At 51.3% G+C, this 53814-nt stretch overlaps 7 protein-coding genes across 7 annotated transcripts; 2 read left to right on the top strand and 5 right to left on the bottom strand.

Annotated features, from left to right (window-relative positions):
* The first annotated feature begins 8492 nt into the window (after positions 1–8492).
* Positions 8493–16001, top strand: LOC100902277 (ribosomal protein S6 kinase alpha-5). Its single transcript, XM_029111815.1, has 6 exons — positions 8493–8559; positions 12687–12905; positions 13107–13733; positions 14027–14862; positions 15021–15766; positions 15875–16001. Exons 1-6 carry the CDS (start codon positions 8520–8522, stop codon positions 15999–16001), a joined length of 2595 nt encoding a protein of 864 aa, XP_028967648.1. The 5' UTR covers positions 8493–8519.
* An 8262-nt stretch (positions 16002–24263) lies between these two features.
* LOC100907143 (uncharacterized) lies at positions 24264–28471 on the top strand. The gene is given in 10 exon segments (XM_029111816.1): positions 24264–24334; positions 24718–24877; positions 24985–25194; positions 25324–25864; positions 25974–26225; positions 26399–26472; positions 26915–27436; positions 27550–27837; positions 27952–28241; positions 28318–28471. Coding segments are annotated over 10 exon segments (2562 nt in total).
* Positions 28472–28685: 214 nt separating this feature from the next.
* On the bottom strand, positions 28686–32613 carry Dic1 (Dicarboxylate carrier 1). Its single transcript, XM_003744579.2, has 6 exons — positions 32486–32613; positions 30796–30920; positions 30562–30693; positions 30105–30307; positions 29787–29994; positions 28686–29675 (listed from the first exon to the last, which is right to left on the bottom strand). Exons 2-6 carry the CDS (start codon positions 30916–30918, stop codon positions 29433–29435), a joined length of 909 nt encoding a protein of 302 aa, XP_003744627.1. The 5' UTR covers positions 30919–30920; positions 32486–32613; the 3' UTR covers positions 28686–29432.
* A 568-nt stretch (positions 32614–33181) lies between these two features.
* Positions 33182–38617, bottom strand: Ino80 (chromatin-remodeling ATPase INO80). The gene is made up of 6 exons (XM_003744626.1): positions 38318–38617; positions 37400–38151; positions 36986–37282; positions 35995–36843; positions 34178–35877; positions 33182–34071 (listed from the first exon to the last, which is right to left on the bottom strand). Exons 1-6 carry the CDS (start codon positions 38615–38617, stop codon positions 33419–33421), a joined length of 4551 nt encoding a protein of 1516 aa, XP_003744674.1. The 3' UTR covers positions 33182–33418.
* A 2952-nt stretch (positions 38618–41569) lies between these two features.
* Positions 41570–43884, bottom strand: LOC100907427 (ribosomal oxygenase 2). The gene is made up of 4 exons (XM_003744580.2): positions 43803–43884; positions 43400–43530; positions 42352–43277; positions 41570–42261 (listed from the first exon to the last, which is right to left on the bottom strand). The coding sequence occupies exons 2-4, from the start codon at positions 43522–43524 to the stop codon at positions 41783–41785; spliced, it is 1530 nt and encodes a 509-aa protein (XP_003744628.1). The 5' UTR covers positions 43525–43530; positions 43803–43884; the 3' UTR covers positions 41570–41782.
* Positions 43885–45406: 1522 nt separating this feature from the next.
* Positions 45407–47003, bottom strand: LOC100902701 (glomulin). The gene is given in 2 exon segments (XM_029111817.1): positions 45407–46169; positions 46171–47003. Coding segments are annotated over 2 exon segments (1596 nt in total).
* Positions 47004–49305: 2302 nt separating this feature from the next.
* On the bottom strand, positions 49306–52770 carry LOC100907715 (b(0,+)-type amino acid transporter 1). The gene is made up of 10 exons (XM_003744581.1): positions 52541–52770; positions 52383–52411; positions 51739–51894; positions 51284–51646; positions 50922–51192; positions 50704–50827; positions 50400–50600; positions 50159–50308; positions 49887–50055; positions 49306–49787 (listed from the first exon to the last, which is right to left on the bottom strand). The coding sequence occupies exons 1-10, from the start codon at positions 52705–52707 to the stop codon at positions 49714–49716; spliced, it is 1704 nt and encodes a 567-aa protein (XP_003744629.1). The 5' UTR covers positions 52708–52770; the 3' UTR covers positions 49306–49713.
* Between the last annotated feature and the right edge of the window lie 1044 nt (positions 52771–53814).

A 53814-nucleotide genomic window follows, 5' to 3' on the forward strand; every position in this document is an offset into this window, starting at 1 on the left:
CGCCGATTTAATCGGAAACATCCTCTATGGCTTTGCTGCAATCGATGAACGAGCTGAGCTCCGCTGGAAATCCTTCTCGCGGGCTCCTCCATAGGTATTTCGAGAAGATTGGGCTCGAATATCGGTCTCGAAGGCGCGGCCAAGAGAATTAGACAGCCCAGCGAGGAGCTTATTACCGAGCTCCCTAGAAGTCGGTCGAGTCCTCAGGGCTAATTCACGTAGCGTTCTATATACGAGGAATGATCAGCCACGGAGAGAATCATAAAATTGTTGGCTTACTATACGACTCTATACAATTTCATGTGCGACAAAGGTGACCGACCGATGAATGTATGACGCGTTGTATGCCTATTCCATCCCGGCTCCAGAAGATGGGCGGCTCCAGGAGGATCCGGAAGCTGCCGATGAATGAGAGGTTTTTCATCCTTAATTGCACCCCGGCTTGAGATAATTAAAATGAGAGTGCTTCTGCTCAACTTCCATGCGAACACTTGGAAATGAGATCTTTAGAGGTCGGTCATTCGATTTCGTTGTTCAGCTGCCGGCGAAAGACCTGATCTGGTGGTCCATCGTCCGAGCAACGTGTCGAGATCTCATTCATGCACATATGTAGATGAAACATCGCTTGGCTCTGATTTCAAGCTGTGGTGAAAGCCGAAACTTCCGCTACATCGGAACATCGCATTGAAGTTACATTTCTCGTCTGTCTGAGGGAGGACTCCATTGAGGATTGATCCGTTTTTGTTCGCCGAACTTGTGCACGGACAAGCGACAGAGGTGCGTGGGAATCTCTCTGCGGCCGAGCGACTCGGTCAGATAATAATCAACGTGGGTCCGATTGCATGCTATGAGATTTATTTATGAGCTGACTGAGATCATACACCTGACAACCTGTTGAACTTCGCTTGATTCGCTCTAATTGAGAACGAGCATACATAAATTGATCCACAAGGGACCAAGATCGTAACACTTTGACGCCACGAATGTACAGAAACGATTTCCCCGATGTCGCTTCCGTGACCCACTTCTCGACTTCGTACTTCGTCATCAATGATAGAGATTCTCTCACTCAGCTGCCGTCATCGACCTCCGCGGACGGTCCGCATCTTCAGCTCATTAAGCAGCTGACCGCGACATTGGTACGCTCGTTAGAGACGCGACAATATTATTCAACGCTATCAGCCACCTGGAGAAGCCGGAATTCCGATTTTTCCTCAGGAGATCAGTGAGGTGCCTTATCGATTCCGGATTCCTGTCCGTGATGGACAGGTGGAGCGTGGGCATATCGAGGGCAACGAGGAAAATTCGTCGTCGATGGTAACTTCCCGTCGAGATCTTTCTCTTGTGGCTTTCTTTCATTCCGTGCGAATAATCCTCGAGCGGAAGGATAGTCCTCGACTATTGGCGAGGATCTATGAGGAAATACGTTTGCCAATGGTGACCTCTGGAAAGTTCTCCCGAGAGGCACGACGGGTACTTTCCAAGTTTCTTCTTCCTGAACGATATACATACATATACTCCGTGAGAATTCCGACGGGATCGTATGACGGAACGGAACAAGACGGCCCGGCGGCCGGCAGTCGTCTGCTCCGAGCGACCCTCGTTGTTGTTGAACTCCATCTCTAGTTGGCAAGCCCGACGAGGCCAGCCAGCGGCTGCCTCTGCTGCGCCGCTGCAAACTAGGACTGCCGCTGCTGCCGTCGCCGTTGTTGGTGCTCCTATGATGCAAATTGTGACGATGATGAAATATTTGCTCGCGCTCGCGAATGACGCTATACGAGTAGTGACGGCCGACGTCTCCTCGCTTCAGTTTTCCTCGAGGACGACGTCACGGAGAAATGTCGGAAATCGAACGTCATTCCCGAGACGGGTAGCCGCAAGGAAACATGGGTTTGAGCTGTTTTCGTGCAGATGATCGAAGTGGAACATTTTCTGTCCACAGTGTTTCTTTTGCTATGATGCTATTCTTCGATCGTATGATCGTTTGCTTAGAATAGCATTCCAGCGACCACCGCAGACGCGTGGCGGAGTGTCTAATTGAAATCCGAGGGCCGAAAACCTGGGGCATCAATGTGCCTTCGTAGAATCTTTCATGCAGGCGATTCTCCCGAAATCACGAGCCGTCAGGAGCAAATTCAGTCAAAGAGGGTCTGGAATGTGCATTGGATTGCTGTGTATCAAATGTTTTGTTTATGCTCGGTCTTTCCGATCTTTGGGAATTGCTATCGGTGCCACCTCCAGAACGGAACGCACCGAGTGCACTCTGCAAGACTCATATGTTTATGTGATAGTACGGCGGTACGCTGGGATTTGGATGCGCTGATCGTATACACATATCTGCGGGCAAACATTTGAATCGGTCAATTGACATGCCGGATTCGTTTGTCGGGCACGTTCCGACGACGTGAAGTTCCAAGAGGAGGAAGAGCGTTGTTGGGACTGAATCAAAACATTACTCCGGGCCAAACACACGGTATAGCTACGAAATGGATTCGCTTAAGTGCATGACACAATTTCCTCATTTGGATTGTTCCTCGCTCCAGAGAGGAAGGAAGACTTCCGCTGAAGGTGGGCACCTGCTTTTACCTCCCGGCGCGCTAGATGTCTCCCATGGCGGAACAACTTCAAATACTGTAAGGCGTCCATCCACACAGAGATTGGCGAGCGTTTTCACAGGCCCTAACAAAGGATGTTCCATTCGGAGCTGCCGCTCGCCGGATGCCCCGCGCCAAATCTCGTGAACTCGAATCTTAGTGGATTGAACTCCAGAACATTCGGTCTGGATTAGCGACATTTTATTCTGGGGACGAATTTGGAAATCTCAAGTTTTCATCGGATGAAGATCATCATCATCAGGCGGCCCATCAATGAGCGCTCCGAGAGGGCGATTAGTCACAAACAAGCATGGATTGATGCTTGTGACTCATAGATTAGATTCTTTCTCGGAGATAGAGGCCACTGTTGCCTAAGAGGCCAGAGGGTGTTGATCCAGATCGGAGAGATTTCAAACAGGGTTAGTCGAACTGGTACGCAGCTCTTCTCTCCAGAACCGACTCTGAGCCCACCCGTCAGCAAGACTCATGTCGCTGAGGTACCCGTCTCGGATTTTTGATTACGTCGGCGTCGTCTGAAAATAAGGAGCTATAGTGGCTCAGAGTCTGTTCCTCCCCGGGCATTCAGTGAGACATGGTGTGTATCGATTGTCTCCTAATAGCCTTGTTGTTGACAAGCTGGGCAAATCAGATCCTTGGCCGGGCAGTCGGTGTCAGGGATTCCATGTGTAAATATCGAAGCTGTTCACCCTCCATGAAAGCAGGTCATCGCGTTTACATGACCACGATTACCACCAGCATGTTTGCACGGCCAGTCAATTTTATAGGCCGGAACTTTGGCTTTCGGAGAAATGTGAGTTTTTTTGGAAGTTGCGCCGTCATCGGAAGCGTGCGATCAATCCACCACTTAGCCAACGATCCGATCCAAACATGTTCATCGATGGATTGTTTGGTGGGTAGACTGATCCAACGCATGCTTCGGAACTCTCTGGCGACGAGGAAGGCGTTTCAGTTTTAGGCTGATTCCGGGTCGCATTTTGTTCAGGAGCTTTCGTCTTAAGCTCCTTTCTGGGGAAACTGTTCAGGGTATCCTCGATTGACCGGCTGTTGAGTAAGCGCATTCTTGGTATTATTTGACGCTGGAATGACGAGAGGATTGGAACTTTCGATGACGCTGATACCGATCTCGAGCACTGGCTTTGAGATTTCGATACATTCCCAATCGAAACGCTTGCCGAATCAGTCTATTGAGGAGCTTCCCCCAATCATTCTGTGGAGCATGATCACCTGCTCATAAGACTCCGATCTCATGCGTCAGATCGGTCGAAAAGGTGTCCGAGGCGATTTCCGCCTCGTGCATGAATTGGGGAGACATTTGAGATGAGCCTCTGTATGCGCTCTGTATATCGCTGAGTTTTCCCAGAGCTTAGCAAAGATTTCGAGAACACTGACCCCGCGGCCAGACCACCTGATTCCTTCGTAAATCTGTGAACCGCCAAAGACTGTAGAGCTTGAAGTTCTCCATGTGAACGAAAACCATCGCCCCCCGATCAGGTGGCATTCTCGCATAGAACCCCCATGCACTCGCCCGAGTGAGGTTGCCCTCTCCATTTTTAAACCTTCTCATAAAGATTGGCTCACGATCAGAGGATCGAGTTCATGTCGCGAGAATCCGGGGATAACACGAGGAGCTCCGGAGACGCCAAGGTGATCCGTGAAGATCTCGCTATCGGTAACCCCAGCAGTGAACTTCCCGTGCGGTGCACTTGGCATGCGAGAGCGGATTTCTGCGACAGATACACTCGCACGCATCCGTGTTTTGGTTCAAGGGTGCGAACGGAGGTGCGTGCGCAATTTTTTATCGTTGGGATAGATTTACTGAGGTGAGTAGACCGCCTACGGCGTAACGTGGATTATTATTGTTGATACTCTGCGGCGGCATTCATTGTTGTTGCTGACAGTGTCGTCGTTGTTGTCGACGTCGATTGGTCCTCCAGACACATTCAGTAGTGTAGCAGTAGTTGGAGATCCTCCTCGCCGCAAGCGACCCTTGCTGCTGCAGCAGCCGTTCTATCGGCTGACTGGCTGGCCGACTGACTGCCACCAGCAACACCATCAGCTAGCGAGCTAGCAAGGAGGCAGTCGCCGCAGCAACGAGTGAACAGTGAATCAAGCGAACAGGCAGAAAGACATTCTCGCTCTGTCAAGCTGCAGTTCTTCTTCTTCGAGTGAAGCACAGAGTGGGCCGTTACTTGTGTTGCGACGGCCGTCTTTCGTTCGTATACGAAAGCCAATGCTATCGACGACGACGTCGTCGACGACGGCGACGTTCCTGCTTGTGTCTAAAAGTGAACTCGCTCCCGCTACGGCTGCAGCTCCCGATTGCAGCCAGTTGCAGTTTAAATGACTCGGATCAGTCAAAGACCTGTCAGGATACGTTTGAAATAAGCCTGGCTCCGACCTCGAGTACCCTCGAGCGGCAGCCGCATCTTGCGAGTGCATAACTTGCTTCCGGATCGCTCAGTGAATAGTGGATTAGCCTCTACGTTCGGAATAGTGATCGACAGATGAGGAGATGGCGCGACGGAAACACAGTGAGTTCAGTGAGAAAGCCGGAAAGGGGATGCGCTGCGCAAGGACCTTATGTCAGCTTACGTAGCTCTTCGGTGACTGCTATCGGGAAGTCGATCGACGGTGGATGCGGTACACACCGTTCGCCAAAGGTGCACGCACGCCCGTCGATGATGATAATAATCATGATAATGTTCGGAACATTGCAACACGAGTAATCAGAGTGCTCAACAGAGTCGCGAATGGCGGCGAGAGCGTAGCTCCAAAAAGCTAGCTCGAGTTTGGCTGACAGATGCACATCGGATGCTCGTCGCTCTGTCAAATTCGAGCACCATATATGTGCCTCATGTGCTTCCATGGTCCTAAATCAAGTGATAGGACGCAAAATGAATGAATGAATTGATACATATATCGATTGTTGTTGTTCGGGCGAAGCTCCTTGGTGAGCGAGCGAGACTGCCAGATGTTGCTCCGGAGGTGGAAACGCTCCCGAGATTCGGGAGTGATTTTCGCGCTTATCGCAATTTCGGATTACGAGATCCGCCCCTTGGTGATACAGGGTCCGAGTTCTCAATCTTCCGAGCGGAAGAAAACTTATCGGTCAGTACGTCGGCCGGCCACCGAACCGAAAAATATTCCGCGTTGTCAGGAGCCAGACCGTGATTCCACATCCTCTGTGTGACCTAGAGCAAAACGAGCGAGCGACCTCTCCTGAGCGGAGCCTCCTGAGCGCGAAGCCCCCCTTCTTCATATCGTTGAGCCTACGTGGTCCTTTTACGGTGGTCGGTCCGCTGGCCTCTCCACCTGCCTACCGATCGGACGAGCTATCTCGTTGTTGGTCCGTTAGTCGCCTGATTGTCAGATTCCGAGTCGTTCCGCCCTCGCGAAGTCGATACAAAATAGAGACTCTGCTCTTGACATTAGAAATAGCTCGAGTTTCTAGTCGATCGCCTCACCACCAAAGCTTTTATCTCTGGAATGTGTTCCTCGGAACAAAGAACAGCGGCGCGTGAGACACTCGCTCGTTCGCTACTCGTTTCCTAGATACCTAGCCATTCGTCGACGTGCTACCGCTCTCGGTTTCTCCTCGCTTGTAGGCGACGCCCGGCGAGATTTCTGGCGGATTCGTGAGAGACTCCCGGATTCGATTTCTCTTCTATTCAGTTCCGCTCCGGAGCTATATCGACGTTTATGTGTCGGAGTCATTCGGAAATGGGACCTTGAGATCGAACAGCTGATTCGGGGCCAGTTGAATAGAGGTGGAGAGACTCCATTCCAGCGGCTTAAAGGTCACCGCATATCTCTCCAGGTGCGTTATGTCAGCAGCGCTAACTGATGTAGCACGATCGAGGAACAGAAGCTCCGCTGAGCGTGGAGACTTGGGGTAGGAATTTCAAGAGGCTGCTGCCTCGCCCGGCAAGGTGTGGCTTTTCGGGAAGAGCAAAGAGTCAGCTGATCTGTCACTTGATGCTCATCCAATTGGAGATTTCGATGATATCTGTGCCTGAGAGTCCGGAAAGTCATCGAATCGTATGATCCTTTAAATGAACGATGGCAGTGGCGACGTCGAGTGCCCTCTGCGGAAGGGAGGGTAGGCTGGCTAGCAAGCGAGCCAGCCGACAGCTATCTGGCTGGTTCGTTGCCCAGCTTCCTCCGTGTGGTCCTCGTGCCGTTGTTAACCGCTAGCAATGCCGCCGCTGCCGCCACCACCACCGTCGCACTCCTACACATGACCGAGCTAAGTAAGAAAGGCCAATCTGATGTGCTTGCTGTAACAGAAACAACAAAGCTAACATTGGGGCCCTCGATCGGTCAACTCCAAGCGCTAATCGCCGCCGTCTCTCGGTGAAAGATCGATTCAGCTCAAAAGAGTTCGATAACAACTCCGGATACTGAGAATGACAGTCGAGATAATATTCACTTTCGCACACCGCATTCGGATGAGCGAAGCTCTGCCCGAAGCTAGCACGACAGCGAGCCGTGCAACAGGAAGGATATGAAAAAGAAGGGTTCGCTGTCCTTGGGCGCGGTTGATGCGCAAGGCCACTTGTGTAGATCTTCCTTCGCTGGCCATCGCAAGCGATCGTACACTACCGCCGCTATTGGCGGCCGGCGGTGACAGCGGGAGCACTTCGTTGTCCTCGATCGTTCTTCCTTACGGCTACGACCCAGGAGACTTCGGACCGATGGTCCCGTCGGTGGTGATCGCCGGGCACTGATTTCTAACGATCCGATCGGGACCGGTCACGGAGGCGTCAAAAGGGCGATTCCAAATAAAGGTGGAATGATCTAGCTAACTGCTGGAGTCAGCGATCGCAAGTTCAGCCCCCTCGGGGTCTGTCGGAGGTTCGTGCCATGGCCGATTGGAACTCGGGGCCAGGACCCCGTGAAGGATCAAGTTTCATACTGAATTACTGCATGTTCATTAATTTTTTTCTTAGATTTACTGCTACTGAAATACCTTCTGGCCATGCTGACTTCGGTTCGGTACGCGCGGTCGATTCGACAGACCGGTATGGACTATGGTATCCTTGGAATTCGTTCGCCGGCACGCTTCGTATCAGGAAGAGGGTGAGCACCTGGAAATTCGGAGGTGCTCAGCTCCGGGTAATTTCAAATGACTGGATCCGCATGGTGGAACCATCAGATTATAGCGACATTTCATGTCGGTCGAATAATGCAGCGTTTCCCCTGACGAGGAGCGTATTTTCCGGGGGGCTTCCTCAGCTCGCATTGAACACGATGCCGGTGGACGGAGAGAATCACTGAAGTTGACAGCCAAATTCCTCTTGCGACGGAGCTGTCCCCGCGTTTCACCTGTGAGGAGTGTTTTCGCCGTTGTTGACATCATCGTTGTTACCGTCTCTTGCTGCGACGGCGACCGCCGCGCCATTAGGATTAAGGTTGTTGGAGATGAGTGATCTTAGCGGTGAATAATGAAGCCAGGTCACCTTGCCAGCGAACGCTTTTTCCGGGCCTCTCGAAATCGCGCTCGTAAATGGTCGGGTGGCGTTCAATGGGCGTTTGTTCATATCATGGGGGCTGATATGGAAGTGTCGACGCGGACGTCCGCAGGGGAGGAATTTGAGATTTGCAAGCCGCCGCTGTCGTGCGCTGAAGATACACAGAGTGAGCGTTCCTCGCTTTAGAATTCTCACAAATACGCCTCGATCTATCTATGGACGTTTCGACGTACGCAAGGCCGGACGTATCCGAAGGAAGCGAGTACGAGGCGGCTTCGTGTCGGTTTTCTTCGATCCACGGGACGAAGTCGCTCGAACGAAAACAACAGCGATTCTGAAAATGTTGACAGGATACCCATCGGATTCCGTCTAAATCATTTTTTCTTTCTATTTTTCAGTGAACATGCCTGAACGATACGGAGAGTACGTCGGGATGAACGACTTCGAGCTGCTACGGGTGCTCGGCACTGGAGGTGAGTTATTTCATTTTTTCTCATTTCGGCTTGAGACTCGATCCGTCCCCGTGATAATCGCGCCCGCGTTCCCGATCCTTCCCATGCTGGTCTCAACCCTCGGTCGAGTGGAAAAAACGGAAGTGGCGAAGTTCCGGGGGGAATATTCGAATGAATCTTCGAGGGTCCGGGGAGTGGGTCAGGGAGCTGTAGACTCCAGTCGAAACATAGTTTCGCCGCGAGTTTTCCGTGTCAGAGCTTCGGAAACGTGTATGCTGCGACAGAACGTCAAAAGCGGGCGACCGAGCAAGCCAATGCGCGAAAATCTTCTGGGATCCGAGACATTAGCGGTGACTGAAAGAGGCAACGGAGCCTGTCACTGCAGTTCCGCTCCGGCTTTTCTGGTTGCTCCACGCCGGAGTCGTGGACGTTTGCGTCTTCGTCGTTGTTGCTGGCGGTGGTGGTGGTGCCGCTGCTCCTCCTCGGATGTGGGCCATGGCACTAGGTCAGAACTTCGGCCGGAGATATCATCATCAGCAAGCAAAGCTGCTCCGGCCAGCCACTTCAGAGTCGGCAGCGGCTTCAACGAGTGAACCGCCGCCGCCGTGGCTTACGACGACATCGGCAAAGATAAGCGAGCATCGCAAAGGATGCCGCGTCCCCGCGTCATCTTCGCAGCCGCCGTTCTTCCGTCGACTTTTTTCCGTTCGAGATCCGTTCTAGCCGCTTTTGCGTCAGAATGGATAGAGCCGTCTCAAGTCCGATGATGAAATCGTCGATGGTCGGAGGAAGTTGAGGGAATCCTTTGTCGCCTCCAACTTGTTTATTATTTCGAGTTTCTGGAAGCAGAGCCTATCGGAACATGTCGTAGACGTAGACATGTCTCGCGAGTCATGACAGCCCATTTCGGCTTCTGGTATTGCACGCCTGCAAGCAGGATAGCGCAAGCGATCGACGGTTTCGATGAAACAAGGCTTTCTCGAGCCAGCTGACAGCGACGTCGGTTGCGCCGACGGTGGTGGTGGCGAAGGCGGCGGCGGCAGAAACAACGACGACAACGAAAGACGGGACGGCTGGACGTCGATGCTCGTGCTTTCTTGGATGGCTGGATCGCGATGTATTGCTTCGCGAGCCAAGGCGCTTCAACGCGACGAACAACGTCCTTGAGAGAAAGTCGCTTCCTTCTTATTACCGTCAACAACTGCGCACTGTCAGACAGACAGACGGACGAGCGAACGAACGAATGAATGAACCGAGCGACCAGGTCTCCTTCCTTCGACAATTGCTTTGCGCGCCCTGAAGAGCCGAGCAATTCGGGAAGGGTCCTACCCAGCAGTTCCTTTTTCACCACCCGAGACGTTTGCGTCCGTCGGAAGGAGCGGAGGGGGGACGCTGGAGTCTCCGATCTCCTCCCCACTCCCGACCGCTCCCTTGTCCGGTCACCGCTCTTGTGTTCTTCGACGGTTGCGTGCGTACCATGCCCCGTCATTCGGCCTCATCACTCCCTTCGAACACCTTCGTGGACGTTTGCGGTTTCCGTCGCGCAGCGAGCGAGCGCGATTGTCGAGCCATTTTTTCCCTTCCGGTTGCGCGGTACGATCGCGCAATTGGTAGCCGGCCAAAGTATCCGTACAATAAAACGTCTCTTCCGACCGACTGTAGAACCTCCTCGCGCGGAATGTAGAATAATTAACGGATTCTCGTTTGAATGAATTTTTTCTCTTCATGTCGTGGGCTGGGAATCGCGTTTCCGTCGAGGGGAATAAGTTTCGAAAAAGGTTAAGACCACGGCGGATAGCGCGATCGTCGTTGCCGCCGAGTAAACGGAACGGAGCTGAGAAGAGTGATGATGAAAATGAGGATAAGAAAACGGCGAGAAGGGGAAGAAGAGGAACGAAGAAATCGCAAAATTCTTCCGCCGGTAAAAACAGGGTCAAGTTGGTGTTCGCGCATGCGCAACGCATCCAAAATCTAGCACAGCAGTCGCCTGCTTGCCTGCCGCTAGCCTGCCTCCGAGCCAACCGTCCGAACGAGCGGGCGGACGGACGGCCGACAGACAACGACGCCGGCCGACCGAACGACCAAGAGCTATGAGGGTCCGCAGGACGCCCGGAATCGGCGGTTCCGGTTGTGCGCTTGATTATATTCCGTAACCGAAGGATGCAACGCGCGTTTTGTTTGAGTAACCGCTCCAAGAATTGTACCGGCGACGTCGGCAGCCACCAGAGGAATCTGTGTCCATTCCAAGGGAGAAAGGGGAATACGACGAAAAAATCGTTCACGAGACAAGTGAACAACGATATCAGCACGATTGCGACCGCGCGTGGCCTCCCTGTCGAGCGTCTCGTTCGGGATATGGGAAAGCGCATTTCCGTCGGCCCACCTCCTCGACCGAGGATATGCGCCTCAGAGGTAGCCGTGGCCTCAGTGGAATTTGCGCTTGGTTACGACACTTGACCATCTGACCCAGTTTCGCTAGTGTACTCGTACATATATTCGCCGAGCTGGGTTCACCAGCCACCGATCTGCCAGTCTGAATGGCTGCTCAGATGATGTGATTAGACCGGCTCGATTACCCCTACATTGTAATTCTGCGTAGGACCGCGCGTTCGTTTCCGAAGCACGGCGCACTCGTTCGTGCCCTGAGAATCGCGCTCCTCGAGCACGAGTTTTGGTTTGCCAGAAAACTTCACTGTGCCGATCACCGACGACGAGACATGGCAACAACCGGCCGCCCGAAGGAAAGACGTCGGAAGGGGTTGCGGATCCGCTTGGAATTCCTCTGTCAGACGTATTTCCATCTCGCGATTCCCGAACACCTTCCAGCAGCCCTATAGCCGACCCAGAACGGCCTCTCTATGCGGCCATCCTTCGCTCGTCCCGGCACTCGGGTTCCCGACGCAGCCATTGCTGCGACTCCGGGAAAATCATCGCGACGATCGAGCCGAGCTCAATGACAGTATTTTGCGATCTGCGACAGAAAAGAAATTGACATCAGGCCAACAAATACGTTGGGATTTCTCTCTGTTGCACCACTTCCGGCTTTCATCGGAACAACAAGCGTAGAACGTGTCGCTCTCTCGGGTCATGCTGTATCCGCTGACACGATCCGCGTAATTCCACGAGTTGGAACGAAAATCGGTGGGGTGTCCCGTTCTCCGGATCACCACTCTCCTACCGTGATCGCTCGCCGAAAGCGTTGCTGCGGACCGACGTCTGACCCACTTGCGCTTTGGGTCAGGGTTACAACAGCGGCGGCGGCAGCAGCAGCAGCAACGGCTCCGCTCCCGCGGGCAGCACGCGGGGCTGACTGGCGGCTGCGAGCGGTGCCGCGCAAGCGAGCGAGCGACTAGTCGGCCAGACGCCAGGGGACTTCCTCGCAGTTAATTCCGCTCACGGTTTGGAAAAGTCCCGAGTGGAACTTCACGTTGAGCGAAAAAAGAAGAGTGATATGAAAGATCCGCGCTTGTTGTTTACGGATTATACAATTCGAGCTTCTAGCGGTTCCAAGGCCAAAAAGAAGAAGTCCCGGCGCGTAGGGTACTCACAGTCAGGGCCATGAGCGCCGGAACCGCTCCTTCTAGCAATCTCGATCGAAGTGGTATGAAAAATAGTGGAAAGTCCTTGGAAGAGGTAAGCCCTCATCCGATGGACTTCTGTCGACCTCTCGAGCGCTTCTCGCATGCCTACCTGTGAACGTGCGTCGAGAACGCGCTTCTGCGCGTCAGCCGCATATTGTATATGGCCACCGTTACGTCACGTAGCATATGTTCAGATCTCGAGAACATAACGCTCTTCTCGAGTTGGCGGTGGCGGCTCGAAATATTCTCTTCGCCGAACATACAAGGAGCCCCGCACAAAAGACTCGTAGGCGTGCATGGGGTTACATATGCTGTTTTCGGGAGGCCGCGAAGTCGTTTTTCCGCGACGGTCGGACGAAGAAGTCGGTAATTCTCGAAGTAGTGCGAAGTCGATCGATGTTCGGCGAGGAGAGGACGCTCCGTTCTGGTTCCGCCCAGAATAAGGAATCTCTCCTGCGTTATCCAGTTTCGACTGCTCGACGAGAAATGTTATCAAAATCATCCATGGCCCACGATGAGTCTAACCCGACTGATTTCGTGCTAACGAACAACAATGCTTCATTCCAGCATACGGCAAGGTGTACTTGGTGCGGAAGATCGGAGGTCTCGACAAGAACAAGTTGTACGCCATGAAGATCCTCAAGAAAGCTTCGATCATTCAGAAGCAGAAGACCCTCGAACACACCCGTACGGAGCGGCAGGTGCTCGAAGCGATCCGTGATTCCCCATTCCTTGCCACGCTACACTATGCCTTCCAATCGAAAGCCAAGTTACATCTCGTTCTCGGTGAGTACTGATCCTCCCTCCTTGGAATGCTTGAACCGGAGCCGATGCGGAGAAAAGCGAGGGGGAGAGGGGGGAAATGCATATCTCTCCCGCTTTTCCATCGATCCCTAGATTCCATCGATCCCCCCCCCCTTGTTGCACCTGACGGAATCGGAGAATCGACTCGCTGTTCTGACATCTGTTTGAATTCTTCGTCCCCAGATTTTGTCCGCGGCGGAGAACTCTTCACACATCTCTACCAGCGAGAGCACTTCACCGAAAATCAAGTGAGGTTCTTCATCGGCGAATTAATTCTCGCCCTTGAACAGCTGCACAAGCTGGGTATCATCTACCGCGACATCAAGCTCGAGAACATTCTGCTCGACGCCGACGGTCACATCGTGCTGACCGATTTCGGCTTGAGCAAAGAATTTGTTTGCGATCACAATCAGAGGACTTTCTCGTTTTGTGGAACTATTGAATATATGGCGCCAGAAGTTGTGAAGGCAGGAACCAACGGCCACGACTACTGCGCGGACTGGTGGTCGGTAGGAGTTCTGACGTATGAATTGCTCACTGGAGCGTCGCCGTTCACCGTCGAAGGCGAACGAAACAATCAAGCTGAGATCTCGAAACGCATCCTCAAAAATCAACCACCGATACCGGCCTCAGTGTCACCCGACGCGAGGGACTTCATCGAGAAGTTGCTCATCAAGGATCCCACGAAGCGGCTCGGTGGAGGTTGCCGAGGCTCCGACGAGCTGAAAAATCATCGGTTCTTCCGCGGGATGGATTGGATCGCCCTGAGCAAGAAAGAGCTCAAGGCTCCGTTTGTTCCAAAGATAAGCAGTGAGTAAACTAGAAATATTTTTCCTCCTTCGGTGCCGGCGATCGTCTTCTCGTATCGATTTTCTTGAGGCGGACTAGCCGTCTGCTCGGGTCCGGATTTTCTGAGCTACTCGCACTCTGTTTGATCGTCTATCGAGTCGCTTATCTCGTTCGGGATCGGGATCCCCCCAACGGCGTCAGTTTTAGCTGCGCCGTGGCTGAAGATGAGCTCTTGAGATAAGATGATCAGCTGGCCGTCACACGTCTTCTCTTCGCTGGAGAATCGAAAAGCTCATGTGAAATTTCTCTTCCAGATGAGATGGATTTGAGTAACTTCTCCGAGGAATTCACTTCAATGGTTCCGGTGATTGACTCGCCAGCCGGCGTGCCCAATTGCTCGGAAACCGACCTGCACGACCTGTTCAAAGGTTATTCGTACATCGCTCCATCGGTGTTATTCTCCAACAACACCCTCTCGAAAGATCTCATGGTCAGCGAAGCTCAGACCGCTACGAAACCGAAAATCAACGAACTCGTCGCTGCGAAATTTGCGAATTCGACGTTTTTCCGCGAGTACGAACTCCAGGTCGAAGAGTCGAGTTTCCTCGGAGATGGCTCATTCTCAGTTTGTAGGAAATGTGTGCACAAAAAGACGAAAGCCGTTCGAGCCGTGAAGATTGTGTCCAGACGTATCGATACCTCTCGCGAGGTTCAAATACTTCGAGTGTGTCAGGGCCATCCGAACGTCGTTGATTTGGTGGACGTGTTCCAGGACGAGTATCACACGTACATAGTCACAGAACTCCTGAGTGGAGGCGAGCTCTTCAAAATGATCAGCCAGAAGTCTCGCTTCACTGAGAACGAGGCCCGGAAAATATTCAAGCGATTGGTGTCCGCCGTAAACTTTATGCACAAGAAAAACATAGTCCACCGAGATCTGAAGCCGGAGAACCTCCTATTCACTGCCGACAAGTCCGCCATCAAAGTCGTAGATTTCGGCTTTGCACGATACAAACCAGACGAGGAGCTCATGAAGACTCCTTGCTTCACCGTGAGCTACGCGGCTCCCGAAGTTCTGAACCAAGCGCACGACAAGACCGCGCAGGGCTACAACGAGCAATGCGACCTCTGGAGTCTGGGCGTGATCCTCGTGAGTAATTTTCTCATTTCCTCTCGCCGAAGTGATATTTATTCGACATACATATGAAATACCGGGATTCATGAAAATCATACGAATAGGGGGTTTATTCATCGAGCGATTTTTGGAACCGATTTTCGGGAAAAACTAAAGGAAGCATTAACTTTCAGTACGCCATGCTCTCCGGACGGAGTCCCTTCCACAGTCCGAGCAGAGATACTTCGTCGGCGGCGATCATGAAACGCATCACAGCTGGTGACTTCAACTTGAGTTCAACTCAATGGGACGTCGTGTCGAAGGACGCGAAGGAGATCGTCCAGGGTCTTCTCACCGTCAACCCATCGGATCGTCTTACCATGTCCGAGGTTCGAAGTCATTGCTGGCTCAACAGCGCCAACAAAAAGAATCTCCGAACGCCATTGGCAACGCCTGAAGTTCTGCACGGAGATCTATGCATGCCACCGACTGTCAAGGAGAAGGAAGGAGGCTTCCGAGCCACGTTCGATGCCTTCCATTTGGCCACCCGCGGCGGATTCCGCCTCGCAGAGGTCAATTCGGCGTCGTTGGCCCAACGGCGTATGTTGAAGAAATCGTCGGACTCGACGTCGACTTCGACGTCGTCGTCGAGTTGTGCGTCGAGTCGGAACTCGAACCCTAGTTCTGCCGCCCGAAACGTCTCGTCGTCGTCGACGGGGATGCCCCTCTCGAGTTCCTCGGCGTCTTCAGCGGCGCCGTCCGTATTTACGTTTCCCGAGACGAAAGTGTCCGCTTACCTGGAAACCTTGTCGTCTTCGATGTCTCCTCAGCCACAGAAGAAACGCCAGCCGGAGCCGATCCGGAATCCGCGTTCGAACAGTCTCATCAGAGCCGAATTCACGGTCATTCAAGTGGAACCTCTCAAATTCAAGTTCGAGCTGTGCAACAACAACAAAAATAGCGGCAGCTGCAGCAGCAGCAGTAGCAGCAGCAGCGGTGTGAGCAGCAGCAGTTGCGGCAGCAAATCTGTTTCTGTGGCTTCGGCCAGGATCAATAGTGAGCCTTTGGAAGGTCTCGCCGTCGCGGCCTCGAGTAAAGAGCACAGCATGATGACCCGCGGACGTAAACGCCAGGCGAATGGTGATAACATGGTGCAGAAGCGAGTGCGGGTCTAGTGGTCGCCCGATCTACAATGTATATATAAGTTGTTTAGGGTTATTTTAGGCATCTTCCAATTGTAGACGGAGTGGGGCCGCGCGGAGCGTCACGAGCCGTCGCCGTCGTTGTCGTGTCTGTTACTGACGACGACTGCCCCGGCACCCGTCGAAACCTAATGTAAACTCGTGTACATTGGAGAGCATCGATCTGAGATTCCTCTGCAATCGGTGAAACGGGAAGAGAATACCCCACGCATGAACTTCAAGCTTTGGGAACTGCCGTCAAATCAGATGAAACACTGACGAGGAGACCTGATGACAGGATTCGAGGACTGCCACGGTGCGGAAGAGGCCTCCTGGGACGGTTGGCCGAAGTTCCTACAAATCACTGAGGCGAGGAGTTGAAGACAGTGAGGCGAGGAGTTGGAGACATCGAGCTGAGGACGGAGACAGGGCCGATTAGGCAACCAGAGGAGCGAACAGGATAGACGCGCAGTGACACTTGAGGGAGAAGTATTTTGATACATTGACCAGAAGACCTGTGAGAGGAAACGCTGATCACCGACGAGCGCCGACATTATTTGTCGAGCCAATAATGTTCCGGAAGTCACTGTGATAACGATTATTGGTGAAGCGTAAGCGACGACTGGGTAGCGAGCATAGCTCTCGGATTACGACAACGAGAAGCCGCGACGTGATAAAGGTTCAGTGAAGACGATGGCGTGACTCGACGATGGACTATCGCATATGTGCGTTATACGTAGCTGCTGGTTTCGAGTCGCCAAGGGACAATGTTTGCGTTAAGGGGGGGGGGACGAAGGAGGTAGGCAAAAGGAGATTAGTTGTTAAATAATAATATTGCAGACGACGTGCTCCGTTGTTTTAGTTCAATTTCTTCTCTTAGAGTCGAGCTAGTTTTGGTAGGAGACGGAGCACGCATAAGATATCTCGATATCTGTGAGCCAAGCGGTTCCTCGAAAGACTACTGCTTGAAGCCGCGGATCGACGTCCTTCTACGGACGAGTACATGTGTTCTGCCTTAAAGGTCCTAGGTTTCCGGCTTCAGTGGGCTTGAGTCGGCCAAGAGACACGAACGGCAGCCGTAGCAATATTTACATCCGTTTACAGACTCCCTATATGAATATATATATACTTACATATATGTATTTTGCCCCTCATCTCCCGAGTAGTTAAGTCAGAAGAGGGTTCGCTTGATGCGTTGAGTTTATAGACTACCGCTGTCGTTAGATACCAATTTAATATGCATTCATATCGAGTGAGAATAACGTGCATCCAATCGCTGCGGCGCGATATTAAGTGAGCAAGCCCACCAAAAATTTGAGTGAATCATGCAGCGACGTGAGAGGAAATTTCGAATCATTCTAGTTTCTCGCAGAGCCGCTCAGGGAATGTTTGTGCAATATTCTTTAGCGCCAAAGAGCTCTTGGTCGCGCCTCAAATTGTTAACCGGCATTAAAACTACACTACTGTCCCTTCATCTAGCGTTGTAACAAGCACACGGCGTTCCTTGTACTGTTCCCGCGGCATTTATACAACAACGAGCGATCCACACAGCAGCCAGCTGAGTGGACTCGCACCACATCATCGAAGGTTCCGAGAAGAAGTTTATTGAAAATGACCACGGTCGAGTCGGAATGAAGCAGGAAGAAGAGAGCATCGAACGATTCTTCGGAAGCCAGCACTTCCATTCATGAAATTGCATATTTTGGCGACGCCGAGCCCACGGCGAAAAACGATTAGGCTTCCGTTTGAGGGATCCATCTATGTATCGTACCAGCGTGCCCTGCCGCGCTGCGCTGCGGCCCATAGCATAAGTGCAACGCTGAAGCAGTGAGTTCGAGCGAAAAAATTCAGGAATATCGAAATAATCGGTGGATCAGCACATTTCTTCCCTTTTGGAATGACTTCGAAATCAGAGATGGATTCGACTTGTGACAGCTCCGAACCGGTGCAATTCTTCCGGTAACGCTCAATCGTGTGAATCAATCTCGATCGAGGTGTCGGAACCATTTTCTACCACGTACATTCAACGTTCCTCCACTTTGGCAAACCGAGAATGTCTTATCAATGCGAACTACGATAATCGTGATAAAAGGAAGACGCTTCCGCGGATATGGTGCACGAGATCAAGAGTCTGAAGATTTGATGATTGTTTGTATATAATCATGAGATGAGATGATTAACATCAAAGAGATGTTGTTGGAAGCTACCATGTGAATGCCATTACCGCCTATCTACTGTTGGTTCTGGTTGAACAATGTTTATTACAACGATGATGATGATAGGAACTATTTCGCGGATGGAGATGGAGAAAAGTTTATTAACCACCCGTTGTTCTTACGTTGTGCATAATCGTTCCAAAGGGGAGTACTCTTCAGGAATGGAGGCAGTGAAAACGAATCGGGTACCCTCTCCCGAGTCCTACAGCTTTGAAACCAAACACGTGCTCTCGCGCTGAAGATCTTGGAACATTGTTAAGTTAACCGATGATGGGGTCGGCTCCCATCTAACCTATTCCATAGAATTTATGAAGATCATGTTGTGAAACCGCAGTTTGACCAAGAGGGGACGGAGTGGGACGAACACTTAGAGGTGAAATATATACCGAGAATGCATGAAACAACATCTGAAAGCGTCAATAAAACACATCCGAGTATTTTGTTATTTATTGTACCAGAATCTTCTGTGTTTTCAATGCGGATAATGCGGGTTCGGGGAAAAGTCTGCGAGAGATCAAGGGGGCGGATCAGGAGAGGGAGAAGACCCGAGGAACACCCCGATGATGATGATCGGGGTGAGCGATGAACTACAAGCCATCGAGAGCGGGTCGTCATTACAGCCTAATTGTGGATCGTATGTCCTAGGTATCAAGAGCCGCTCGGTTCCCAGCAGCGGTGTAGAATGCAATGACCAGGCGATGAGTACAGCCCGTCGCCGACGGGACAAGACAGGAGGCCTACCAATGAATGGCGCAAGGATGGATCTCGAATTTTATCAATTCACCTAGTCTTTCAGTTTTCTGATTCCGGTGTGAGTTTTCGAGCTATTGCGGGTAGAGCCCTCTCGTCATCGTATTCATCCTCTCTCATCATTGCTCTCAGACATCCGCCTTTATCCATCCAAAGGCTCGACTCTGTGAATTTGATCGAAAATTAGCTCTCCTGGCGTTCATAGATGCTTTCCAGGACACAATGAGCAGTCGAAAATCGAGACAATCGTGTTTGTAGACGAAGAGCTAGACTGCGAATAGGCGCCGCGTTTCAGAGGTTGTTTTTTTTTGCAATGTCCGTCCTGACCTCGATTTTGGATAATGAGCGACTTGCACGTGGATAGAGCTCGGCGAACTAGGTATGTCTCCTCCTCCCGGAAGGAAACTTCAGAGATGGAGATGGTGGACTCGGGCACCCATAATCGAGCTCCGTAGCGTCGGAGGTGGCGTCCAGCTCCCCTGTCTGAGCATGTGGGATCTTGCCGATAAGAAGGATGATCGTTCCGGCTTTCATTGGAGCCCATCCTTCGAATTCATGAAAATCAGTCCGCGAAAGGTCACCCTGAGCGAGGTACGTCGGGCCCCGGAAAATAATCCAAGCTCGAGGCAACCAATTAGAATACATGACCTCGATCATCTACGAGCCCCAATGGATCACGAACTATGACTTTCTCCTTTATTGTATTCGCAAGTGTCTCAATATTGAGGGGGAAGTTTAGGAATAGACTGACTGAGAGGATCAAGAGTCTTCTGCTCCTTCTCGCTGAGATGAAACAAGGTTCGGGACATCCCGACGGAGCTCCGACCAAGCTTCCTCCGCATGGAGGAGCGGTAGCCCAGAAGTTGCTTGGTCCTCGCTGACTTCGCGAGCGTTAGATTCGTAGACTTCGGGAACCAGTCGATTCAGCGATTATCTGGGGAATGCTCCGGGCCTCCTATTCCTTCTTATGCCCGAAGTGCTTCTCGTGCTCGATCGCATCGCGCACGCATTTCTGCCGGAGAAAAAGTTGTTAGGTATCGTGGGCCTAATGATTCTCTTCTACCGCCCAAATTGGCGTGGAAGAATCGAATCGAGGCCCACCTTATAACGCAGATTCGCGTACTCGTCACCGATGCCGTACTCGCGCTGGAAATGATCGCTTATTTCTTGAAGGACAGGCTTATAGCCGAAAACGCTCGTCGGTGAATCGACAATTCATGGTCGGGATTTGGGTAATCCCACGTAAAGAGATACTCACCAATTTCTCGATCTGTCGATGTGCGAAACAAGCGAACATCTTCTTCTTGAAATCCGCATCATCTATCGCTTTCAGAATGTACTCTTGAGCTGTCATCTGAGGTATCAGTTCTGTAGTGCAGTTCTCGACAGCGAAATGCACTGATTTATCTACCTGCCGGGAGAGACAGAAGAGCATAGACATCGATCAGAACCGGCAGGGCGAACTTCTTGAACCCGCGCGCTCCGATCGATGTGGGAAAACAGTGAAAGATTGTCTCGTTTTTCCGAGTCAAGAAAGTCTACCGAGTATCCTCACCCTAATTTGGGTTCCGTGGTTTGGCATGTGGTTTGGCGTCAAATCTCCATAGAAATCGTGGAAGATTGCATCTTATCTTCGATCAGCCCCAGAAAGTCTGATGGAACTCACCCCCTTCCACGGCACATCTTCTGCCGCCGACAAATATTTCCGAGCTCTGAGCCAACCGACGCCGCGCCCGTGCCGATGCCGCAGGCGAGTCAACCTCCTGGGCATCTTAGCGGACGCGCGACTCGATCAAGAGGTGCGGAGACGAGCACAAAAAACGTAACGACCTTGGGCTAGCTCGGAATCTTGGAAGTCATCGACTTGCTACCCTGAGTCGGTATGTCGTCGGCGGGGAGCTCGACGGCTCTCCTAATGGAGGAGCCCGGATTCCTGAGTCCCGACCCGTTTGGATAGGGTGAAGCGTTTCTGATATTGTTTAATATCGTTTTCTCGTGGGAAATTCAGGAATCCTCGAGTGAAATTGATCGCTTCGCCTTCCGTCGCTTGGATTCCCTTGGTTCGGGTTTTTCCTTTGTGCTTCCTCAATAATTTACGACGGTTGAGGAAGTCGAGGCAACTGAATACGATTATGTCTAGAGCCTGCGAACCGGAACATCCAGTCAATCGGGAGTTTGAAGAATAAAAATGCCTGAAGAGACGCAAGTCAATGAAGGAGCCGTCGGCCTCTACTCCACCTGATATATTATGTAGAACGAAAGTCCCAAGTACATTCCATTGATTGCCCCAACAGTGCCAAGAGCCCGAATGGCCGTATATTTCGGGATTGCGCGAACATGCTCGTATGTGAATGATTGATGATAAATATAGATACGGGCTGGAAGGAAAGCCATCGGCTAACCGACTTGACTTGACCGAATCTAGAATCCGTTCTCTCTCGCTCACCTATCCCATCGCTAATGGAAAATCAGGAAGATCCGGAGTGAAAACTCACCTTCAGACATCGAAGATTCGAGGCTGTCATTCGTCGATGAGTTGTGCGGCGTGAAATTGGCTATCGAAACTCGGCTCCTATAGGAATCGATGCGACACTCTTGCAAACAGCCGCACGTTTCCTGAACGCAGAATGATTTCTGTTGACACTCATTCGGACTCCGGAGGATATCTTATCCCGCCAAAGATCTTTCAGAAATACATCAGCCTTCCGCCCCCTCCCCCCCAGCAGCAGGAATTCCGCGCGACGCACCTCGAGACCATGTCGACCATACTTATGTTTGACATTTTCGTAACAGGTCCTCTTATTGGACTGCCAGCAGTATTTGTAGTCCTCGACCGTGATACGATCCAACTTCACTGACGTATCAGTCGGTATGCATGCGCAGTGTGCGATCGTGAGATCCACAAGGCAATAAGATAGACAATCCTCTCTGGGGTTATGGCAGAAGAGAAGGAAAACTCCGGTATTGCTTCGCACACGATGGATGAGGGCACAATGAGAATATTAATCGAAACTTATTTGATTCGGTTATCACCTCATGTAGGAACGTTTCTTGACGTCTTCTCCCAGCACCGAGTCGTCTTTCATGAACACGGCCGGCCATTCGCGGATGCAAGGGTTCTGATACGGTTTCTGCAAGTGTGAACTCTGCGTCATCACCAGGCCCATAAAAGTGGCGTAACCTGGCGAAACGAACACGGCGTCCGAACTCATCGAGTATTTCTTCCCGTGCTGATGGATGAGGACAGCAAAGCCGATTTCATGAGAATTCTCGAAGTATTCCTGCGAGTAGCGGTCCAGGTGGGTTTAGGCAATTGGTCAGTCAAATTACATCAAGATGATTCGACCTTAGCTCATCGCAAGAATCCTTGAGCTACCTCCAATTCGGTGTTCAGGGTCATGACGAGCCCACTGAGCGGACTCGATAGGGTCCCGTAGTGGTAGTACTCTTCGGGCTGTTTCCCAGTGCAATGGAAACAGAAACAGGTTCCGTAGATGTCATTTATTTCCTCATTGAAATAGTTTTCCACTTGGCCTCTTTCGCCACATGAGCTGTTGCTGGAGTAACTGCGAACGAGAACTGGAAAATTTATCCCAAGCGTTGTATAAAGAAAATCGAGTTAAGGAATCCGGATTGGACGGAAGACCCACTCGCCTGCAAGCTTCGACGGTCTTCGACACGTTGTGTCCCATGGATAAGAGGAGTTTCTGAGAAGCTTTTCCGAGGGCCGCCATCTTCTTCACCCAATACGAAAGTTTTGTTTGTGCGTCCGAATTAGTGATCTTGGCCGACTCATTGGTCGTATTCGAAGTTCCGCAAAACCACTCGCATCTGAAAAACTCAGATGCCAGATTCAGCTCGATGCCTGCGGTGTTCAGATCCCCCGGCTCGGGGACGTATCTACGAGGAGTATATAGGAGGAAAACTATATTCTCGGAGATCCCACCCACATCGCTGTATTCATTGGATTCTCGCGACAGAATGGCTTCCACAGGCTTCCTGTCTCTGCATCGGGTGCATCTACATCTTCGTGCTCCTCGTTCCCCTTATTCTCGGACACGTCTCGATCCGTCCATGCAGGCCCCTCTTGATCACAAAACTTGCTTCTTGCGAAGGGATTGACGTTGCAAATCGTCACATCCGGGAACAGTAGGGTGTCGTTGGTTATGTACTCGTAAGTATAGATGACCTATGAGGTCGAAAATTATGACTTAAAGATGTCCTATGAGGTCGAAAATTATGAAGTATAGATGACCTATGAGGTATTCATCCACCGCATGATTTGCCCCCGCTTCGAATGCGTCGGTATTCGTAGGTTGACACCGTAAGCCTTCTCTCGGGAATGGAAAGTCTGCTCACGGGGTACTTGGTGAACTCAGTCACGACCAGCTTGAGATCGCTGAGTGTCAACAGCACGAGAGGGATGCAGAGGAGCAGCCAGATGGCCTTCCGGAACCGCTCGCGTTGAGGACACGCGAGAACGTCGGCGGCGGGAACTGTGGACCTGTAGAAAGGATTTCTCAAAGTTCGAAAAAACTTGAGGCCGCGCGTCAGCAAGCTCAGGGGCACAGGAGTCAAACCTCACACGAAAAACCTGTATGCGCAGTCCCGGAACAACGGTCGAAACGTTTTCTTGGTTTTCCACCAATAGAGGCTCAGAGCTCGTCTATGAGTGGTCCACCAACTCTCTCTGAGCAAGGAAGAATGAAACGACGGGTCGACTTTCACCATCTCGGAAGTCGGATGGACGCTCTCCTCGAATGTTCAGGCTGAGGCTTCGACTTTGGACTATCGCGAAACCCTCATCGACCCCTCACAGACGAGCTGATGGAATAAACTAGTGCTGATCACGAGAAGGGCGAACCCCTCATCGATCCTCGAAGCGATTTCTTGCGACCATTCCGTTTCGATATCGATAGATTTCGAGGCTTTACATCCGATCTGGAGCATGATTTCTCTGACCCTAAACAGCGGTAAGCACGATGCGTTTCGGTCACGCATCCTCCCTCGATCCAACGACCCAGGAGAGAACCGATTTCTGCAGAGAGAGAGAGGAAGTGGCCGAAATTCTGATAAGGTCAAGTCTCGGTCTGTGCCCCTCAGGCGGCTCCCAGTGTTTACGAAATCAAATACTAGCGCCGCGTCATCGTCCTCTCCGGCGTCTGCTCTGCCATATTCAAATTTGTAAACAGAGCGGAGTAGAGTCAGTTGTTCCGCCCGACTCGAATATTGGAATATTGAGCGAAAATATTGTGATTGTGTGAAACCATTCTCTAATACCCATGACATCATGTTGTCTTCTTTGTGCAAGGCGACTTTGAGCAAACAGTTGGAGCAGAAGGTTAAAGATGAGCCGGATCCGTACGCGAAAGGCCCTAGGTGACTATCGCTGTCGCTTATCCGGGGTTGCTCGGGATTTCCCCTCTTAAAGTGATAGATTCGGATGCTTGGTGTATGCTGAATCCAGGGTGCGACTATGTACGGCTCGAAAGGGCATTGTGAGGCAGCTCGCACAGAAAAGAGCGCGCTCTTGATTCTTGATTGAATACGGCTGACAGCTGGTCGCTTGAAACGAAGCATTCCGTTGGAGGACAGTTGTTCACACGAATGAGAATGTCACCCATGAATTTGTTCGGAATCGGGGAGTCACTGGTTGTTGGGATAGAGAGGGGAATCCCCGGCGGACATAGCGTTGTGGAGATATTCACATGAAACTTAGCGACCTCTTTCTTCTCTTCCATCAGTAATGCCGAAATTCTGACTTTCGAGAATCTAAAAACCTCCATCGAGAAATTCGATGCACCCATGCTTCGCAGGATCATATCAGCGGGTCGCGACATCGAATACCTAACAGAAGAAGGTAGTCTACTTTACGCAGCTGTCAAATTCAACGCTCCACTCTGGGTGAGTAACGAGCACGGATGCGATCAGTTCCGTAGTAATGAGCCGCCGTAGATCCTCTAGATTGAGGATTCGGTGAGCTGCAGATTGACTAACTCTTCTCCATCTAGTTCCTGGAGGAATTGCTGGAACTTGAGGCAAACCCCAACTACTTTTCCTACCAAGACCATCAAACCGCCCTGCATTTCGCTGCTCGCGAGGGCCTTTCCGATGTGCTGGAGGTTCTCCTGGACTACGGTGGAAATCCCATGGAGTTGGATATAGCTGGAAAATCAGTTATTGAGGTGGCCCGTGAAGCCGGAAACAGGAACTGCGTCGAAGTCTGTATAAGCTCTGAACTGTAAACAGTCTCCGTTTCCATCATTATGATGCATCACTTCTGGCTCGATTCCCTCAATGTCCCCGACCAGGAGTTGAGCAGGTACTTACGATCATTTTCCCTCAATCAGCAATTGCAGCACGTTATGAATCTGCAGAGAGAACTACAGATGCGAGAGCTCGGCGCGAAACGGCTTTGTGAGAGACATCGTCTGTCCACTATATGTGAGCGAAGCGAGAAGAGTTCGCTCTCGAACACCAGTTACAACGCCGGATCTACATCAATTTCACGCCGTCTATCAGCTGGTAATCCTTGATCCGGGAGCGAAATACCCCAAACGTGTGACTTCATCCTATTAACCGTTAACTCTCTTCCAGATCCCTTGAACTGCGCCTTCTGCCAGGAAAAGTCCTCGACGGATCTATCGGTGTCCAATCTGGTCGAGACCACACCACCATCGACTCTTTACGTCTCTCGCTATCCGCTCAAATCCACAGAGAACTCTCCCGAGGAACAAACCCCGTTGAGAACGAGTCGGGCGAGGCGAAGACTCGCGGACAGTTTCAATGAGGACCCCGACGATGAGAATGAAGATGTGCAAGCGCCTTCCGATAAAGGGGTGGTGCGAAATCTCCGTGACGGTCTCGGGAAAGTCGCTGCCGGAATCCTCGGTGTGTATACGGAGCTCACATGCGTTCGTAGTGGGTACTTCTCGAATTTGGAGTATTGCCGGATTCTGCCGTCCCGAGCAATCAGTCACGATGGCTGTTTCGATTTTAGCTTATCTCAGTTCGGATGAATCTCCAAGCGGTGATCCCAAAAAAAACGAAAGCGATGATTCTGGCGAATCTAGTTTCGAATCCGCCAAAACCACAACTTCGGACGATTCTAGAACTTCAGCTGAGCTCGACAACCTCAACTGGACTAGGGAAAATAGCGTCGCGGCTCTGAACGACTTTCTCCTGCGGGCGACTCTGCAGGAACGTCAGAAATCGTTCTCGTCCACCCTTTTCACCGAAGATTACACTCTGGGTACTCTTCAGTAGGAAGCTATAGATCACTAATCTGATCATCGCGTCACGCTCTAGCGATAGGCAGACGTCAGGATAGACATTTTATAAGCGGTTGCGTCGGGTTGAAGATCCAGTTTCCCGCAGACAACTCCACGATGTGATCTCGGGCTAAAATTGCGTTTTCCTCCGCAGACCGCGACGCAGGAGACCGGGCTACCTTCCACTCGATTCGTTCAGTTAAAACTCCTCTTCCTGAGAACATCCAGGTGAAATAACTAGTAATTCGAACATTTTCATGAGATAGCGTTTCCCGAACTGAGCGACACTCGACCAGAGTACGTGCTTGCTCTAATTTTAAAAGGTTTTGGTCCTCACCCAGGCTTGCTACGAAAGATACATTAAGGTATTGTATTCCGCTGGAACGGAGCAGCGGCGAAATATTCCTGAAAGATTATTCATGTTTTGAAAAACAAATTCTCTGATTCGGACGCGAGATCCTGTGGTGAAATCTGAGATCGGGATTCCCGATTATACCTCAGAGTTCGATACGGGGCTTGGTTCTTCGAGTGTTCGATTAGAATGAAATCGAAGGTGGAAATGCATTGAAGAGTTGTAGTTCTCCATCTGAATTCTTAGCGCGTGTCTCCTCCGTGTACGTATATAACGGGGCAAAGTAAAATATTATTCTATGAGAATTTTATCTTCAAGTGCCTCAGCGACGAGGAGCTCTACGAACAATTGAAACAACTCGGCATGAACCCCGCGCCTGTGAACGATGCCACAAGGCCCATCTACCTCCACCAACTTGCACATCTCCGTCTGGGGAACGAAGTCCGGTTGACGATAGGCGACGAAGTGAGCTTCGTCTCCGCAGTTGACGGAAACTGCGTCAGTAAGTTCCGTATGCGAGCAGGATGCGAAAGTCCAGGGGAGCTCAGACTCCCCTCAATTTCAAATTAATAAATCGAAAATGATTGGGCTCCGATCCATGATTCAGGCCACGCCGAGGCTGACTGCTGCCAAGTCGTTCACCGCGACACTGACTCGGGGCTGATGCTACTTGAAGACCACTACGGCACGAGACGCTCGATATTACCCGCGAACGTCGTACAAGCGTCGATCTCGCAAGCTATCCCTCCGGATCTTGTAAAACTTTCCAATGATGAACTCAGGCATAAGCTCACTGAATATGGGGAAATGCCCGGACCCGTCAATCGACAAACTAGAGCGGTGAGAATCTCGAGCTCAACGATCAGAAGTGACGAACGGTCACCGATGATTATTTTGCAAGATTTCTAATCTCATCTCGAGGTTCCTAAGTTGCTAATCCTCCCCCCGTGCAGGTCTACCTCCGGCTCTTACACCGTCTCAAGCAGCAAGCGATGCACACTCCATCACCCTCCCAGCTCCGCTCGGTTCTTCCATCGGAACTTCATCAGCTCTGCATGCGTTTCGAGCAGGTTTTCGAAACGTATTCAAATCTGGAACGTCAGATGGAAGAATCTTTCCAGAACCCTAACAAGCGGTGGCGAGAAGGCTCGGCCAAAACCGCATTCACCTACCTTCTCCTAGACTCTGGCGTCACCCAGAACCTCCCGCTCAGAGCAGCGAACTTGAGTTTGCCCGAAATGGTAATATTGTCGTGTCTTCCCGGTTATTCCGGAATCCTCGCTAATTTCCCCCCTTCGTCTCCCCATTGCTCGTTCAGTGGATTTGGCCCAAAGATAGAAATTATTCGATTACAGATGGAAGTGTTCGTCAAGGGAATATTCTACGTTGGCAAAGGCAAACGATCCCGTCCATTCGCTCACCTCTACGAAGCTCTCGAAATCCGGAACGGGAATGGCACGACGAAAGGATCGAAGACCACCCCGAAATACGGCCAGACTCCCAGAACGGGAGACAAAATCAAACGTATTCTCAGGATATGGGAACAAGGTCACGGGGTCATATCTCTGCACGTCTTCCAGAATGTGCTCCCGGTCGAAGCTTACACGAGGGAGGGTGCCATGATCGAGGCTCTGGGCATCAATAGGTGGGTCTGCGATTTCTTACGAGGCAGGATGCCCACGATGAGTGGACTTCTAATTCTGATTGATCTCGAAATGCAGGCTCTTAACTAACGAGAAGCGAGGAGAGTTCTACGGCGTGTCGGAGACGTGGACAGCGCGGCAGCGTAAACAGTTAGGAGCCTACTTGGTGTACCGAGCAATGCAAGTTTTTCTCGCCGAAGGAGAGCGCCGCCTTGGACCCCTAGATCTCTGAAGAGAGGAGAAAACCTCTCATCTCCCTCATCCATTCGCCCCCATGGGGGTCAAACGCGGACACGATTGAAAATGTAAACATCAACAATAAAACGGAATGGCCTCTCAAGTGAAATTCAGCATCGCGTCTTCTGGTTCCCAACCCCTCCGAACAGAAGAGAACGAAAGAGACCCTGGATGGGGGGTAACGATTTTATTCTATGCCTTCTCATGATCGTATCCCTAGTGCAGTTCCCCTGCACTAGACTCTATTCGATCATCGATTGAATACTCGTTGCCGAGGCGCATCGGAATCATTGCTCAGTAATTCAGAATCTACAACAAATGAGCACTCGATACGAGCTACGTCTGGATACCACAGTTAGTTGTTGAAATATATTGGAGGTATAATGGAATGTTCAACAACGTCAACAGACGGGACAACGAATAATTAAAGATTGCCTTTGGTATCGTTCAGAGGACTGAAAACGTCTGAGCTTGCCATGATCGATTCCGGAAGACCGTCCTTAACACTCCGCACAGGGTGCGCCACGAAAAGTCTTGATTAGTTGCTATGCAGGTATGTGTACATTTCTCGATCTGTGTTCAGCGCAATAATAAATGATCACCGACACAAAGTTAAATTACAGAATTGTCCTAGTATTCATCCGGCTTCCCCCGAAGAACGTTACAACAAAGTTCGCGCGGAACATTAAGGCATTTCAGGAACCGAGTAAATTGTCCGTTTGAAAAAAGGCATGGTCAGGAGGTCGGTATATTGTTTCAAGCTCCGCACATCGCTTTCTACGACTAGGCATCGGACCCGGGACCAGCTTAGTCCAGGACCGAAATTAAGGCGACCTCTGATTCTCTCCGCGAAAGACTTCCCGTCGACTCCGGGACAGTCGCTATTACTGACGGACTACGACCCGGAATCACCGCTGATCCGTGCGCTCTTACGGGTCTACTTAGATATATTCCTTTCATGTGACGATTTTCAGATCTCCGAAATTTTGTCTCATCTGCTCTAGGAAGATCCACATCAATATCGTGTGAGGACCCAGTCGCACGAAAGCCGGTATATATCCTTTGTAGAATGTCATCGGACCCTGTTTCGCTGTTTGTAGGATGCAGTCCATGAGGCCTTTGTATTCGCCCGGAGCGGCATTCATCATCCGAGTCTTCAGGACATCGAGGGGCTGAGTCAGAGTTGTTGCGATAGCACCCTGAAACACGAGAGCCTTCCGTGAAGCAATCGGAGAGCATGGGAGCGCGATTTTCGACGATATTTGAGCGAGACAAGATCGGCGAAATCAGGCTGGTGGTGGCCGGCTTACCGCGGCGAAGCTCGAAACGAAGTGAGCGTATATTCCGTCGTCGAAATAGGGAGTTGACAGCAGCATTTCTTTTACTTGTTCGTAAAAAGAGATCTGCCCGACTGAGACGACCGATGCCCGCATCGTCGCGGTTGAGGCTCCATTAAAGAGATGTAGGACTCCTTCCCTACGCAAGACCTGGTAGAGTCCGTCCACGGCGTTCTTGTAACTGGAAGGCGGAAAAAAACACTCAGCTCCAAAAGGTACTTAGAAGGGTCAGCTTCGAAATTCGTTCCGTTTCGAAAAACTTGATATGTTGGCGCGGTATCAGTAGCGTACTTTCTTCTCTGTTCCGGAGGCAGTTTCATATCGTTTTGCATTCGCACATTTATCATATCAGCCGGAGTTCCTACGAAGCCCCCGGCCGCGCCGCATAAGAAACCGGCACCGAATTTCTCATAGAAAACCATATTCTGCCCAGGTTTCGATATTTTTTGTCGAACAACTTCGTAAAGGCCGAACCTTGTGGTGGAATAAGTCAGCTGGAATGAAAGAGTGAAAATCACTTCCAACCGAGACGTAGCAAGCATTTTCGGGGGTATTGAATCTCCATCGATTACTATTTTCGGAATCGGGTAGAGCGCTCGCTCTGCTCTTCAATATATCAGGAGGGGTCTGCCAGGTCGATCCCGAGGAGGGACGGAATCGATGCTCGGAATCACGGAAGTCGCGGATCATGCGTAGGGTCATAGGCAGCAGGAAGGCGGAAAAACGCTTGGCTTATCGTTGGACTCACTTGACGTAACAGTGAAGCCGAGAGCCCGTTATAAAATCCGATTATTCCGTTGGCTTTGTATATGCTTCTTGTGCTCGCTAATATTCCGACCTTCTGACCGGGAGCACCCTGGTTCTTGGTTTGTAGGACGACCTGCAGAGGAAAAGCAAATCAAGAGTTCAGAGCTACCCCGAACGTTCTTCGGAAGATGGCCAGAGCCCGGAATTGCGGAAGTATCAGAAGTGTCGGACTCACCTTCAAAAGGTCCAGAGGATGGGTACAGCAGGCTGCCATCGCCCCAGCGCATCCGCCGAAATACCATTTGGCCACTCGAACTGTCTTTACAGCCTCTGTTCCGGGCTCGACTCTGTTGGCCATGGCTGTAACAGTCAAGGGTTTAGATTCATCTCATATCAGAATTTCCCGACCTCAGCTCACGTTCAGTAGAATGAGCGGAAAAATTCAGACAGCTCGGACGTTCCCTAGTTTGAGAAGGCTATCCCGAATGACGTCGCTCTAAGCTCGTTCGGAGGGAATATATTCAGAGGAAATGGTGATCCTAGGCGATCTCAGAACGGTAGAAGCGGACTCATTCGAGCGGGGAGAATTATTAATTATCGACTCATCTCACCAGCTATGAATCGCTTGCTCTGGATCAGGCCATATAATGCGGCAGTCTTTCCACAAACTCCGTACAGACTCGAGGTGTCTGACGAGCTGGCTATCAATGGGTTCAAGGACTTTCGACGTATCGGGTCGCTGAAAGACCGCTGAACTCTATTCCGGAAACGAGGATTGCCGCTCTAGACGTCAGGGATAAAATCGACCCGCGACTCAAACGCGAGCTCGGAAAAGCCACGTCAGTCATTGAGCATGATATGAGAGATTTCAGAGACAGCAGGAAACTTGAATCGATATTCTCCCATCACACGCTTCTATCGCTCGAGCACTGAGGTCGCTCACAAGCACCCTGGCACGATTTCCACGCCGCTCTCGATACAGGAAGATCACGAGATACGGCCCTCGCGCCTGGCTGCCACCGAATCGCCGACGAGCAGCCAGTCAGCGTGACCTTAAGCGTGCTTCCCGCTTGACAAAACGTCGCCGGACTCTCCATCGAGGGAATGAACAAATTATTCGAGCCTCCAAGGGAGATTTCAGGGTGAATACTTCCGTCGGTATTGCTTCTCGAAGCTCCCGAACGGAATGAAATCGATGGAGGGATCACTGCATCTAGATACGGAAGTTCCGAATTCCCGATGTCTAGCCATATCGACATGCTTAGCATTGACCTCTAAATTGCTCCTTCTCCCAAAAAACTCTCAGGAAACATCATTCCCGAAGAAACGTCGAACGAACCCCACTGCCGGTGTGGGAGTCGTAAATTAATGAGCGTTAGTCTCGAGGTGCGACGTGGTTCGACTCGGAAACTTGAATGTATTCGGGCGGGTTCTATCGCAGGGATCGCTCCAGAAGAGCATTCCGGTGGAATCGTGTATCGCTAGGACCAGACTCCAGGAGAAAGCGAGACTTCCCTCGAACAAATCTTTCCGAAGAAAGCGACCTGAACTATTCTCGGACCCGCGTTTTCGTGCCTTTTCCAATGGGTGACGCATCGACTTCGCGCGGCTTCGTAACAGCTGATTCTCCGAGCTAATAAGTCAAATGACGAATTCGGAGAAAGGAGTGATACTCTGCGGAATTTCCACCATAGTTCGAACTATCCTTTGATTCCATCGCGGCTTCGCCAGCCGAATGAGAACACAAGCAGAATTATAGCGTAGCAATATGACAGGTCATCGATTGTGGCCTGAATTTCTGAGCCCGGCTCTATGCGCGATCCGATTCAACCGTGCTGCACGCTCAACCCTTGTCCTTTATATGTAGTAAAGGAACCAATCTGTTTAACAGCTGAAAACGCGTGACATCTCAGGAGACACAATACCTGATTATAGATGGCGATGGACAGCGCTCTGTCCGGATGGATAGAAAGCTGCTGTACAACCGCGTGTCAAACAGCGAAGCGATTCACGTAGCTTGAGGCGAGGGTAAGCTGCAAGCAAGCGACACAGTGACACAGCTGAGAGCGAACCGAACGAAGACTCCGCGAAGTTCGCCTTGAAGATCCACGGAGGGCGCCACATTCCATCTCTCTGTTCGGCCCGATTATCACGATCATCGACGGTCGGCTCGTCTAAGGATCATCTTCCTCCAATCCGGGCTCGAACGATCACAAGCAAGCCATCGTGACCGAAACGGACCTCTCAATCCACGAGGTCTTTGGGAACGAGGAGCAGGAGAGCCAGGGATCGAATTCGCATCAGGACTAGCGGAACTCCGACTGATAATTTAATTGATAGCAGAAAAAACGGTCCCTTCCAGAGATGGGTTTTCAAAGGTCCTCACGCTACCTTTCAAGGGTCAATCTGCGAGGGAGATAGGAAACGGCTCAAAAGACGACATGGCTTTTCTACGGTCGACTGATATACGATCTCGGTGGCCCCGATTGGAGGGTCGAAGGAGAACCATGCCGAAATGAGATCGAGACTTCTCGAGAGCCAGCTTGCGGATGGGGGTTACTTCTGAACAGGGATGTTCTCGAGCACATAGGATGAGCTTTGTGAAAGAAGACGCGCGGATCAAGGATGCTTCCTCAATTTATCAATAAGTTACTCTCTTGGTTTTGGGTTGGTTCGTTGTACATTATATACAATTCCGGTTTGTGTACAGCGCTTATTTACACAACGATTCGTGGGAGGTGCTTTCGGTGAAACTCAATGGACTTGACTCACTGAACGAAATTATTCCGAAGCTATCTAGTTGGATGATCGCCGACCGGGTACAGTTTTTTTTGGTTTTCCTGCAGATAAAAATTTTCCTAAACCTTGACGTTCTCCAAAGTCGCTAAGTCGATATCGTTCACGTCAATTTCCTCGAGATTGTCGAGGTTGAGGTCATTCCACGCGAACACCGGATCGGGAACGTCAACATCGAGCACCACATTGTTGCCGGTCGACAATCCCACCGAGCCCATCGCTGAAGAAGGTCTCACGGATTTCTGATTATTTGTCTTGTTCAGAGGATGTTTGTTTTTTTCCGATTTCTTCTTCTTCTTGGGCGTCGATCCTTTCGGAGATCGAGTTTTGGTCTTCGCAGTAGAACTCCTAGAGCTAGGGGTCAATTTTTGTTGCTGCAGCGGCGGTACCGGTTGTTGGTAATCCTCGTCCACAACCAGCACCGACTCCCGGTCGTCGTCGACAGCCGTGGCAGGGGCGGCAGCCGTCGAATTCAGACTTAACTCACTAGTCGGAGATGCGGGAACGCTGTCCCCGACGGAATCCTCCACCGTCCGCGCTCTCTTCGGTCGGCCAACAGGACGGCCCGTCGATCGATTGTTCCTCTTACGTTTAGGCGCAAGATTCATCAATGAGTCGGCTGTGAGCGGGGCCTGCTCGGTGGGCACGCTTTCGCTCATCGGCGCCAGAGCTTGAGCCTGAGCCAACAGTCGTCGTTCCTCCTGTTTTTGGCGGACTGAAAAAAAAGCGTGTGGTCAACCGCTACGTCCTGAATTCCCGATAATAACGTTTACGGCCTCGACGCTCGGCTTTCAATCGATGGGCATAGCTACAGCACTTACATTTACGCTCCAGCTCCTCGTCGTCGAGCAGCAACGAAACAACCTCTTTCGGTTTGAGGGCGTCGTGAGGCCTCATGTGGGTTCCGCTCATGACCATACGTTGTATTTCGCTTTTCTCCTTAGCGCGTTCCAGGATGCGTTCTTCTATGGAACCCTGGCAGATCAAGCGGTACACCGTCACCTGCTTTGTTTGCCCGAGCCGATGCGCTCGATCCATTGCTTGTTGATCCACCGTCGGATTCCAGTCACTATCGTAGAATATCACAGTATCGGCAGCGGTCAGGTTGATTCCCAAACCTCCCGCTCTAGTCGACAAGAGGAACACAAATATATCGGCTCGCTCCTGGAAATCGTTCACCATGTCTCGCCGGTCGGAGATGCGCGAGCTACCGTCGAGTCGGATGTAGATGTACTTCCGGTGTATCATAAACTCCTCGAGGAGGTCGATCATACGCGTCATTTGTGAATATATTAGTACTCTATGCCCTCCGGATTTCAGCTGTTTGAGCAAGTCGTCCAGCGCGTGTAGTTTCCCACTCTGAGTGACCAGTCGTTCCTTGCTAGGGATCACGATGTGCGACCAGCCTCGGCTCGGTCGACAAGCTGAAATACCGAAGCTCTCGATGCGTCTGCCCGCCCTTATGAAAGAAGACGACGACGGTGATTTGAGATCCTCGATTGACATCTTCGTGAAGCCAGTTTGAAGCCAGTTGTGCGCTTCGCGGCTTCCACCCATGCTGACCCGTTGTAACCAGCGGAAGCCTCGGTTGTGGCTGGTGCACAAGTCGGGGCTAGCCGCCAGACAGACGCTCATGAGACAGTTCGTCATGAAAGCGGGAGGAGGCAGCAGGGTGCTGAATTCAAGAGCCGGTCTCGGTCTGTGTCGGACTCTCTCAACTTTGATGCGGATCGGTATCTCGTCCTCGTCGTCCTGATGCTCGTTGGCTTTCCGAACACGGTGCTCGTAATGGGCGGGGGTCTCTGGTATGGGAGTGATGGTCACCCGCGAACCAAAGCAGTACATCTCGTCGTAAACGGCGAATAGCAAACTCTTCAGAGCACTGTGTCCTACGAGGTTCCGTGATGGGAGTTTCGTTGGTAAGGTGTACCATTTGGTGGAGTGTCCCATCAGGGAACGGTAGTGCTCGATATCGACTTCGGAGTTCTTCTCCGATGCCAGTTGGAGTTTATCGAGCCTACTGCCGAGAAAACACAGGGAAACCTCGGCAGGGCTCAAGCCAGTGAGAGAGATGAATTCGAACGCGTTATTAAACGAATTTTCCCAACGCTTCGATGATTGCTTGTCGTTCGCTTGGCTCTGGCACTGAATTTCGCCGGGATGCCAAATGTTCGGTAGACGCTTGTTTGGCAATGATCGTATGAAGAGGTCCGAGTCGAAAAACGTCTTTGGTATACGACACGGATTCAGTTTCATGAAGAACGGACTGCGTACATCCTCACGCTCGAATAGATCCGGATGGTTGCAAACTTTACGGAATTGCATGACGATATTCATGAGGCAAGTCGTTGCCGATGTTGCTGCTTGCGAAGATCCGTCCAACCCGGTGCTTTGCATCAAGTCCTCGATGCGAATTTTCTTCTTTAAAGCGTGACACATGACTTTTTGACGTTGCGTCAGGTGACAATCGACGCGAATCTCGATCTTGTCCGAGAGCTCGTTCTCGACGTCCTTCTTTATCCTGAAAACGAGGGACACGGCGTCAGTGGGTACGGGAAAGGGAAAATCGGGAAATCGGTGAAGCATTCGAGAAATGCGCGCGCGGTGACCTTGAAGAGATCGCTTTCGGCAGACTCACCTCCTTAGCATGAATGGCTTGAGGATCATGTGGAGTCGGGATAGATGTTTTTCGTCGATGGCCGTTTTGTTCTCGGCGTGACTCTCGATATCTTTCGAGAACCACTCGTTGAACTCCTGGTGAGAATCGAAGAGGTATGGCATGATGAAATGAAGTAAGCCCCACAGCTCCTGCATGGCGTTCTGAATCGGAGTTCCGGTCAGGAGCAGACGGTTTCTACAAGTGAAACCCAGAAGAACTTTCCAGCGCTGACTGGAAGTGCTTTTTATGGCCTGTGCCTCGTCCAAAACCATGTATTGCCACTTGATGCGCTGGAAATACTTCACGTCCTGAATGACTAATTGGTAACTAGTAACCACAACGTGGAATGAACTGTGCTCCGTGTGAAGATCTTGGTTGCGAGCCGACCAGAACTTCCGTAGCACTTTTCTATCGGAGGCGTTACCCCAATATGGGACAACTTTGAACTGGGGGACGAATTTGCTCAATTCCTGCTGCCAATTGTGCAGTGTGGAGGCTGGCGCTATCACAAGAAATGGACCCCAGACCGATTGGCGCTCGACGAGGGCAGAAAAGAACGCGATCGTTTGAACTGTTTTGCCGAGGCCCATTTCGTCCGCCAGGATTCCGTTGATTCCTCGGTCGTACAAGCCGTATAGCCAGCTCATCCCTTTGAGTTGGTAGCATTTTAATTTTCCTTGGAACATGCGTGGCTGTGGCAGATCTTCGTGGTCGTCGAAGTTGTTCTCTGACTTGACGGGCAGTCCGAGATCAGCATCGAAGTCGTCTTTTTCGTGTTTGTGAGCCAAGAAGGCATCCCTGGCGTTTCCAAGAGCCTCTGATTTTAATCTGCGGGAATCGTGGCCACGGTTACTTATTGCGAAAATCGGGAGAGCATTCTAACGGCAGTATTCGTCTCTCATCAGGGAGCTACAGGGAATCATAAACCGCCGAAGGATTCGCAAATGAACAAATGAGTGAGGGAACGAACCTTTCAGAATCGACTTCGTCCTCGTTGTTGGCGTCGGGGCCCTGATCGAGTTTCCCCAAGATGTCCTGGGTGGCCTTATCCTGCAGAATTTGGTCGCCAGCTTTCTTCCGGCTCATGAAATGCGCATACAGCTCGGTCTGGGTGATCAGGAAGTTGAGCTTTCTCTGTTGACGTTTCGCCTCCCGAAGTTCTGCGTCGACCTTCAATTGTTCTAAGGCTTCTTTCTCCGCTCGTTTTCGCTGATCCTTCTCTGCGCGATCGTAGCGTTTCCAATATGCCTGCATCTCGCGACACAATCTGCGGAGGAAGTCGTAAGTTGATCAGCGCTTGGCTCTCCGAGAATCCCGGCAAAATGAGGAACGGGAAAAATCCGCAAGTATCGCGACAATGAGGAGATAGGGTTCGGGTGCGTACCTCCGAGATCGCGAAGCATTCTCCCGCGAAACTTTTTGCGAGATCAGTGCTTTTTTGCGAACTTCTCGCATGCATCCGACAGCGAGTTTCTTGCGCAACTGCATGGTATCTTTCCTAGAGTTTTGATTGGATTTGAACGCCCTATGAACATCTTTTTTCGAGATTTCGACCCAGAGTTTCCGACGTTTCGCGGCTGCTTCGAGAGCTAACTGCTGTGGGGTTTTCTCTTTTTTCCGTCTCACGTTCTTCTTGCTAACTTCGTGGACTGCAGGCGTTCCGGCCGGCGCAGCCGGGAAACGATTGACCTCGTCCTCGCTATCGGAATTATCCGAATTGTTGTTATCGGAATTCTCGGCCAGACTGGAATCGTCATCATCGCTGCTGCTGCTGCTCAAGAGACCCCACTGATGCGCCGAGCTGCCCCGACTGACGTGAGCGCCCGCGAAGCGTTTTTTGATCTTCTTCTCGGCGTTCAGCATGGCCTCGACCTCGTCAGGACGGATGTTGAGACGGAGCTGATCCTTCACCTCGTCGAAATCCGCTTCCAGGATGAGGGGTTCGCATCGGTTCAGAACCCCCCACGACCTGTACTTGTATTTGTTGCTCTTGTTGGCGCCGTTGTCCGGGTCGTGAGCGGATTTCTGAAGTTTTTCAATGAGACGTTTCCGCTTCTTATGAACTTTCAACCATTGTCGCAGATCTGCCTCGGTCGGCTCGTAATCCGAATCGGTGGAGTCCTCTTCGAGTAGCCGCTGCAATACGAGGAATGAAAGAAACTAAGTGATCCGTCCGTCGTTCGTGAGGAGCTGTGGTGAGGGAACGTCGGGGCGCGGACGCCGTCCGCTCCTGCGATACGCCCTAATGCCCGGGCAATGACTAACTGAAACACGCACGACATTCAACGGCGGAAGGACTCACTTTGTAGATGACGCTGTCCGGATTCTGGAAGATGCCACCTTCCAGCCATTTCTTCTTGACCGAGTCATCCCGGGTTTTCCTGCCGCTAGCGGCGTACGAATGTAGTAGCGATACGAAGTGAGCCGCCTTTTGATCGGACGCATCTTCGCTAGGAACTCGCGCCGTCACAAGGTAGTCGCTATCGTAGTCAGGGCATGAGTAACAGCGCACGGAATCCTCCACCGGCTGACTTGGTGTGGGCGGAGGACCCACGGACGTCGGACCTATCCGGTTCCCCCTGGACGGGTATATGAGAGGCATCCTGGAAGCGAGGAACTCATCTGTAATTCCGTGTAGAATTCTAGAGTGAAATAGGAATTTCTAGAATATCGAGGTGACCAGTCGGCTCAGTCATCGATCGGAGACGCCATGCGCTCCTGTCTATCCAGAACAAAATATGCGGGTATTGAAAGGCATACACTGCAACGACAAGGGGAAAACTCGACTTCAGGTAGGAATGCATTCACCGAGGGAGCATTCATGTATAGGGATGGTAGAGGTTTGGATGTAAGAGGAGATTCCGGAATTCGTGGTAACGACTGGCGCATACGCCGGAGCCCAGCCCCAGGCACGGTCAAGCCGAGGATCTTTTCATGAGTGAAGCAGAATAGATGATTTTTCTCGGTGGACGACTGATCTGGTCTTGGGAACGCATCCAGCCAGCAACATTCGTTGGGCACATTCTTCACAGGGCTTTTTGTCGTTAGTCGTGAGAAGTCAACATCGTCTCACAGGCACGCGTACTGAGCTTCTGGGGAAATGTTCTCATTCGCGTTCGAACGGCTCCTGGCCTTTGATTTGTCTTTTAGCCATAGCATACTAGTCGCATTGCAGGTTGAAAGTGGAAGCTAGACATTATCTAATCCGCATGAGGGTCAAAACATCGTCGCCGGAAAACAAGGAGCATTCACCGAAAGAACATCCAGTGTTGATTTCTCTGAGCGGGCGGCGGCTTCGTCCACGAGACGTTCGATTCCGTTCGGACTTAGAGACTTATTGACCGGCTACAAAAATACGCATCAGACCCTATAAAGCCGCCGCAGCCGCCGACGACGACAACACGACCGCAGCATCGCTGCGGACACCAATTCACGTGAGAGAGATCGCTCTCTGACAGCTAAACTGATCGTCCGACATTCGGAGACATAACCTACGTAAATTTGACATCGACTGATTATTCGAAAGACGTCGATCACGAGTCGACTTCGGCCACGCCGTACAGACCGCCGGTCCGAGCATCGAACGAGGAAAAAAGCGACCAGGGAAGCAAGCGAGTCCCTGGGTAATCCACCTCTTCATTACATATCTCTGCGAAGAGCAATGAGGAGATATCGTGGATTCCTCTCTGAAACTCTCCGGAGACACTCCCGGAGGCCAGTTCCTCGATCGGCCGGGTATGCAGCACCTCGAGAGAGACTTCAGCCGATTCGGACTTTTCCCGTGAGCGAAAGCTTGGCTCTTCCTGTTGCTGTGAGCTGAGGTTCGGTCTCTATCGGACGAACCGACGACTAGGGCGCGAATCAATCCCACTCCATGGACTATTACCTGGTTACCTTCAGGATCGGCGCTCAGTGGAGGTTCACTATCGGTTTGTTGGACGCTGGGCACATTTCCGTCGGGCTTCCTTGAGTTGTTGTTCAGGGCGAACCCGTTGGCTTCGTGGGCTTTCGACCGCTAAGAGTCGCACAGCCCATACTCTCCCCTCCACTATAGCCAACAATAACACAGGGACGCCATTACTACAGCAGCAGGCAGCGGCAGCCGCAGAAACTCAGCATCAACAACTAACCAGAGCAGCGGCGCCGCCGCTGTCGCTCTTCGCTGTTCTGCAACGGCACGAGAATCGGCTCGTGCGCGCGAGCGAGCTCGCGAGGAGAACAGAGCCCCTTGCAAGACCACCGATGCTCACAATTGGGAAATATTCCGAGTCGGTACTCCTCAGAAAAAGAGCGCGGAAGAAGGATCATAGGATAGAATCTTTTTAAATGGAATCCGTCGAGACGAGAGAGTGAAGACGCTGATGTCGATGATTTTTGCTGGGACTTTGAAGAATTGCGGGCTGCACGCTGGTGAATTTTTAGTAGAAGCAACCTCTTCCGCGACATTCTGATTCTCGGGAAGGTCGTCGTGGATGAATCTTGACCGACGCTGAAAAGAGCCCCCGGAATCGAGAATCTGTGCACCAGAGTGCACAAAGAAGGAGATATCCCCGGCAGGAGGGTGGTCAGAGGGTCTCAGGCCGCACAGACGGGCCCGGCAGAGCGTCATTCCCAACCAGGTGGTTCATCGTGATGCAAAAAAACGCTGTGAAAACTCGCCATGAAGCTGATGTAACGCTTGATGCGGAGTCTCTTATATTTCTACTCTTGCCGGCTGATCCGGAAGCTCTGCTCCTTCGCTTCGACGATAGGTTTCCAAAGCATACTAGAATCAGGCACCTTCCCTTACTCCGAAACTACCTCGTCCTGCAAGGCAAGACGCCGACCCGATCAGTTCGGAATCTTAGAATGCGGAATTCTCACTCAAGTCAGGAGTCCTGTCCCTCAGGAGAGATTTTTTCTCTCATGAGAGAACACATTCCTTCACATTTTCAGGTGAAGATAGGGGAAGTCTCAGTTCCACTCGACTGAAGGCCGCGATCCAGCGGGTCGAATGCTGACTCTGGCACCGATCCTGGACTCCTGCATGCTTCGTTCAAAACTAGCCCCGTGGTCCTTCCGTCAGGGTGTCATATACGCTCGACTGACGATGAGGAGCGGTGGTCTTCTTGACAAAACTACCACGGGATGCTCAGGACGTACTCCCGATGCGCGTCCCGAGTCGGGAGTTACTTTTTTGAGGACACTCGTCTGGGGATCATCATCGTCGTGCTTTTCGACCGACAGCTCCTCCCCACATCACATCCCGCCTGACATTGGTGTTACCTCCACGGGATTCGACCAGCGCTCCATCCATTAACATTCAGAACATCGAGATATGCTAGCCTCATACATGGAAGCCGTGTCTCCATGTGCATGACTTTCTGTGTGGCGAATGTGGCGACAATGATGATAGGGGGAGACAGACATGCTCCATGAAAGACCAAAAAAACTTTTTCGGGCTGATCCACACAGCCAAGGTTTAACGTCCCGGGTACTGTCATTCACATTTCTTCCGAGGACGGATCCATAGAGCAAATGTACCCGTGAAAGACCAAGAGGTTTGGGAACATGTGGGGAAATCGTTTTATTCAATATGATGATAATTGCCAGCCTCGGTAGTTTCGCATGAATACCTCTCCGGTCAGACCAATTAGTAGCAGAAAATGATCGGCTGTATCAAAGCAAATTATTTGATATCCTAACAGCCGCGTTGAGATCGCTCAAAAGCGAGATTCTTATAAAACATCCACGGCCTCTCTATCCGCAAGACACTTCCGCAGCAGAGTTAGTCGCCTCCACTGATAGCGCCGATGCTGAAAAGACCGCGGACAAGCGTCATCGCGTTGAGAGCATCGCCGTTTTTGACGTCTTTCAGCAGATCCTCGACCGTAATCGGCTCCTCGGACTTGTAAAGCTTCTCCAACAGCTCCTCGTATTCAAGGGAGATCGTGAAAGCGCCGCTGTCGTCCTCGGATCCCATGAAGGTGGCATCGATCATCATGTGACGGCTTCTATCATTGTTCATCGAGCTCATGACGACTAATTCGCTTCGGGAGGTCAGATCTTGGCTTTCCGCCACATTCTCCTCGTCGACACCATCGCCCTCATCCATTTCGGCATCTTCAGCCTTTCTCACGAACCAAGTTATGTGCTCCTTGTTCCTGAAGGAGATTTTTGAGGAGGACGTGATGCTCCCCGATTCCAGCTCGAATTTTGGCTGGCCGTAGGGCGGCAGACGGTTAGTCATGAATTCCTGGATCATTCCTGGAACAAGGGCGGGAGCCACGATTAGAGCGAGAAGAATTGGAGCAAGTGATTCGACCGATATCGATCGCTTGGAAAAAAAAGTCTCACCGTCTGCGGGTGGCAGGGGCTTCGAACGGCTTCGCACGCTTTCCGCCAACTTGACCAGGGTATCGGCGTAATCCGCATTCGAGATTGAATTCGCTCTTGGGAGGTAGTGGAACGGAAGACCTTTGCGAAGTTCCTCGCAGACCGGAACCTGCTCCTCGATTGTCGCGATGATTGTCTGAAGTAGAAGATTGGCCCGATGCATGCCTTGGAACGTGCTGAAAACGATGTGTGCTCCATCCGTCACGCCCTCGGACTCGAAAATCGTGGTTTTCGGGAAGTAGAGCACATCTCCGGCTTTGAGATTTGCGGCCATGATTTGATCACCGACGTTTTCTTCCTTGAGCGCATCGTCAAATTCGCACACCATTTCTCCTTTCAGCTCGTGCAGTTTCCAGCTGCTGCTACCGCTCAGTTGCAGTACGAATTTTTCGGTGTCATCGTAACGACGCTGTTGATTTTTTGTATCTCCCGGTACGAGGAACACTTGAGATGACACCAGAGAACCCAAATGACACTCGAGTTTCTCAATGAATGACCAGAGACAATCTTGGAAACGCTGTGGCTGATTGATCTGGATCGCGTACTTTTCTTTGTAGTGGTTTTTCACAAGATCTTTCGTCAATGTTTCGATTTCCAAGTCTTGGCGGTCTCCATCGACGATTTTCGAGAAAGTAAAATCTCGGTCTGCAATAAGGTTGAGATCACCCTTCTCGCTCCGGGAAACGATCTCCTCGAACACCTCGAGACTGAAGATTTTCGACAACTCCTCGGAGGCTTCAGGTGCTTCGATGTGGAGCGGCTTGCTGCCCCAATGATTCTTGAAAAAGTCGTCGATGGCTGTTTTCGAGTTCTGAAGCAGGAACTGCAGAGAGTCTTCCGGGTTCTTGAACCTCTCGCAAAGACTCTTCAGGTAGGGATCCATGCTCCTGGGGGAAGGACGGCCAGTCAATTCACGCGAGTTGCCAGCATGCGCGCGAGATTGAGCGTATCATTTCGCCATACATATCTGTTTCTCATAAAAATTGACGCATACGGGTCCGACACTCACTCTTCGCGATCGACCTTCTTCGGTGCGATCTTCTTTTTATCGGTCTTGCGCTTCTTTGTAGCCGAACCGGAAGTCGGCGAATCATCGGAGACCTGCTTGCTCCGCTTTGCGCCAGCTCGTCCCATTTCAACCTAATAGACAATTTGAATGACATGGACGATATACCAAGACGACCGATCACAAAATAACGTGGGTTTCATTCGCACGAAATGGGCATTCATTTCGACCGCGCGGCGATCTCGCCAGGCGGCGTGAATCGCTGAAAAGCCATCGGAGCTCCGGAACGAATCTCAATAGCCTCAATCATTCTCGTGGCGTCAATCTCAATCCTCGAAGGTCTTTAGATGGATCATGTCGAAGGAAATCGATGGGACACTCGGAATAGAGAACACTCCTAACCAACCTGATTTTTATGAGCGGTACGCTAAGAAACGCGCGCGAATCCCTGCACGTGTGGAATGAGGATAGTGGCGAAGACGGCTGTCGTTCTTGGCCGCTCACGTACCGTGGCGCTGTGGCCCTTCGTAGACGCGCGCGGAGTTTGATTATAATCCAACGAGGTCAGCCCCAGAGAAATTTTCGGCGACTCCTGACATTTTCTCAAGAGTTCGCATTCTCGGCTATCTCGAAGATCTCTCGTCAAGACAGAATGCCTCGCCTCCCCGCCTGAATACGGTCATCCGTATCATGTTGCAGTCTCGGCTCCCATCTCATTGCCTCCACGCTGTACCCGATTCCGTGGACACGAGTACCGATCGTTCAATTCTCCCGACATAAGGCAACCGATATCCGCAATGTTTCCTGCCGGAGTCTTCTCGATGAGCGGCTGGGGAGCGGACCCTGGGAGGGTGGGACTCGCCCAGTAAATGACGTCGATTGATCGGCAAGATCCTACGTACCACCATCAGGGTCGGTCCCATTCCGGTAAATCGAGAGCGTTCACGACTTCAGGATCGATTCCGATGGAGCGATCTTCCGTGCGAGGAGAAACTCGTGCGGGTCGGGACCGATTAGCGGATTCGGGAGGCTGCGGGCGAACGAATCTGAAGGGGTCTGAACGGTCGCATAAGACCAATTCTCCACTCGATCCCAGAGCTCCGTCAGGGCTCAGCTTGGGCCCATCAGAGGTGGGCATCTTTGTCATCCGGAAGACTGGATTTTGATGGAGAAACAAATACCAGCGCGATCAGCGGAGAAACCTGAACTCCGAACATGCCGCAGGATTCGGCAGCGAGGGTGGGCTCAATTATGCTTCACTCTTTGAAGTCGTTCGACGTGACTTCGGAGTTGTATGCGCGGAGGAGCTCTGGAACTTCGACCTCATGTTCCTCACCCTATATCGGTACCGGGTGAAAACTGCGCCGCGCCGCCGGGAGATGTGCTCATCGCAGCTCCCAGCGGAGATACGTAGTTGAGATCCTCCCTGGTCAAGCTCTGGGGAACGGGAGGAAGGGAAAATATTTTTCGGATCTGTGAAGCTTGATGGAGGCAAGATTTTCTTTCCTATTTTTGACGTAGCTCGCACGAGGGCCAGGTGTGGGTCAAGAGCTAGGAAGACGAAGGTTTAGAGGAAACTCTCGGCGGGAATAGGGTAACTGCGCTCACATCCCCTCTTTCGAGAGTCCAGGTGGCTTCTCTCTGATCAACGTGATCCTCAACTCCTACAGACGGACTTCTCGACCGGCTCAATGCGTGCGGGGAGATATGACGAAGACTGAGCGAGTGAAAAATGATAATCTTTGTTGAGCTAACTTCAGCTCACTCAGGCACTACTTCGGTATTCCGTCGGTTCGTCCGCAGTCGATCGCATCTCCCGAATTCTGTTGAGCACTGACAGAATACAATGCAGGGGCTCATTCTCATATGTCTGATGGACGTGGAGCAACTATGCATTGTCTCTCCTGCGCGGGGAGAAAAGCAGTGGCCGTAGGATATCCATAATGAAAAGAGGAAAAGAGACCGGTACTTTGGAAAGATAATAACAGATTTAATAACAGATTTTCCTACTCAAACAGTGTCATATGAAGATTGCACCATTCCGAGCAGACTCTCCATGAGGTCAAACCTGATCAGAGCTCGCTCCAAAACTTCCGTCTCCATTTCTTCTGGCACGTTCGGCATCAAGGATCTGATCTCATCAGTTTTCTCACTCTTCAATTTCAACTCGTAGTGGGCTCGCGAAATTTGTAGACCCTTCTTGAAACTTGCCAGGTACGTTCCGAGCGTGGGCAATTTTTTCAACATCCGATTCAAGAATAAATGCCTGAGCAAATTCAAGCTCGCCAAGAGATATTCACTGTGCTCTAGCAAATCAGTGGTCTCTCCCTCCGGTAAGAAGACGAGTTTCTGCACGATTTCCGATGCATTGACTTGATCATTACCAATCAAGAGCTTTCTCCACGTGTCCAAGAGGAAACCGCGCACTGAGGGATTATCGCAATTCCTGAACAAAGAGTCAAGCAATTTCGATTGAATGTCGGGATGGCACTTCTTATAAAGCTGGTTCCATAATAGCAGAGCCCTCCTTCGGGCTTCATCCAGAGGGCAGGCCGTCATGTTCTGGAAGAGCTGGCTCAAGACCCTCAAAGAGACAGAATACAAGGGGTGGGATCTGCCGATGCAGTCAACATAAACGAGAGCCTCTTCCATCAGATCCAGACCCTTCAACACGAGCAGCGACCTCGGTGAACTCAGTAATTCCAGCACTAGCGGCAAGAGCAAGTCGGCTAAGTATCCTGGCGAATAAACCCGGGGAAAACTTTTTTCAAAGAAAAATCATGTAAGCCAGCACTCCGGCGCTCGATGAGCTCAGACTGAGCTCTGCGCCGGAGGAGGCGGGTCGTCGGCAGTGAGCGAGCTCGAGTACGAAGACGGGGTCGTTGAATTTTTCTATGAATCCAAGCAGCTTCATTGCATGTACGTGTTGCTCACTATCCGATTTCCCCCTATCACAAGGTGTGAGATCCAGAAGGCCGAGAGTAGTTCCCAAGGCGCGCGCCAGGTGAGATGCCATCTGAAGTCGCTCTTTCGCATTGAAGTGGAGCTGATCTCTTTCGCTCATGAATGAGAATTGTCTCTTCAAGAAACTCAGGACAGTCCTGTACCGATCGGTGATCGCGCGAACGTCCTCGTCAACGTCCATAAGCTTCCGCTCCTCCGCGTTTGCGAAGTTCGTATCGTTTGGCGCTTGCAAGGAATCGAAAGTTCCACTCGCGACATCCAATACCCAAAGCAGAGAGGCTCTCGAGTACGGGCTTCGTTTCTCGAGGCAGTCCGCGATGTTTTCCATTACGACATCGAATACGTATGCCGTTCCCACGGAATGTAAACTCTCCATGTACATCAACAACAATTCCTTGGGCGTCGATGCTCCGTGCAAAACCGAAATGATCTCGTCTATCAACTTATCGAAAGACTCCTCATCTGGACACCTGTCATCCTCGCTATGGATTCGATCGCTAGTGGAGATCACCAGGGGCAGAATGACCCAGCCTAGGAGCGGGATTTCTTCAGACGGCAGTGATCGTAGCTGATCTAGGACCATCGCGAACTTGCGGTCGCTGACCAGCTGGATCAATTCCGCTTCGCGATCTTCGGCCGCCATTGGGGCTGTAAGCAAACGGATAATCTCATGAAGTCGTCGAGCCTAGCTGGAGGCAGGTGGATCGATAGCGGAAGGAACCTAAAATCGCTCGATGCAGGAATTGGCACTTTCAGTGAAGATGAGCCTCAATCTCGGTACACACCTGCAATTTGACCTGATTCGTCCATCATGCTGACGCCGGTCGAAACAACCGAAAACGTTAATCTGAGTCGATAGTAGGCGTTTGTTCCATCAGAATTTCTCCTGGAATTCGTCCATGCGCTGTTCCAGTGTCATTATCGCCCGGGCCGGCGCGAGCGAATCGAACGAGCCCCAACCAACAACACACTGACATCCAAACAAAGAGCAGACGACACCCGAGTACTCGCTTCGCTGAAAGTCACCCTCACTGCGGTTTCCCAACATCGAAAGTCGCGGAGCAGGACACCGTGTTTCTTATCTAGAGACCGGATTCGTGCATTCATCGAAAATGACGTACTGGAGGCAAGCCGGGATCACGTAAGTTCCTGGAAATCGGTGTGAGAACCTTCGGGGCGGCTTTCTATTGGGTCTGTGGGATCCATCCCAGATCTTCCGTCTCGGAGTTCTATCTGTGAGGAGCGTGACGACCGCTCAGATGCCCGTATCTTCGCTCTATTCATCTGACGAAGCTTTCAACTCCGCTTATCTCTTCCAAGGTTCATGCGATTCTCCGAAATCGCGAGTAAAGCCACGAAGGCATGCGTGAAAAAGGATGCCAAAGCGGCTATGGAGTTCTCGTCGACTATAAAGAAGACCGATTGGAAAGACGGGAAAGCAATTCGTGAGTTCACTGAAGCATGTTTATCCTATTTTTGCCCGCTCAGAATGTTTCCTCATCTTGGTTTTTTTCTGCTCATCGAATGAAACCATGCAGTGAATCTAATTGAGAGGATTTAATGTTTGTTTTGCTGTGATTCCTAAGTTGCCTGCTTTTTTTCATTCTAGGTCTCCCAAAGCCTGGTAATGTATCAAAGAGTGGCGCTTTTTCTATTTCCCTTCGCGTAGTTCCGTTCGACCAAGCTCATTCATGGCATGAGCCCATCTAGGCTGTGGATATCCTTTTTGACCGTGAATTTCGATTCACTGAGAAAAACGTTCCATTGAGAAATTGCCTGACTGCTCTCGAATGAATTTTTATAGAGTACTCGAAGGCACCGTGTCTGCGAACTTCCGTCGAAATCCGCCCATTCACGACGATTCATATTTTGCAGGTGCTGAGAACTAGTTGGCTCGCGAATTCAAAATGGTCGATGGATGTGTAAATTTTCGCTGCGTGCAAGTCGGGAATGGAATATAGGCGTCTGTTAAAGTACGAGGCGGTGTTTTCTCTTTTGACTTTCGAAGTGATCTATTATACGTGCCGAATCCCCCATGTTACGGCAAACCATTCGGGAGATGAACGAAATTTCATAAGACCCCGATGCAGTAATGCCGTATCTGAACTCCAATCTCTCCGTCGGCAGCTCAACTGTGTCAGAACGGGAATGAGTCGAGTCTCTTGGGAGTGGAGTCGAGTCGTTCCCAGGAAGCTCATCCTTATACCTAGGAGGTAGTCGTATTTTTTCCGGTGGATAGGGCGAAGTTTTCCACAGAAGTGTGATCCTGGCGGAGGCCAATTGGACCGATCTGCTCCCCAGTCGCTCGGGATTCCAGCTATCGCGTCGGCTAAAGAGAAGAGCCCACAACTCAGTCGTTTTGTGGCGACGTAGAGGAGATCCTCTCCGCTGCCGTCACGCTCGGATTCTTAGGAGCCCGAACTCCACGAGCAAGCATCTCGAATCTTTGAAGTCCTCCTTGATGAGGAGAGGGTTACAATAATCGACTAGAGCTCCAACCCCCCCCCCCCCGGACCGATTGACACTCCGACGGATCGCTCCATGGTCGGCCAAATCTCGGCTTTTTGTATTCGCCTGCGCTAGTCGGTCTGGAATCTCCTCCGTGGCGTGGAAAGCGAATTAGCGGACGTGTCCGCCGTCTTGAAGTGTTTCGCTCGATAGATACTGGCGCTAAAAATATGCGAGGTCAGGTTCAGCGAACATTTGCTCCCTTCTCGTAGTCGAGGAGCCTCAGTAATTTCGATGCAGTATCGGTTTCTTCTGGGAATGGAGCTCCCTCAAATGCCAGAATTTCATTTGGAATACTCTAGCCGGGTGATCCTAGCCCTGGTTGCGCCCCACGCATGTCGACGGAAACGCGCCACGACTCGTGTCACCCCTCGAATTTTCCTCCTTTTCGCTCATTCAATGGGAAACCGATGAATTAGTGACCGATACTCCGAGTCATGTCCTCCTTTTCTGTTTTATTAGGATGACGAACCGGAATCTCAACTCTATGACCTCTGATCCATTCTCGAACTGTGCCGCCGTGGGCACGAACCCCTCAACCCCCCACTGAGGATGAGAGTCCCGCTTCGATTGAGTCCCAGAGCTCAAAACTCGATATATCTTTACCCTGCCGGGATCATGCCGGAAGAATCGGAACGATCAGTGTCTCTGGCGGTCTCCGGTCTGATATGCGCATTTCGCCCACTAAATGATATCGAAACGATGATCTTTACAATGATATCTCTACAGCTCGAATATGATGGTATGACAACAGCTCGAGACAGGTTCATTCGGGGGAGAACGAATGCAGACCGCGAATACTCTCTTGGTCGTTCTCCCCTGGCTCTCGACTGAATAAATAACAATTATCGCGAATCCTCTTCAGGCTTCGCTGTTGGGACCACGAACAGCATGCATTGCAAGAACCGAGTGATGCCATCTGGAAAAAGAATTGACGGAGAGTTGAAACATTGAAGGAAATAACTGCCGCTTGTCGAACATACATACATACTACGCCGGGGTGCATTCCCGAACTTACGAGTGCAACGGAGTCTCCATCCGAGCGCTACGAACGGCACGTAGAATATTAAGCCAGATGCTACGAAAGCGCAAGCATACAAATACTCGGGTCGCGGCTTTTGGACGATCGGGCCGACCACCAGATACGAAGCTACTAGACACGTCACAATCGGAATTATGATATTGACCTGGAAGGGAGAAGAGTCAGAATTCTGATTCGGAACCTTGGTTTCGATCGATTTGGATATTCTTGGAATAGATTCATATGCTCCCCCCTTGAGAAAGTCGCACCTTGCAGGGTCTTGGCACATCGGGCCGAGTGAAGCGGAAGACGATGAGGGTGAAAGTAGCCAAACCGTAGAAGAACCAAGCCGCAAAACCGAAGAGATCGATGAGCTTATCGATGTCACTAACCAAGACCAACACTGCCGCAAGAATACCCTGAACAAAATATTAGTCGATCGTAATGAGTCGGAAAATCGAGACTTCTTTGATTGCTCGAGTGAATCATCCGAATTTCGTTGAGTCTCACGTTGGTCAGTAGAGCCGGCATCGGAGTGACACGGGTCGCGTGGGCGAACGACAGGATCGAGGGTAGGTGCCCTTCTCGGGCTGCCGTGAATGAAATTCGAGCCGCGGTGAACGTCGAACCGTTTGAAGAGCCGAACGTCGACGCGGCCACGAATAAAGTGATCAGCCCGGCTGCCGGTCCGAATACATAGTTGCCAAATCGCTGAAAGAAAAACAGACGCTTAGTGCTAAGCGGAACCCTCCATCGACGACGCGACGCCTCTCGGTGCTCATCTCTTGGAGCCTCGCTGGGCGTTGCAACTCACCACGGCCACGGCTTCGGAGGCGAGGAATTCGGAGCTCGATAACACTGTGAGATACGCTACGTTTACGAGAACGTAACTGACGGTGACTAGTGGTATAGCAATCCAGATGGCTCGAGGCAAATTGCTGTAATCACAAGGAAATAAGATCGACGCGAAGCCGAGAAAATGATCCTGATGAGCGATTCGCAAAATCTCCTCTCTAATAATTGAGATCTTACACATATGGGTTGACCAGTTCTTCGGTTACGTAATTCAGGTTGTTCCATCCATCGTAAGCCCACAGGCCGGAGTAGAAGGCCGTGGCGACGTCACCGAGAGACGTGGTCGATCCTTCAAATCCCGTTTCCAGATATTCTGTGTGGCCCATCGCTATCCAACAGAAACCGCCGATTACGATTGCGACGATCGCTCCGAGCTTGGCGATTGTGAACACTGTCTGAATTCGCGAGGCGAGATGAACGCTGGCGCAATTGATGTACGTCACCAGAGCTGGAAGAAGCGACAAAGAAAATCGGTAGTTGGAAATCGATGCTCAGCTTAAGAGACAGCTCAGCTCGGTCTCTACACCGAGTTCACTCACCGATGCACACGAGGGAGAGCAGTTTCACGGGCTGGGACGGAATTTCGTCGCACGAGAGGAAAAACGGCACCACCATGTATTTCGCGAAGGATAGAGCCATGATTCCCAGAGAGGCCGGCTTCAATAATAGCACCGTAGTCCAAGAGTGGAGGAAAGCCGGAACGGATCCGCATCGGTATCCTCGGAAACACTCGTAAATGTAAATGTAGTCGCCCCCTGATTTGTTGATTATAGTTCCTAGTTCAGCGAAGCTCAGAGCACCGAAGAGAGACAGCATCCCGCAACCGGCCCAAACAATCAGCGTCAACCCCACGGATCCTGTGTTCTGCAGTACTCCCTTGGGCGATACGAAAATGCCAGATCCTGGAATGTTATCAGAAGGTCGAATGAACAAGGAGCTCCGAGCTGTTCCCTGTGTCGTCTTGAAAACGCTCCAGAACTAGCGAGACACTCGCCGATCATTGTTCCCACGATGAGGGTCACTCCACTCATTAGGCCTAGGTTCCGCTTCAAGCGGGTCGAATCCTCCCCGGAGGTGTCCCTGATTGTCCCAGTGGGTGGGTCCGTCCCCGACATCCTGATCCCGTTTGAGTCCGAGGAGGGTCCGTAAACTGGAAACGAGAACGTTCAGCATGATTATTCAATCTCGAAGAAGCTTCCCTCTACGGAAAATCGATCCTGCCTTCGATACACTTCCACCGACGATTCATGGCTGGAAAACTCCGCGACGCCAGGAGCGACTGAACTGGAGTCATTTGTCGCCTGTGATCAGCTTGATCAAGCGGAATACATGGGACGATCTATTCTCTGTTGAGACCAATCACTCGATCCGCGTCTAATCAGTTTTCGATCAGCGGAGTTTTCGCGTGATTGGAGGTCGGTACAGAAGGAGAAATTTCGTTTCGGCTCAGAGAGGATTCTGGGTTCTCATTTGGGATGGTAGAGCCCTTCTGGATGAGCCAAGGTTCTCGTGTAAGGATCATCCTCCCGGCAACTATGGCTGGGAGCTTTTGCAGGTTTATAGATTCACGGAAGCTTCAGTTGGGGCTCGGGGACGAGCTGACCTAGTGCTTTGAGCCGGGAAACATCGAGCTCCTACCTGAAGGATTTATCGGAGGACAGGAATCACTGTGGAGGGAACCGGTTGTGGGTCAGATATATGCGAAACAAAAAAAGAGGGAAGATCAATGTCCACGGCGTCGAGACATGCGCCCTGGTACACGGAAGAGAGGAAAACTGTGGAAACGCATTCAGTACACGAATTGGAGGAGGGGGGAGATTTCTGAGGCTTGCGACAGTTTCGGAGCACTTCTGCTCGATGTGAGACTTTTCCGCTTCCTGAAGATTTTGTGTCTGCCAGTATCCGGAGCTCTCGGTGCGTTTTCCGGCGCTGAACTCAGTAGTTCACGTAGATCAGAGTCCATACCGATTCGGATCACTCGGGGGAGGCACAATTACGCTTCCATTTGGAGTCGGAGACCCCGCACAATTGAATCAGAAACGAGAAGTTCTCTCGGAATCGAAAAGCTTCAAGAGTGAAGCATTGTGACATCCACAAGACGCGGTACAGCGGCAAATCGCCAGCAATGAAGTGAGAGACAGTTGTTCCGTGTACAAGAGGAAAAAAAATGGAAAGATTAATACGAAACTCGAAACTCTGATGATAGCAATCAAGGGCAAGGTCTAAACTCATTTCGTGACGGTCTAGTCTTTGTGCCGCCTGCGGATGCAGGGGCTCATCCTTTCGGCAACATGTGTATCAAAGTCCGCTGGTCAGCTACCGAAATTCGACTTGGACACTCCTCTAGCTCCCACCACTGGACTCGAGCTGTTCGTCCCTTTTGCATCCGGAGCATCCCGTCCGTTCGGAATCATTGGGATAGCGGATCACCGGGCTCAGAGCAGCATCTTCTACGACAGACCTCCATGGTTGATCGTCTTGGAAGACACGATTGATGCGAATGATAGGTGCAAAGGTCGAAGCGCGAGTGATTCGTTACTCCAAACTAGATAGGTTCCGAGACTGGACCCGATCGCATTCCAATTCTCAGACGGAACAGAAGGCTTGAGAGCTCGTCGCGATAACATTGCATGGACAATTGACGTTAGACAAACTCTTGTCGTGACCCGGTCACCGTCCCCAGGCGAGAGTTTCCACTGACCTTTAAAATGGCCCAGAAGAAGATCCCATGAGAGCCTCGCGCGAGGAATCCACTTCCCACTGGGAATCCACGGGACAGGTCGCAGTCCAAATTATTCAGATGCCGGACCCGCTTAAGGGACAGTGACCTGCGCTAGATCTCGTTATGAGACTCCGAATCGTAAAAGAAAACAAGAACAAGGTGCGAGAGTAAAATTACTCGACTAGACGTGGGAGGTGTCCTTTCATTGAGAGCTCGTACCCAAGGTTTCAATTGTAGAAAAAGAAAACCTAAAGGGCTAAGAGCCTCTTGACGCGGAGAGTGGTTTGAACCGGTTTGCCATTCCGGACGGGCGGTAGGGAGTCGAAAGTAGGCAAGGCTCGCTGGGCA

This window comes from Galendromus occidentalis, unplaced genomic scaffold (assembly GCF_000255335.2).
Source record: "Galendromus occidentalis unplaced genomic scaffold, Mocc_1.1 scf7180000077471, whole genome shotgun sequence".
Classification (NCBI taxonomy): Eukaryota; Metazoa; Arthropoda; class Arachnida; order Mesostigmata; family Phytoseiidae; genus Galendromus; species Galendromus occidentalis.

Coding starts and splice junctions, on each gene's coding strand:
- LOC100902277 (XM_029111815.1), top strand. CDS start 8,520: ATGAACGACTTCGAGCTGCTACGGGTGCTCGGCACTGGAG. Junction 12,906..13,106: donor CAAGTTACATCTCGTTCTCG/GTGAGTACTGAT, acceptor CTTCGTCCCCAG/ATTTTGTCCGCGGCGGAGAA. Junction 14,863..15,020: donor GGAGTCTGGGCGTGATCCTC/GTGAGTAATTTT, acceptor ATTAACTTTCAG/TACGCCATGCTCTCCGGACG.
- Dic1 (XM_003744579.2), bottom strand. CDS start 30,918: ATGGCCAACAGAGTCGAGCCCGGAACAGAGGCTGTAAAGACAGTTCGA. Junction 30,694..30,795: donor ATCCTCTGGACCTTTTGAAG/GTGAGTCCGACA, acceptor TTTCCTCTGCAG/GTCGTCCTACAAACCAAGAA. Junction 29,995..30,104: donor CCTCCGGAACAGAGAAGAAA/GTACGCTACTGA, acceptor TCCGCCTTCCAG/TTACAAGAACGCCGTGGACG.
- Ino80 (XM_003744626.1), bottom strand. CDS start 38,617: ATGCCTCTCATATACCCGTCCAGGGGGAACCGGATAGGTCCGACGTCC. Junction 35,878..35,994: donor AAGCCATTCATGCTAAGGAG/GTGAGTCTGCCG, acceptor CCTCGTTTTCAG/GATAAAGAAGGACGTCGAGA. Junction 34,072..34,177: donor CGAGGAGCTGGAGCGTAAAT/GTAAGTGCTGTA, acceptor CTTTTTTTTCAG/TCCGCCAAAAACAGGAGGAA.
- LOC100907427 (XM_003744580.2), bottom strand. CDS start 43,524: ATGGGACGAGCTGGCGCAAAGCGGAGCAAGCAGGTCTCCGATGATTCG. Junction 43,278..43,399: donor AAGAAGGTCGATCGCGAAGA/GTGAGTGTCGGA, acceptor TCCTTCCCCCAG/GAGCATGGATCCCTACCTGA. Junction 42,262..42,351: donor GCCCCTGCCACCCGCAGACG/GTGAGACTTTTT, acceptor CCCTTGTTCCAG/GAATGATCCAGGAATTCATG.
- LOC100907715 (XM_003744581.1), bottom strand. CDS start 52,707: ATGGACTCTGATCTACGTGAACTACTGAGTTCAGCGCCGGAAAACGCA. Junction 51,193..51,283: donor GCTCTCCCTCGTGTGCATCG/GTGAGTGAACTC, acceptor CGCTTCTTCCAG/CTCTGGTGACGTACATCAAT. Junction 50,828..50,921: donor GAACTGGTCAACCCATATGT/GTAAGATCTCAA, acceptor TTGTGATTACAG/CAATTTGCCTCGAGCCATCT.